General features: G+C 33.4%; 3 protein-coding genes and 1 long non-coding RNA gene across 4 annotated transcripts; 1 reads left to right on the plus strand and 3 right to left on the minus strand.

Annotated features, from left to right (window-relative positions):
- Positions 1-5399: 5399 nt before the first annotated feature.
- Positions 5400-13220, minus strand: LOC143046554 (uncharacterized). The gene is made up of 2 exons (XM_076219713.1): positions 8635-13220; positions 5400-6313 (listed from the first exon to the last, which is right to left on the minus strand). Exons 1-2 carry the CDS (start codon positions 13201-13203, stop codon positions 6191-6193), a joined length of 4692 nt encoding a protein of 1563 aa, XP_076075828.1. The 5' UTR covers positions 13204-13220; the 3' UTR covers positions 5400-6190.
- A 1179-nt stretch (positions 13221-14399) lies between these two features.
- LOC143046555 (E3 ubiquitin-protein ligase rnf213-beta-like) lies at positions 14400-22172 on the minus strand. The gene is made up of 3 exons (XM_076219714.1): positions 21189-22172; positions 14670-16809; positions 14400-14404 (listed from the first exon to the last, which is right to left on the minus strand). Exons 1-3 carry the CDS (start codon positions 22170-22172, stop codon positions 14400-14402), a joined length of 3129 nt encoding a protein of 1042 aa, XP_076075829.1.
- Positions 22173-22536: 364 nt separating this feature from the next.
- On the minus strand, positions 22537-23759 carry LOC143045022 (uncharacterized). The gene is made up of 2 exons (XM_076217303.1): positions 22656-23759; positions 22537-22579 (listed from the first exon to the last, which is right to left on the minus strand). The coding sequence occupies exons 1-2, from the start codon at positions 23736-23738 to the stop codon at positions 22553-22555; spliced, it is 1110 nt and encodes a 369-aa protein (XP_076073418.1). The 5' UTR covers positions 23739-23759; the 3' UTR covers positions 22537-22552.
- Positions 23760-26328: 2569 nt separating this feature from the next.
- On the plus strand, positions 26329-30329 carry LOC143046895 (uncharacterized). The gene is made up of 2 exons (XR_012969296.1): positions 26329-26760; positions 30129-30329. It is a non-coding gene; the product is annotated as an uncharacterized LOC143046895 (long non-coding RNA).
- Positions 30330-72059: the final 41730 nt, after the last annotated feature.

Genomic DNA, 72059 nt, shown 5'->3' on the forward strand with positions numbered 1-72059 from the left:
TGTTGCGTTTGTTTTTGTTTTCTAAACGCTACGAAAGTAGAAACAAATACAACGTTTAATAAGTCTTTCCTGACCCTGTTTGAACGACAAACGACAAACTGTAGACGCATCTTTAGCGATTGCATAGTTTGTCAGAGTTTATGTAAACTTTGCATACGTATGTTAGAAACAAATGATCAAAACATGTGCGCGCTTAGTCGTTTGCATCGTTTGTGTTAGAAAGAAATGCACCCTTATATTCGTGTTAGCGTTTACACTAGGAAATATTTATGAGTTAAGATTAAGATTATGTCGTGAGAATCCTTTAAGACAACACTGGTCATTAATTTAATGTATTTGTCAACCTACAATCTTTATATAGAGTGAATAATGTCAATTAACACTTAATTTAATCTGCTTTTGATATTTTATTGTTTGGAAACTATATGTTTATAAGTAAAATTGAGAATGGAAATGGGGAATGTGTCAAAGAGACAACAACCCGACCAAATAAAAAAACAACAACAGAGGGTCACCAACAGGTCTTCAATGTAGCGAGAAATTCCCGCACCCGGAGGCATCCTTCAGCTGGCCCCTAAACAAATATATACTTGTCCAGTGATAATGAACGCCATACTAATTTCCAAATTGAACACAAGAAACTAAAATTAAAATAATACAAGACTAACAAAGGCCAGAGGCTCCTGACTTGGGACAGGCGCAGAAATGCGGAAAAAAGTACCTTTTTGGTATTTTCATTTGTCAAAACGTTTATATGATCATATAAAAGGTCAATTTTCCAAAGGAAAAAGGGTAGATAACCATGTGACGCACCGGTTCGCCCCGCTCTCGGTCTGAGAGTAGCTGCGGGTTAATGTATGTTGGCATGATTGCTGTTTTTTTTTTTTTTTTATCAACTTGATACTGGTGTACAAGCCTATGGATACTAGATGTTATAACTGTCCAGTCTTCAATGTTTTAGTTATTACTTACTATGAGGATTAGAAACACATGTTAGAAGCCTGTAAGTCAGCTGTTGTCGTTTTTCGCTGTGTAACCTTTTTTGTTATTCGTTCATTACATTAGTTTTCTGGTTTGAGTTAATTTACATTTCTTAATTTGGGGCCTTTTATAGCTGACTATGCGTTATTGGATTTGATCATGGTTGAAGGTCGTACGGTTATCTGTAATTGTTAATATCGATGTCATTTGGTTGCTTGTGGAGAGTTATCTCATTGGCAATCGTACCACATCTTCTTTTTATATGAAAATGTATTGTGAGGATATCATTACAGATAAGTTAACCATTAAATGTGAATTTATAAAAACCCATCTACAAATAAAGCTTCAAAACGTTTGCATGGGTCGATGCCGATGTGGGTGGACTATCAGGTACAGACGGTTTTATGAGCTCTGCAAACCTGATATTTTCCGTTTATAAATTAAGAATGTTATTAAGAAACCGAGGTTTCAACTCTCTCAGACAAAGTTGATCTTATATGGATTTGACTACTTTGTAGATCAGTTTAGCTCATAAAGCTCTTCGACTATCTGTAACTTTCAAATATTCTGTTTCAGCATTCTGACGCAAGCAATTTATAAATTATTGACTTCAGTTTTTTTGCACAAGGTAATCCTGCACCAAAAAGCTGCACAGCTTGCATTCAACCTGAGGAAGAGTTCACAAAAAAAATCAAAATTTCAAAGAGAGGTCACAAGAAAGAAACACATTTCCTAGAGCGTATGAATTTAAAAAAAAACAGTTCATATTTCAAGAGACGTATGATTACCGATGAGACAGCCCGACCCCTTCAAAGATTAAAGGACAAAGGCATATTGATAAATCCCACTTTGTATCATATAGCTGATTTTGATTATGAAATAGATTTAGCCAGTTTTTTTAAGGTTCGTGTAGTTCAATCATTGTGTCTTGTTTTGTGAACGGGTTTTGTCTATGCAATCGCATTTGCATTTGCAGAATCTATATATTTATATATATGTTATTATATGTAAAAATATCTTTCTTAAAAGAATGTATCTTTCTTTTTACTATTGAACTGGTTGTTTTTCTTAGACTTATGATTTGTATTGCCCATTGAATCTGACCATCTGAACTGTGATTGACTGCGAAGTGGATGGAATTATGTGTGTGTAATTTTCATTGTTGATAAAAAAAAATCTAATAATTTAAAGAAATATATTTATTAACATAGACATCAATGTCGAAATGCAAAACCATATTTGCATCATCAAGACATGTCATTAAAATGCAATAAAGAGCATCAGAGTATAAAATGTATAATCACAATTCAAAAATTTTACAAATTGTATGATATGGATACTTATTATAAGTGTTGTGTCTATAAATAAGGGACGATCTTTAATCTTTGATTTTTAAACATTATATTTATATCTTTTTTCGTCTAACATGTATGAAGACGAGAATATTTAAATAGCATAATTTCGAATCATTAGCTACTTCCTTATGACTAGTTTAATTTTTTATTAGTGTTTCAACAAACCCTTTCAATTCAATTCAAGGAGTCATCCCTTAATTATCTAAGTAATCAACGTTACACTAAAGAACACAAATTAAAAACCCCAAAAGGCTTGTCATGACTACATACTTATTCCCCGGTGCTAATAAAAACATCTCTAAGACTACTAAATACAAATTAAGGCGATGCAAAATAGAATTGGAAAACTAAAAATCACATGGAAATTCATTGTCACCCATTCAAATTAGATAACAATAAAAAAATCAAATTAATTTAAATCACAATAGTAAATAAATGAATCGTTTATGTTCAAAAAACAATAAACGAAGAAGACAATACAAAGCAAAGAGGGTTGGGAAAGCATAACCTGCTTACTTTCAGTCAGAAAATGTATTGTTCGCATGTTCTTATATATGCTTTGCATGACCTAGGAAAAAATGACAATCTGTTTCAAATGAACTGTTTTATAGGAATTAAAGTATGGTTATCAACATATAAATCTGTCTGTTAAGAAACATGTATCATTAATTATGATATTTCATTATTTTCAGCCAATGACCAAAAAATTAAGTAAAACTAATTTGTTTACCAATTTATGAAAACAATGGATTGTCAGGCTGTCAAGATTGAATTGAGTGCATGAAACTAGAGTACAGTTAGTTTTGTTTTGCTTTATTTTGTTGTATGGAATGGGGAGGAATAGACAATTGAAATGGCCCTAGTATTCACGACATTTTACTCCTTATAAAAATGGCAATGTATACACATATGGTAAACAGATATACAATTCACAAGTTAAATTCCGATATAAAACATTATTTAAAATTTTAAGTACATCAATTAAAATTGTGGTAAAAAGATAAACAATTCACAAGTCACAAGTCACAAGTCCAATTCCATTTTTAACACTACTTATATACATCATTTGAAATTACGGGGAACAAGTTTCACCTTCTGATATATTAAGCACAATACGTATAAATGAACACTTAGTCTTGACAGTTTTTTTAAAACTGATAAAGACAATAATTTCAATATCAATTATTTGATTAATATATTAAATGAATTTGAACATATAACATTTAGTAAAAAAAACAACGTTACAGGTTGTGCGAGAAGACAATTACGGTACAAGAGTAAAGTAGAAATATATACTCTTTGTCGATCAAGTTCTTCCCAATATAAATTACTAAATATAATTTTTGATTTATTTTATTGATGATTCAAGTATGCAGAGCACATTCTGTGCTGACTAACTATATATACAAGAGCGAAAAAAAAAAATCCTTTAAGTAAATGTAAGCAATAAACAAAAATCAGCTTGAGGTATTGTTCTGATTCTATAGAAATTATAATACTGGAAAGCAATCAAGCAAAAAAATGCTATGGTGAACAATAAGCTGTTCAAGACCAGAACTTCAATATAGTTCTTGAGTTAAGCTCATGCCGGCTGCACTGAAATCGCATACTAGTATTACTTTCTATGACGTAAATAAACATCCTTCTTGTTCAAAGCTACATGTTTTTTTTATGCAGACTAACATTTTGCTTACTTGTATATGACTTATTTATAAATGTTCTTCATCTGAATAAATTATTTTAATGAGCAAAATTTTTTCATCTTAGAAAAATACAAAAAATACAAAAAACAAGACATAATGTTGAATACAAATGCAGAAACAGACTAAATACATGTATAATATATACACAGAACACAGACACATTATCAAAGGATATACGCTATATCTAAGAAATAAGTAAAAATAGAAATATTGGATGAATTAATAGAAACTAAACAGAGATAAGTTATCAAGTATTTTTTTTTATATTGGACATGTCTTTATGAATAAATAGGCACTAGAACACACCCGCGAAATCGCGGGCATTCAGAGCGTAGTTTAAAGTATGTAAAGTGTTGTTGGAAGAATTTTGTAAAATACAGAATGACTGGAGAATTTTAGCAAAAGTATCATAAGTCATAGGTTATTGGGGACAGGAAAATGTTTTTTTTACCCTCCACCTTTATTTCCTAAGTTCCCAATTTTTGGTTTTCTGTCAATTTCAATATGAACATACAGTATGTTATGAACATTTATTTAAGTAAGGAGCCTGTAATTCAGTGGTTGTCGTTTGTTTATGTGTTACTAAGTACATATTTGTTTTTCGTTCATTTTTTGTACATAAATAAGGCCGCTAGTTTTCTCGTTTGCATTGTTTTACATTGTCATTTCGGGCCTTTTGAAGCTGAGTATGCGGTATGAGCTTTGCTCTTTGTTGAAGGCCGTACGGTGACCTATAGTTGTTAATATCTGTGTCATTTTGGTCTCTTGTGGAGAGTTGTCTTAACATGGCAATCATACCACATCTTCTTTTTTTTTTATGTAATCAATGAATTTGTAAAAGATTTAATGACTGGAGAATTTCAGAAAAAGTATCAAAAGTTCACATGAATAATTTTAGCGCTTATCTGTATATTATGAACATTCATTACTATATATAAATAAAGCGTATTTACTTTCAATTCTAAGTTTACTAATCGATCCATGGTGATCATTGATATAGTATACAGACCCTCTCTATTTAATAAACTCTGTGACCGCCGTGGATAGTAAACTTGAAAATGATAGCAGATAAAATTCTGAAAATACACTTTATTCGTAGAATATGTATGTTCAAAGTATACAGAAAAACGCAAACCGGAAGTCTAATCTGACTTAAAAATTCGTACAATGACGGGACAATATCCGGATGCCTTTTTTTCTCGTTTTTCTCCTAAAATAACTCAATCTGAATAATCATATGAATGGATGACAAATGCGACTATGCACTGTACCTATAAGACACAGAGGCGTGTTGATTAATTTATTCTGGAAAGAAGAGAAGCGACACCAAAAATGAGGTCTTCTCGTTTAATAGTATAGATACTTTACTAGAAACATGTCTATGTTATCTATGAGTTAGTAATTTAATGTTTTTTATTGTTATATGTATCTTAAACTCTAAATGACTACATCTTAGATAAAAATAAATCAGATTCAATATTTATATTCTCTTAAACATTATTGTATTTGTTTTATTTTCAGATATTGGTTGAAACTGTACAAGTAACATTTTATAATAAAGACATGAAAATAACGAGTTATATTGTGTACATGTATATACAGAGAAATAAATACATTACGAATACAAAGATGGCTTATTTACAAATATATACAAAAAAGCGAACAAAGAATCTATCAAAATTTCAAAATCATAAGCATTTATAAAACAAATATTCTGCACAAACGAAAAAACCTGGGTCAGGTTACCAATTTTATCCCGAATTATTGCAGACTAACATGAGGCAAATCACCATGCAAATTACCATGGTAACACATCTAAGAGTTCACAAATGTCTAGTTTAGTCAAAGCCGCTTACATATGTATAACTAGTAAAAAAAAATGGTTTAAACAAAATAAAGACGCAATCCAATCCAAAGTACACGAAATTTCATCTCAATCTGATTATTAGTTATTTAACGGCATAAAATGCCTAATGCGAGATTGATTTGAACTTTAATACAAAATCAAAACAACACAACATGACATTAAATGTATAACAAGCTCACTAGAATTCTAAGAAGTTATACGTTTTAATTAAGTGAAAAACAATTCATTTCAACTCTAACTGAAATTGTTTGTGTAAATTAGTAGAAATCTACATATGTTGATTGTTACAATCTTTTATTCTTTTTCTTGATGACCTGCCGTGTTTGTTCCTTTTTATTACTTTCTTGTTGTCTTTCATTTCTAGTTTGTTCCATGTTGGAGAATGACGGCTCCTTTTCTTCTGCCTCCTAGAAATAGATAAACAGAATCTATCATTGTTACACACTCAGTCTGATATTGCTGAAATCATTTTTTAGTTGAAACAATATATCAATATTACTTAATTGTAAAAACAGACATTTTTCTTCTGTTTTGTCTTTTTGAATGATACAAATTCAATAAAAGAATTCTATAAAGTGTAAAATTCAATTATATTCTCAGACATTTAGTTTGAAAGTTTTATAATACCAATGAAACGCGTTTAACATTCTAGTTATTAGACACTAGGATCTCTGTTTATTCATTCGCCCTTTAAATAGACGTGTTAGGAAAGTCGATACTACTGTTGGTGCTCGTGTTGGATGGAAGATAAATACAATAAGATTTGGGGGGTCATCTCCAAAATTATAAATACTCTATTTTTTATTACCTGTATGGCCACTGAAATACGTTATTTATAGTGTGCAATACATGACCGATCGGGCATTGTTAAGAACCAAAATTAATTTTCAAATGTGATAATTAAAATAAATTACGTGGTACATTTGTAAATTAAGGATACACATGAAAAAGAGGGGATGTTTTTGTTTTATTCTCAGAATCAACAAAATTCCTTCAAAAAAAAATTTGATAAGGGTTTTGGCCCGCTTGATCTCTCAATGGAAGCAAACTACTAGTATCGTTTTGCTTCATTCTGGTACGATTTAAAAAAATAATAAAAAAAAAAAAAATATTTTGGAAAACACAAATCCCCTTTTCACAATATGAACGCTCGATGATTTATCTTATAATGCAAATTTGGGATTTTGATGTTCACTTGCCTAATAACTTTTAGCATTGTATGATTGGGTAGCATTTGCATTGTTTAATGTCTCCCGAAAAGTCCACCAAACAATTCAACTGTTTGTTTTAGTTCGTTCCTTTGCTGTTCCCATAAGGTCACAAACGACTCTGACTGTCTCTAGACGTCTTATTGCGTCAAATAATTCCAACTGTGACCTTGACCTTTGTCTTCAAAAATTAATAGGATTCTAGATTTTCATAAGGACTAAAAACGAATCAAGTACGGTCAAATTCCTAGAACGTTGTTAAATATAGAGTGTCAACAAGTGTGTTACGGACGGAAAGGCGGACCGAGGGTAAAGAAACCCTCGAATTTTGTAGGCGAGAGAATAAACTTGAACCCATTGGAATCGGAAATGCAGACAGATGTTATTTTACACGAAGACAATGGGGTTCAAATCGTCAAATGTCAACTAAAGCAAAGTTTGTTTGTATCGTTCTTTAAATGTCGTTTAAACTTTTTGTTTCTAAAATCAGAATTATCAGAAAAGCTTATAACGATCTTTCCAAAGACGTATGCTTATGATATAGAATCAAAAATCGTGGACACCTTTTTATAGTCTTATAACAGATGAGAAGTGTGTGTGTGTGTAGGGGGGGGGGTATTTATTTTTGTGTTTATTTGTTTTGTGTTGTACTTATTTTTATTTGCTGTATACTACTAGTGTGCGCATTCAAAATCTAACTTCAATTACTGAATAAGAGGCTGATGGTGTGTGACCGGTTCATACATAATATTGCGGGGTTAAATATGTTCGTAAGAGCTCTTGACGAAACCCTTTTCTAACATCGGACAGTCGTGTAATTGTAACAGTAATTCATAAGTACATACTATGCAAATCGATTGAAAATGGCATGACTCATTATATCGGCAGGAATCGTTAAAAGAAATAACATAAAGACAATAGACACAAAGTACCAATATCAAAGTACTTGCAGTTACTGAAAGTAAAAGTATTAATAAAATAACAAAGGCTTACAAGATGTTAAAACAAGATAAATTATTCACAAAACTAATATTAATTTGTCTAAAAATGTATTTATTGAATCTTTTCTGGTTCTTAAACAATAATTTGATCTTTTCCAGAGTACTCTAATAAATACAATTGTTACAGATTTGTCTCAGCGGTATCAAACACGCCCAAACAGGTAACAAAAGAGTTCAGTTTTTATACTCATTGAGAAGGTCCCCAATCATATTGTATATTTCTTCAGACCAACACGAGCGCCAGCAGTAGTATCGACTTTCCTAACACGTCTAATAAACGTATTCTTACTGATTAACAATTCAACATTGTAGTAATGATTGAGCAAAAGAAATACTATATTAGATTTTTTATATATCTCGTAGGTAGTGCCCCTTTAAGACGACGTTCAAAATAATTTGTAATCAGTATCATAAAATAGCTAAGGTAAATTAGGACAGCAGCTGTTATCTTAAATTCAAAATAGCAAATAAAATACAAAAAGTTAAAAGATCACTAAAACATGTTAAAAGTATACATACCTTGATTGCGCATGCAAGAAAATTTACAGTGTCGTGAATATTTTCAACTAGGATTAATGGTGATAGTAACTCCTCTAAAAGTTTATTGTTATCTTCTGCTGCAACAGCATCATTTTTTAAAGCATCATCGTATTTAAAATCTCCTTGCCACCATAGATCTTTATTAGAAAGATATTCGTTCAACGGTTGGGCCGATCTGATTTTGTTGTCTTTTACAGAAAGACATCTGTGTACAAAAACTTTCAGTGGATGATCCAACTTTTCTAAGTGTTTCATATTTTGTTTTGCCTCTTGTAGGCATTGTATTGCATTGTCTGATAATTTTACACGGTACTTATCTTCTAAAGTTTCAATAATACTCTCTCCATTTAATTCTTCAAGCCACTGGTACAAGTTAACAGAATGGCAAATTTTTATATCTCCAGGAAATAAGGATTTGATAACAGATGAGCTCATGCCAGTTATATTGGTTAAGCTATTAAGATAACATGCGATCGATATATCTGCTTTTTCATTTCCAAGTCCTTTTTTACGAAGTAACGATAATGTCATTCCTAAATGTATTAAAAGATTACCGATATGTGATCTGTCTTTAGACTTTTTGTATTTAATTGCAGTTTTAATATCATCAGGTAAAACATTCTGATTAACGTTTCTTGAAATTTCCTTCAAAAGTTCAATACAATTTTGAAACAAATCATCGATGAAAATAATTTTCATTAAGGGATTTGGAATTTCAACTAAGACTTTTCCAAATAGCATATCTTCTTCCATGTCTTTTTCTATCATGTCACAGTAATAATTCATTTTTTTACCAAGCCCATAGAGTGTTTCACACTGACAGTAATCTTCCCAATCTTCGTCCCATTTAAAGTTGATAAGATGAACGCTTTTAACATCTTGCAATGAGAGGCTATTGTTGAGTTTACTCTCCTCATTTGCTAATATAGTACCAGAATCTTTCAAAAATTGGTTTTGAATGTTTGCAAGGCCCTTTATTACTTCAACAAAAATTGAATTATCCTCAAATACGGTACACTCTTTCATCGTTACATTTTTGTGCATAAGGTTTAAACTTAATTTGCCACCTACAGTGCTACTGTGCAATATAGCTTTCAAACTTGGAGCATCTAAATGAATTTTGTTCCAGCTTCTAGAAAACTCATTGAAAGCATTTTCTAAAACATTTCTCTGAAAGTCATTATGAAATGCGCATAAAAACGATGAAACAGTCATATCCTTGAAATCAACTTTTCTAAATTTATAGGTTCCAAGTGTAACTACTGACAAATGCCATTTTATAAATGACGATAAATATGTGGGTAACATAAGAGTTTGCATGTTATTTACAACAGTGGTTAGAAATTTGAACCGTTTCTTGCATCCTGCCTCAATTTCAGTAAGAAGTATACGCTTAGATGATGTACCGGAAAGACGCAATACAAGTGCTTCATTTGATAAGGTAACATTGAGGCTGCCAGGTGCAACATTTAATACACACTGTTGAAGCTCATTTCCTGTTTTTCTCACATAATTTTCTTTAACTTCATATATAACTTGTATTCGATTTTCCAAAATATCTTCTAGAATAGTACCGTATTCAGTTATAAATTGCTTGCCAAAGTTGTCCGTGTTGATTTCATTTTTGCCGGTATGAAGTTTTTCCGATTTAAATAATGTAGATACTAACTCATGAAGAAGCAAGCATATATCAAAATAATTAATTTCCAAAACATGGTGCAAGTATTTCCAGCTTTCTTGTAATGTTTCTCGCAGATATTCCTCAAGATTGACTGTGTCATCAGGTGTCACATTGTCAAATGATTTAGTATCTGCCAATGCAAATCCGTATGAAAAAGTGAAACAACTGTAGCAAATTATCTTTATAATATGGCAAATAATCGCTGGTAAACCGTCTGGAAGTACACACTTAATTGATAACGGATTGAACAATGCTCTATACCATACTGTATTTTTATTCTCTTGATAGTTCAAAGTTATTTCTAAAGCCAAATGAATCATCACTGAAACAATTTGGGGAATTGGTGATTCCACTACCTCTGAAATATCGAAAATACTGTGCCTGAAAGCTTTCAGATCTAAAAATAGCTCAGCAATACATTTAATTGATTTTTCAAGAACAGATTTTCTTATTATTTCACCTACTGCTTTAGCTGTCCTTTTTTCTTCATCGTTCAATTGACGAAAACATTTTTTCATATAAAACTCTTTTACCAGTACACATATAAGGAATTCAGGACTGGGGTTATTCTCTAAAATGTCGACCAAAGGCATAGTATCCCTCAACACTTCTAACACATGTGATTTGTATTTTTGTAATAGCATATCATTCTTTTCAGCATACATTATTAATGGATTATATACAGGCATTTCCTCCACAACCTCATTATTCCATTTGATATTTCGTAAACCTGTGATTGTATTATCCAATTTACGGAGATTTTTTTCCATATTTTCTTGGCCAGACACATGCTCAATGATTTGTAAAAATAAATGCATCACCTCAGTTGACAATACTGCATTTATCTGATGAGCAAAAAATAATTGTTCACTACAATCATACTTCCACGATTCCAGAATTGCAACAGCTTTTTTTAGAAAACTTCGGATGAACGCGACTGCAATAAGTGATTCTATCCCATAAATTCCTCTTCCAATCATTTCAAATGCTCTTGTCATACTTGTACAGACTCGAGATGACACTATGATAGGGCTTTTCGTTTCATCAATTGACAAGTTGTCACTAAATGCAACGTGTTCTAATATATCTGTCACTAGAACTAGAAGATATCTATTTTGATCGACATTGTGACTTGATTTAAGTAAGCAGTCATTTAAGCATTTGCAGAAGGGCATTCGTTCATTTAAAGCTTCCTCTTTTGAAAGAATATCCCAAAATAAATTTTGATTATTTTCATCATCTAATGCTAATGCATATTTAAATACTTGTCCAAAATAGCTTAAGGTTTTGTCAAAAACGTCATTTGATGCTACTTTTGAAAGAGCAAATTCAAATGGATACACGTTTTTACTGTTGATTTTAAGGCATCTAACAATATACGAGCAGAACAAATGCTGCATAATTCTTCCATCAATTTTCGATTTATACAGATCTTTTAAAGTTTCAAAAATAACATGGCATACTTCTTTGGAATAAATTGCTCCATTTGACTTTTTCAAACTATCGGCAATCTTGTAAATATAGTCATTAACAGTCAGATTTTGGTCAAATAAGGCTTCAGATATTTCATGACAGAGCTTCAGGCAACGCAGTTCACTAGATTTACTGAAGACTATGTGAGCTAGTGGTAACATTTGCCTTACTTTTGATAACCAGTTTGTTATTTTGCATTGTTTCAAGACTTCCAATGTGGGTAAAAGTGACAAACAAATAACTCTGACGAATGACTCTCTATTTAAATCTGATATTCTTACAGCTCTAGACTTTTGTGCGGTGTTTGGGTTTTCGGGTTCAGCAAACTCGTAATTCCCGTAAGTTTGAAGTTTCTGTTGATTTTTTAAAAGAATGTGGTAAGTGAAGTCTTCCGACACTGATGGATCTAGAGCTATAAGACAAATTGCTTTAAGAACAGGTCCATATATCCAAACCGAAGCATGCAGAGCAGCAACTAATTTTTCAAATTTCTTATTTCTGTATGCTGAAATATCGATAAAGTTTGATAAAGCCCATATAAAAACTTGAATACCATTTGGCGCATTTGTGATACAAATCTGTGATAAAAACAAGTAGCTGAAATCGTGGATGTAGTCATCGTTCTGACCAGGATAACTTTCAATTACTATTGCATCATAGAAAATGATTTCAAAACTATGATTGACTTCATGCTCAAATAAGTCACGTGGTATTTCGTCATCTTCTTCAATATCTTGTTCAATACAATGCAGCCTAACAATGTTAAGGAAACTGTCTTTTCTATTTTCAATTGATTGACAAAACACTTGGCTGAACGGCATTTTCAAGTATAAGAATCTGCTGCTGCAAGAATAGCATTCAGGTCCTGATGGTTCTGCTATATAGTTGATATTCAAATGTTCTGTTGATAATATACAAGTTTTCCAAGATGCTCTTCTCCATTTTGTAAATTCGTCAACAAGAATGACAGGGGTCAACATATTCTGGTCAATCATTAGGAAAATATACTTTGAGAGAGGCGTCTTGATAAAATCTTTAATATTGTTCTCAAGTGCATCGATAAAAGTACTAAACATAATTAAATCACGCGGGTTTTTGGCAACATTTAAACACCATGTACTGGAACTCTCTGACTTTGTTCGTTTTTCGATCCAAGCAACAATCATTTCTTCAAGTGTATCAATTGCATCTTTGCACGACCTTAATGACGCTAATAGAAAGTCTAAGAGAGATCCTGTTAAACTATCTGCTGATATGAATTTGATTCTTGATAGGACCCAGAACAGTGAATCAGAAATATATTTATGAAGTGGCATGCGTTCTCTCACTATTTCTAGTTTATCAACTTTAAGAAAGTGGTTTAATGGAGTTCTTGGCTTTTCTATGCTGTCCATAAATAACAAATTCCAACTGGATAAATAGTTAATTGGCAAATTAATATGGCTATTACGATGTACATGGATAACCATAAACACATATTTTCTGCTCTTCTCAGAGACAAAAGTGACTTTATATTTTCTGATAGCTTTCTCTAAAATGTCTTTTGTCAACAAAATTTTCTGATTCTCTGAAGCTGCAGTACACTGAAGAAGAAATACACTCTTTTCAGAGGAAAAGAAGTTTTCTACTCTTGTTGTAAACTCTTTTTCCGATTTGAAAGTTGCAATTTTCTGTTTCTGAACTTGGTGACCATTAAAATCATCTTCAACAATTGAGTGCAGACTTGAATATGTATATATAACAAAAGACTTTATCAATTTATCAGACGATCCATCATCAATACGTTTTGGTTTCAAGGCAAAGTTCTTAAAAAAATTGCAAATTCCATCATGTATAGGTAATTTCATAAATTCACCAATGATTTCCTTCATAAAGTTCTTTTTTGATAAAGCATATTTACTTTCTTTTGCACGTACAATCACTTCTGGTGGAAAAAGCCATAACAGTCTGGCAAACGCATTGTCTTCGATATGCTCTTCCCCTACTGTTTTGAACAGACGAGCAACTAAAGACACAATGAGATCCAAACTATATGATGGAATTACGTCTTCTGGAATGAAAGAATAATTTGGTATGTTACACAAACTAGTTATTTTGTCTGTAATCCTCGCTACAACTGGCTGCATTTTTTCTGCTTCAAATAAATCTGTTAATTGCAGAAACTGCTTTTCAAATCTATTTAGAAATGGGGGGTCAGAATAATCACGCTTCGATTCTTCTATTAAAACAATGCACTTGAAGTTATCATGAACATGACACATTGGGTTGCTGTAATGTCCAAGTGCTACCCTGCAGTTTTTCTGTTTACTTACAACTGTGTAGTTCTGGTTTAACATATCATACAAGCTACCATATATTGCCTCCAAATCTTTCATTATCAAAACCATTCCTTGTTCCATGCATAGAATAATACGACTTAGAATCCGGTAATTATAATCATCATTCAAATCTTCTTCAAAGTTGCTTCCAAATATTATATCAAAAGGCAGTTTCATCTCATTTAATTCGCGTTCGAGGACACTTATTACCACATTACCCCTGGTAATTAACATAAGATGGCGACTTGTTTTGTCTTTGATGTTTTCACGTATCAGTCTAAGAACAGGAACAGGTGTTGAAGCTATACAAGGTATGTACTTTGAGAAAGTTTCTAATATCTGATTTTGTTCTGTTGGTATTCCACCAAAGTTGCGAAGTATTCCGATAAGTATCACTTCTGTCGTTTTTGTCTGACCTGGGGAAAGAATATTTCCCATTTTGCGACCAATATATTTTGTCAGAGAGTAAAAGTCACGAAGACCATGAAAATTTGTTAACTTCTGTGTTTCTGAATAATAATCATAATAGCCGCATGCAATACCGTTTATTAATTTCTCTGCAATTTCATTTAACGTTTCCGATGAAATTCCGAATCCCCCTTCCTTCTCTGTATTAGTCATTATACTTGTGCAAATAGATTGACCTGTGAGCATGATTTCTTTTGGATTCATATCTGGACGTGACAGGTGAATGGCTCGATTCATCTTGGCTGCATCTAAGGCCCAGTTGGAAATTCCAACAACTGCTATGTTCAAAAATTTTCCACTTCCTGGCTCAAGTAATTCATGAAGAACTTTCAATGGATTAAACCGTGAAACCTCTGCCAATCCTATTTCATCTAATATAACTACGGGTAAAACATCATTTTCATCATTGTGCTGTTGGTATTTTTTAGCCTTTTCAAATACTTTAATGATCCCCTCAGAAGTTGATGATTCTGATCCCTGAAAAGAAACACAAAATAGTTGTGGCATGCCTTTAAAAAACTCGTTTGAAGAATCTTTCCCACGAAGATTGCTACGAAGAAGTTGAATTGATAATGATTTGCTACAACCAGGTTTGCCTACTAAAAAGATAGGAATTTTACTTAGAATGCAAACTAATAGCATGAAGACATTCTCCTGTAATGCTATATTTAAAGCCGTCCCCTCTGGTAAATATTCCATTTTTTGCAAAATATATCTTTGTTCATCCAATATGATGTTTTCTAGATCATCTGCGGACAAAGACATCGTAGCCGAAGATTTTTTTCGATACTCTTCTCGGGTAGCATCATCTCCAAAACGACTGTGATAACAAATGGCTAAACTGAGTACTATGGAATTGGTCTGTCTGGTTTCTATATTCATATTGTCATTTTTCTTTTTCAGAAAACTATGAAAAAACCATACAACAAGTCTTATACATCTATCAACATCACGCAAACTAACACAATAATCATTTCCTTCCTTTTCCCTTACAAATGTTTGAGACAGAACCAGGACATTTGTGAATTTTTCTGACAAGTCCTCGAATTTGACTGTTTCAACCATTTTCGTAATATACGCCACTTCATCTTTTTGACTTAGACTTCCATAATCCCAGACAAAATCCATCATAGTTTCTGGTAGAGGATGCACCCGGTAAACTAATGGTGATAAGTTGTCTGTTTTAATTTTGCTCTGTAGTCCTGTTGTGTAAATAGAATCTTCTCTACGCAGTCTGTATGGATTACATGCTGCTAATAGTGCGAGATTTGGGGCAAGCTGGTAATTGTTGCAAAACCTGTGACATATAGCGCTTGTGATTATTCCTAGGTGATCACAAGTGTTTATTTCATCAAGAAATAACCAGTGCACCTCGTTAACATTTTTCAACGCGTTTTCACTTGCAAGAATTAATCTGGAATAAATTTCAACTTCAGAAGTGCCTGCATGTATGCTAAAATTGTCCATAATGATGCCACACAAGTTTGCCAAATACTGTATCAGTGAGGTCTTTCCACATCCCGTCTCGCCCATAATGATGACCGGTATCCTTGTATTTATTCTCATGGAAATTAATATCATTTTCAATACATTGTCAGGTGTTAATACATATGCCTTACGAAGTTCAGCAGCTAGCTTCATGGATGTCGCTGTATCTGACAACCTCGTTAATTGAATGAGCAAGTTTTCTAGTTCCGTTGTCTTTTTTAAATCGAAGCTGACTAACGGTGTTTGCATCTGACTCTCTACAAGTTGTTTAATGAATTTTGGGACCTCACTGAGATGTCTATATATGGCAGATATGCTTTGCATGTCCTTATTGAAAAGAATCATTAAATGATTGCCTTCATCCCATCGAATCATGCCAGATACTCTTTCTGCTAATATTTTCGCAACATTTAAGTTTTTTTCACCACTACGTGAAAGAAAAGCTGCTTGAAATTTCCTGCACGAGTGAACTGACCTTATTGAAAAGATTCCTGCAAGATCAACTAAAGCTTTAACTATTTCCGATCTTACTGTTGATTTTTTATCTCCACCCGTAATGGCTTCCAATGTAGAAGTTTGAAAGTATACACTTGATGACAGTTTTTTTAATTGATCAGCAAGAACGCGTATGAAAATGTTCACTAATGTATAAGACATATCATCTGATGTATTGAATTTTTGGCATAAGATTTTTTTACATTCCAATTGTGACAAATAGTACTGCAACTGACATCGAAAAAGACGATTAGTTAACGAGTTTAATGGTCCGGAATAACACACGGCTGCAAATTGTTTTAATGGATAGAATAATATCAATATTTTAATTTCCGTCGGGTCGTAAAAAGTTTCTATGGTCACATTTTTGTATTTTATCCCTTTAATGGGGGTACTCCACAATTTACGGTTTTGGGTAGTTACCTTAAAATCCAAAAATATATTTTTTGGTTAAATTTCCCGCTATTTTCGTAAATATTTTCTATCCACATATCATCAAGGATCATCGGAATGATGAAGACATAAATATAATACCATCTCCTAGTAAAACTTTCAAACTTAAAGTTAGCTGTTTTTTAGGTAGAAATTTAACGCGTTTTTCTTTGAAAACGAGAAAACATATGATTCAAAAATAGTATTTGACATTTGAGAGGACAAAACATATTATTGCGATACTGCATGCAAATTTTGTTGGGCAAATTCCAAACAATTTTGTCAAAAACTCAAAAATAAAAACATCATTTGTACCTTTTTTAATTACGGAAATTTCCTATCCGTCAATCAGCTCCATCATTTATTTTTTCCTTCACCATCAATTTGATAGTTTCGATGTGATTATGTAGATTTTGTAGGAGAAGTTAATTTATTTTTGAGTGATTTGAATATATATAGTAGTTCTTTCGTGTATTTTCTGTAAATAAGTTATATGTTTGTTAATAAAATTTTGACTTTATATAAAAGTTAACCAAATCCTTCGGATAAGAGGTTTTTCCGGATAATGACTATAGTTAACATTGTGTGAAAATACATTGTATGTCAATGTTTAACCTCAGAGCAATTAATATGCATGCAAGTGGTCGGGGGAAAAGTACTATTGAAGATTCGCAGAGATTTGGTGTGTGACAAGGTGATGCTAAAACCAACTTCTCTTAATATTCTGCTTTCCGTGGGCGAATCATCAGTGATGTTATGAGACTTGCACCAGAAGGCAAAATTGGTGCGTCTTTAAATTAGATTGATTGATTGATTGTTGGTTGCTTAACGTCCAGTGACAAATATTTCATGCATGTTCAGGACGATAGCAAGTTAACAATAAAAACAATAGGTAGGTTTTGTCATAACAGAGGCCATTCGGGATGATGATCGGGAAAATGTAGACTGCCACTGGAAAATGATGGTATATTGGATTGGGACAGAAATTTTCCATTGCAACAGGCCACCTTCGGACTCCTCAAAGAGTTGATGCAAGGGTTTTAACATGCAAAGAACGTGACACTCCCTTTACACGAGGCATCAGACTTAACGTCCCCATTCTGACCGGACGTGACTGCGAACTTGATACATCCCGCACAGCCAAACGGACGCCCCACTTCGTTTTACAGCCGGTCGGGAGAAGACCAAGTGACCACATTTCGTTTCCCCAGTCACCCTTGGGGAACTTTAAATTAGAAACAACAGAAATCCATACATGTGATCAAACTGATCGACATGTGTCCTCACAACCTGACACTATTATACGATCTCGCGCTCAGTTTCTTCCTTGTAGTTTGGATATGAAAACAAGGTTTTTGTGTAAAAGACAAAACTTTAAAAAAAAACCAAGAAAACTACACAAAACTGAGTCCTCTAAACGTGTTGACAGTCTTTTAAGTTGTGCTTGTTAATGTGAGTAATCATTTATCCATGCATAACCAAGTACTTATTGAAGTCAACACCTGTGCAATTAAGTAAAACAGTTACTGAAAAATTAGAATTTGAACTTGCTGTCAGTTCATTAATAACGATTGTTAGTGATGTGATTTGTTCTTCCATGAAAAAAAAAGCCTTTCTCATGTAGCACATCCTTTATATATACCGATCAATTTTACCCGAGATTGTCTCTGATGCTTACCAAACTGCCAAACTCCAGAACTACATGTAACTAGATATTGTGACACCTTACAATTCAGACACAGTGGGGCCAAGGGATATGAAATAAAGAGTTTAGCTCTGAACTCAATTTAGGGGATGCCATATCTGCTGCAGGAAAATTGAAGTCTATGTTAAGACTTTCAGAATTACACCAAGGTGTGTCTGAAAATATTAAGGATACATTAAAAGAAGAACAATTACTTCACCCTGCCACCAGTGCTCTTATGAGCTATGTCCTCGTTTTGGTATTTCTATGGAAATGCATAGCTTGTTAATAGATATCGGAAGATGTGGTATGAGTGCCAATGATACAACACACCATTCAAGTCACAATTTATAAAAGTAAACCATTATAGGTCACGGTCCGGTCTTCAACACGGAGCCTAGGCTCAAAAGTTCATTTGTTAGTTAATTGATAAAAATAACACAAAGGCGCTTCTGAACCGTATATTGTCCCTAAAGATAACAAAAATTCGTATATGGATGGCTATTACAAAATCAATCGTTTCTGTAGCAACATTCGCCACATTACATTTTGGATTGGCAGTGCAGATACATCATGCATATGCATATGGGAATATGGGTCACTAACATTGATCGAAACTTTGTACTCACATTTCTTTTGTGTTTCCTATGCAAATGTAAGACTATATCTGACGAGGTTGACCGAATCATGACGATATTTACGCTCCAGATAGCATTTTTACTCAAAAACATGTTTGCTTTGAACAAACTCTGTCCTACGCCGAACTTGTTCTTATAAAAAAAAAGGGAAGTGTCTTGTAATGCTAATACGCGTACTGAATCCGCATATGATGACTAAGAGATTGATTCATGTCCCTATTTTATGAATACTTGAGCTATTGTGTGTCACTTTTAAAAGTTATATAAGGACCATGACTGATTTTGAATTACAACATTAGAAAATTGGCATTGCATTGTATAATTTTTCATCCTTTCCTTAAAAAATTAATGAGTTAACTTTTTTACCAGGATTATCCCACTGAAAAAAAGTTCATGCACCAAACTGACTTTGTTTTACACTCATTTTTTATTTAAACCTCGCATTCGCCTCGTGTGACTATAGTATATTTTGTGTTATAGCTGCCCTGTCTAGACTTTGCAAATACACAATATGTGTTTATCTATAACTAGATACTAATTTTCACAAAATACACAACCTTTAAGATGCAAAATTAAAAACACTGTTTCAGCGCTTGAATTTTGTTTTTTTCAAAGATAGAAAAAATATTGAAATAATTTGATAAACTGGTGTTTTATACTTTAGAAAATAATTCTGTAATATACTATAGTGAAATACTATACACAATATGAAAGTTTATGGATGTGAAAAGGTCAAGGCCACTTCTTCTTTTGCTATGTCTTAAATGGAAAAAAATCAGAAGGTTCCAAATCAACGCCATTTTTTAATGGCAGCTTTTCATATAAGTAGTCAAATTTGTCGTTTTAACATCGTTTATACCATATGCTTATGATTGAATCGTTTTTGTAGCATTCTATTGAATAAATATCAGAATATTTCTCCTTTTTGTCCTTGTGGTTGAAATGTTGATATTTTTAGGTCTGACCTTTGACCTCAATTTCACAAAATTGTGACCACTCTGGATTTTTACGACCCAACTTTTCTTATTATACACGTTTTCGTCTTTCCATCGATATATAATTTAGGTGTGTGTTCTTCCGGACCATTAAAGTTTTTAAAAATGAACTCTGGTTGCAGTACTAAAAGGCTTCACTGCATCGGGGCCATTGAAATAAAGATTTTTCTTGTCTATCAAACCTTGATCTAGTTCTTTCAAATAACAACAAACAACCTGCATTGGGCTGTTAATGTCAATGCTTACTTTCAAATCTTCATACTCCTTCCATTTTAAATGTTCTCTTTGAAATGATGTTAGTGTAGAAAGAGAATCACACAGTTCATTTTTAACCGAATTTGCTATTTCTATATATACATATTCACATGAAAGAGCATAAGCCGTAGAACCAGCGGAAACAAACCTCATAATAATTAACTGGAAGAAAAATAGGTCAAGACCAAATGAATCTGAAACTATTCCAATATCAATATGCAAAGCGTGATAACATTTAAGTTCCAATTTCAATAGTCCTTCTATGATTCGCATTCTATTGAATGGTCCACTTATGTGTATGGTGACGCACCGTTTTCTGTTCTTAATTGATTTACTTTGAATAAGTTCAGTCTTGCCTGCACCCGGTATATCAGATGTGACAACCAAAACATGTTTGCAATGTTTTTTAAAGCATTCAACCATCTTAATTTCTGATATTGGAGAAAGTTTTAAAAGGGAATCTTTGAATTTGTCTAAAAAGGGAGAGGTTTCACTTCCACGACAGAATAAGCATAATAAAAAGGTTCCGTTGGCATCTTCCGAAAGATTTCGAATTCTGTTATGCAAATTTATTTGCACTTCTCGTTTCAGGAACTCTATATTAACTATTGAAAATAATTCCTTTGTTTGTGATGTTTCATTTGTTGGTGATGTTTCCTCTGTTTTTGGTGTTTCCTTCGTCTGTGGTGTTTCCTCTATTAGTGAAGTTTCCTCTGTTTGTGATGTTTCACTTGTTTGTGATGTTTCCTTTGTTTGTGATGTTTCCTTTGATAGTGAAGTTTTATTTTTTTGTGATGTTCCCTTCGTTTGTGATGTTTCCTCTGATTTTGGTGTTTCCTTCGTTTGTGATGTCTCCTCTGTTTTTGGTGTTTCCTTTGTTAGTGATATTCCCTCTGTTAGTGATGTTTTCTCTGTTAGTGATGTTTCCTCTGTTAGTGAAGTTTCCTCTGTTAGTGAAGTTTCCTTTGTTCGTGGTGTTTCCTTTGTTAGTGATGTTCCCTCTGTTAGTGATGTTTCCTTTGTTCGTGGTGTTTCCTTTGTTAGTGATGTTCCCTCTGTTAGTGATGTTTCCTTTGTTCGTGGTGTTTCCTTTGTTAGTGGTGTTCCCTCTGTTAGTGATGTTTCCTCTGTTAGTGATGTTTCCTTTGTTCGTGGTGTTCCCTTTGTTAGTGATATTCCCTCTGTTCGTGGTGTTTCCTTTGTTAGTGATGTTCCCTCTGTTAGTGATGTTTCCTTTGATTGTGATGTTTCCTTCGTTTGTGATGTTTCCTCTATTTGTGAAGTTTTCTTTGTTTGTGATATTTCTTTTGCTTGTGATCTTTTTGAAGATTCAATGCACCTCTGTATGAGTAGATCTATCTCCTCATATGTTGTTTCTTCTGAGCAGAATACCACTTGATTTGCTTCTGGAAGAATATTGGTTGTGTTGTGATACAATGCCAATAAAACTTTGATAACTAATTGACTGTTATCATCCAACCACGCAAAATATGGTTGTCCAGGTTGAACTTTCTCCAAAAATGGAGCCCGTTTATCCTCTCCAATGAATTTAAGATTTCTTTTAGTAGTAAGTATTGGTTTGCCCACCATATCTAATGCTTTTGGTTTGCCTACAAGATCTAATGTTGTTGGTTTGCCCACAATATCTAATGTTGTTGGTTTGCCCACAAGATCGAATGTTGTTGGTTTGCCCACAAGATCTAATGTTGTTGGTTTGCCCACAAGATCTAATGTTGTTGGTTTGCCCACAATATCTAATGTTGTTGGTTTGCCCGCAAGATCTAATGTTGTTGGTTTGCCCACAAGATCTAATGTTGTTGGGTTGCCCACAAGATCTAATGTTTTTGGTTTGCCCACAATATCTACTGTTGTTGGTTTGCCCACAAGATCTAATGTTGTTGGTTTGCCCACAATATCTAATGTTGTTGGTTTGCCCACAAGATCTAATGTTGTTGGTTTGCCCACAAGATCTAATGTTGTTGGTTTGCCCACAAGATCTAATGCTGTTGGGTTGCCCACAAGATCTAATGTTTTTGGTTTGCCAGCAATATCTAATGTTGTTGATTTGCCCACAAGATCTAATGTTTTCCCGATATTTTCAAGAGCTGTTCGGTAGTTGTTAGGACCATCGGATAATTTTTCCTGTTCCTGATAGATCATTTGAATCTGTAATAAATGGTCAGTAGGAAGTCCCATATAATTCAGAACTGCAATAACGCATTGTCTATTCTTTGTATCTGCATTTGCATATCCTTTTAAGAACAAATAGAGATCATACAGCTGATCTGAGAATAAATAATTCATATAGAAATACTTTGCACGAATAACCTTAACATCTTTTGTCCAATCATCAAATTCTTTGTTCAATGTATTTTTCAGTGACAACATCTCATCTCTTCCGCATTTTTTCTCATAACACGCAAAATCAAAATGACCGGCTAGTTTCAGGTTAAGACATATGGCTTTTATTTCGAATGCAATATCTATGAGAAAAACAAATTTTTCCAGTTTTTCTTTCGTCTGAACCTTCTGTTCGGATTCGACTTTTTTGTCAGTGTTCTTCATTAGAAGAGCTCTACTCCGTAAGTCATATAAATCAATTGCATCATGTTTGATTTTCTCCTTATCGTATAGTACAAGCACTATACACCTTTTTTTATCTAGTATGAAATGAAAAGTTCCATTGAGCACAATGTTGTTGATCAAATCCATGGTGTGCTCGCCTCTGTTTGCCACATTCAGATAAAGAGCCCTAAGCGAATGCAAATGATTTCGACATACTCCAATTTTCTCAGGAATTTTACGTATCCCTGATTCTAGATACTGGCTCTGTAGCAGTTTAAATAGTTCTTCAATATTTGGTGTAAAATCGGCTTTAAGTATTGGATCAAAAAATCTTTTCACTTCAATCAAATCTGAGACTGTTGATTCTCTAACATATTGTTCAGAATGTTCTTCAACAGCATTAATTAGATTTCTGATATCTTCATTAATCACCTCTCTTAAAAAATCAAGCAATAAGGACGATTCATTGACAGCACTGATAATGTCTGATAAATGTGCCTCCATGTTGACAATTTCCCTTATAGTGTGAATTTGATCTAGAACTGGAGTTATTTCTTTTAATGTCATGTCTGAGAATTTTCCTTCCATCATTTTCTCAAACTTTGCAACAGTTTGGTAATATGTGGAAACGGATGTTTCTTGAAGATGAAAAGACTTTGCTGCTAATTTTATTAAGTGAACCGTCTCCTTATATAGTTTGAATCTCGAAAACCGAACCAAACAATTCCGACTTTCAGGAGGCAACTTAAATTGGCATATTTCTTCGGCGGCTTGCATTTCTGATGTCATGTCTTTCGTGCCATGAAAAGTATCCATAGCGTCAACTATTTTCTGGTTCATGGCATGGGCATAATCATACCAGATACTTTTGAAATGATGCATACACTCCTCTGATATTCTACAGAGAATTTTCTCTGTGATAACTAAATTTGAAAACAATTGATCCTCTAGCAATAGGACTGTACTATCACCAAATCCAAAACCGACAAATTTCATATTTGTAAGATCCACGTATTCTGGGAAGTTTTCCAAATCTTGTCGAACGATATTCCAAAAAACACAAGTAGAAGATGCTTTTTCAATACGTCTGCATGTGTCTGCAACACTGATGATTCTCATTAAATATGGATTAGGATTATATAATTTTTGCAATGTTAGAATATCATCATCAAATGTTTTCCTTTGCCGGGATATACAAAAACTCAGGCATGAACAGATTGGAATCAATTTCTCTACATGATTTGCCGTCAAACAGCCCACGAGGTTTTCAATAACTAAAAGGTTATCCTCAAATTGGGCTACTTTTTTATGACATTTTTCTGTTTCTTTAATTAAATCATTTAATGGTGATGAAATTGCCACAACATCTGTTTTCATTGATTCAAGATACTGTACAAAGTTACAAGATATTGAAAAATTTATCATGCTAGCTAATATTTTTTGTATTGATTCCTGAACTCTTTTGACAAGTCTTTGCTCGATAATCCTGTTTTTCATTTTACCAGTTACGTTTAAAATCTTATTCCAAAATTTGCTATTTTTCAAAACCATCTTAACCATATTTTCTGGCGATGTATTTTCCGGGATTATTATTGTTTCTATAACATCAATTACAACTTCGGCGATCTCACTGAAAAAAAAAGAAACAAGGTTAAGAATTCAATTCTATAATCTAAATCAACAACCAATTTGTTATTCATCAAAAGCACTCATGGTACCAATTTTGATATCATATGGTAAAACCCGGAATACGTTTTTAGTTGTTTCTTGTTACAATAAATAAACCTAACATTTTCGATTTTTCCCAAATATGTTAATTTCTCTGAGTAATACGAAATGATCGTTCAGTTTCATTTTTCCTCAACATTTGAATAGGTCTGCTTTCCTTCTCCCACCCAAAAGCAAACAAAACACACAAAAAGAAACGTCAAAAGACAAAACAAAACAAGAAAATACAAGAAAATAAAAATAATAATAAGTGAAACTCGATCAATCACTACATTATATGTTATCCAGGTCTCAGACAGGGTATGGTATATACTGTGACATTCCCAGCTTACAGTATATAGTTTGCATTAAACTGCCCAACGTCCACATGTATCATACTCGACCAAATGATGTGCACATCGAAATAAGGTTAAGTCAACGAAAAAAAACTTCTGAAGAAAGATTAAAAAATATGAACTTTACATACATTTTTTTCCTATCAAAAATTTTCTGACATAATGAAAATAAAAAAAACGAAGTGACAAATCCTGGTGATTACACTGAAAGGTATATAAACTGATGCACGTAATTTTCCCCCTTTTTCCCTCTGTGAGCCTCTGACATTCTTTAGGGTTCTGTATAGATTTTGACTATGTTACATAGCAATAAGTGTTATGGTGAAGTTTGGTGGTAAACACGTCTGAAATACCCCGGCAGTTTTCTGAATATATACTGATATATATTTGTTCTTATCAAATCACAAACCTCGACACATTTGTAATCCGTGATTATTATAATATTTTAACGGCCGTTTGTTGGCGATGTTTAAATACTCAGACCTTTATTGCGACTACGCTTCTCTGTCAATTTGAAATACTTATAAATTTAGATCGTTTAGTACTGTTTTTTGGTATTTTTATTGACGTAATTGGTCTAGTACCATCATAACTGTCGTTACCGTTTTTAAAAGCTTTAGAATTGTGCTAGTTCATATCGCACATTATTATTTTTATTTAAAGCATATATTTGAACTCTCTGTTGTAATTAGCCATATAACCTATGTCATGTTTTACAAATTTTAAGAATGGTGCAAGCGTCTGAATTGATGTTCGGTTTGACTTTTTCATTGTATAAATTTCAAGATTGTTATAGTTTAATCTACGAATCTTATTGATGAAGGATATCTGTTATCCGAAATATTTATAAATAATTACATTTATAGTTACCTTTTTTGTATTTGGTGTTGTTGTGTACACTTTTTTAGGCGTTTATATATATATATATATATATATATATATATATATATATCAATTATTGGCGTAAAAGTCAGCATTTCGTGCGTAAAAATGACCACCAAAGTAGGCACGGGGTTTAACTATGCATTTCCCTGCATACTTAAACTGTAGCGATATATTTCTCTATGAAAAACTTATTTGTCCATTGAATTACGGTATCATTTTTAAAGGCTTTTACATTATCTTCCACATGCACCAAAAATTAGCTCAATTGCGTTTATTTTCGTGAAATGCCGACACTTCGAAATTTCAAGACGTATATATGATGACCTATGCGCTTGCTTCAAACATATAACTTAAGAGTGCACGGTCTTTAATCATATATTTCTCATTTAAACTGATATATATATTGCTTTTTATTTATGAAATAGATAAAGTGTAAAATACCTTAATTTTTGGTTAAATTATATAAAGCCAACTTTCTTAGTTAAAAAGATATATTTAATAAACCGATATATACGCCTCGTTAAAAGGGTTTTCTTTTCTAGCAATGAATCTCACGTGATTAAATACGTCACATGTTATGTGAAGGACATTTGATATCATGTACAGTCTGTAGAAAATGGAAGTTATATATTTTGAGATTTACACTATATTACGAGTTTATCAAGGTATGAAAATTCCAAATAGGATTTTATTTGTATTATTTGTTTATTGTCAGTATAATAGATATAATAGATAGGTATTAAATGCATTTAGTTGTTATTTTTGGCTAGATGAGCTCTTGACCTACTTAACGTAATAAATAACAATAGCTTATTTACATTTAAATTTATCACAGACCCTGGCGGATCTAGAAATTTTCATAAAGTAGGGGCCCTCTCTAGTCAACTTTCAATGATTCCACAGTGGCGGATTCAAAAGCGGTAAGATTTTGTGTTCCCTATATAATCCCCCCTTTTTTGTCCTGGATTGGGAACCCCTTTTAAAAATGGTTTGATCCGCCTGTGTTCCCTTAATATTTAACCACTTTTCAGAAATAGAACCCTGCGCCCCCTTAAATCTACCTCTAGGCTCTGGGTTATATCTCCAATTGAGGTCATATTAAAGAAATCAGGTGTACAAACACCAAAGTAGGCACGGGGTTTAAGTATGCATTTCCCTCTATACATAAACTGTAACGATATATTTTTATTTATGTATTGCTTTTTATTAATGAAATAGATAAAATGTAAGATACCTTAATTTTTTGTTTAAATTAAGTAAAACCAACTTTCTTAGTTTAAAAAGATATATTTAATAAACCGATATACGCCTCGTTAAAAGTTTTTTTTTTATAGCAATGAATCTCACGTGATTAAATACGTTATTACAATGATTTTTATAGTTGTTAAAATAATGAAACAATAATGACACAAATCATAAACATGAATTTAACTATTTCTTAGATGTTAATCTACAACCAGATCAGAGCCATATACATAAAAAGGCAAAACAATATATTTATTAGCTAGATGAGCTGTTGACCTACTTAACGTAATAAATAACAATAGCTTGTTTAGATTTAAATTTATCACAGACCCTGGCGGATCTAGAAATTTCCATAAAGTAGGGGCCCTCTCTAGTCATTATTCAGTGATTCCACAGTGGCGGATTCAAAAGCGGTAAGATTGTGTGTTCCCTATATAATCCCCCCTTTTTTGTTCTGGGTTAGGAACCCCTTTTTAAAATGGCTTGATCCGCCTGTGTTCCCTTTATATTCAACCAATTTTTCAGAAATAGTTCCCTGCACCCCCTTAAATCTACCTCTGGGCTCTGGGTTATATCTCCAATTGAGGTCATATTAGAGAAATCAGGTGTACAAACACCAAAGTAGGCACGGGGTTTAAGTATGCATTTCCCCTCTATACATAAACTGTAACGATATATAATTATATATATATTGCTTTTTATTTATGAAATAGATAAAGTGTAAGATACCTTAATGTTTTGTTTAAATTAAGTAAAACCAACTTTCTTAGTTTAAAAAGATATAATTAATAAACCGATATACGCCTCGTTAAAAGGTTTTTTTATACGCCCGTCAAAATTTTGACGGGACGTATTATGGTATACAAATGTCTGGTGTCCGTCGGTCTGTTCGTCCGTCTGTCCGTCTGTCCGGCGTAAACATGTCGCACCGTAACTTGAGAACGACTTATCCAAATTTCATGAAACTTAATATAGTTGTTTCTTATGATGGTCAAATGATCTGTATACTTTTTGGTGAAAATAAGATTTAAACTTTTTGAGTTACGGCACTTTGTAACTAAAACAGGGGTGTGCTTTTTTTCACATGTCGCACCGTATCTCAAAAACGTTTCTTGATTATTGCTTAAAACTTTACACACTTCTTAGTTATATTAATCTTAATATCTGTATATTTTTTGGTGATGATTCAAAATTTCCTTTTTGAGTTTTTGAGTATTTTGTTAAAAGGGGGAGGGTTTTTTTACATGTCGCGCCGTATCTCAAAAACGATTTATGATTATTGCTTAAAACTTTACACACTTCTTTGTTATATTAATCTAAAGATCTGTATACTTTTTGGTTTGATTCAAAATTTTATTTTAGTGATATTTGTAAAATAAAACAGGGTGGGAAAGGGGGGGGTTCACATGTCCCACCGTGTCTCAAAAACAATAAATGGTTATTGCTTAAAACTTCCTCAGAAACTATTTATGATTATTGCATAAAACTTCCACACAAGACGTCGGGCGTAAGCTGTTTTTTTTTTATAGCAATGAATCTCACGTGCTTCAATACGTTATTACAATGATTTTTATAATTGTTACAATAATGAAACAATAATGACACAAATCATAAACATGAATTTAACTATTTCTTAGATGTTAATCTACAACGAGCCATATACATAAAAAGGCACAACAATATATTTATTAGCTAGATGAGCTGTTGACCTACTTAATGTAATAAATAACAATAGCTTATTTAGATTTAAATTTATCACAGACCCGGTTGGATCTAGAAATTTTCATAAAGTAGGGGCCCTCTCTAGTCATTCTTCAGTGATTCCACAGTGGCGGATTCAAAAGCGGTAAGATTTTGTGTTCCCTATATAATCCCCCCTTTTTGTCCCGGGTTAGGAATCCCTTTTTAAAATGGGTTTATCCGTCTGTGTTCCCTTTATATTCCACCAATTGTTCAGAAATAACACCCTGCTCCCCCCTTAAATCCACCTCTGGGCTCTGGGTTATATCTCCAATTGAGGTCATATTAATGCAGTTTTCATCACTTATTTTTCAAGATTCATCATAACACAAGTTCTTTATCTAATAATGTATATGGCTGAATCCGCCTCTGTAGAAATTATCTTTCTGAAACACAAAATGCATTTAACTTTTACACATCTAGTGTATGACAGATCTTAAAACTTTTCCAACTGAAGCCAAAAGCCAGAAAACTTTTTATTCTCATAGTGGTGTGAACATGATTGTTGTTCCCATAATACTTGTTCCCCCTGGAACAAGTCTTTGAATGGTAATAAGTTCTTTGGAACAAACATAACATAATTTTATTTCCACCTTCTTAAGATATTTTCCTGGAACTAAAATGTTATATGGTTTCATAATATCTGTTCTTTTAGAGAGAGTGTCATTTGATTTTTTATACTTGATCACACCTTAGTTGATATTCACCTCACATTTCATTTACCTGGACATGAAGTACATACAAAGAACATGAAGAGTGGGCAAGAAAAGGGGAACGTGAACCCTGGAACACATATTTTTTTTTAAAATCTCCGGACTGACTTTAAATTTAGTCCCTGTTTATTTTTTAATAGACTGTGTGAGAAATCAGGTGTACAAACAAGAAACACGAGGCCGGGATAAGGTACCGGTACTTCATGTATCTCTAACAAATGTAAAATTCAAAAAAAATATTATAACACTAAAAAAAATTTATAAAAAGAGATACTGAAATGTTTTATTTAGTGTATAAAGTGTTTTTTCAAAACTAATATATTTTCTCGTTTCAGCTGAAAGTACCTCTCTAATAACTGTTTATGTGCTGCTTAAAAATATATTGCAGCACTTCACAGTTGCTTGAAAGGTTGAAAATGTCATCATGCAGAAATTAGAGCAGATTCCTCAGATTAAAATCATTGAAAATGGATAGATGCACTGGTCCTGGTGGTATACATCGATACAATTAATCTTAATTACATTTGGAATGAAAATTGTCTTCTTTTTTGTTTTTTTGCACGATAAAACCAATATTTAAAGTGAGTCACTCGTTAAAAGTAATGTTTATCCCATTCTTAAACCAATGCATGTATACCATCAACTTAGTCTTCTGTGCATTTCTAATGCAAAATAAGGCAAAATGTTTGGTCCGATTTGATTCTGTTATTACAAACTTTTTAAACAAATTACTTCCCTTTGTTAATCTGAGACTGGTTCCATACCGGACAATTTGGCTTTTGCCAATGCAAAGTATGATGGATTGAAAATGATGTATCGGCGGTTAAACTAATTTTGTATGAAAAATAATTTCTGATGTCGTAAGTATTTATCTAAACAACAAGAGGGACGGAAGATACCAAAGGGACAGTCAAACTCATAAATCTAAAACAAACTGACAACGCCATGGCTAAAAATGAAAAAGACAAACAGAAAAACAATAGTACACATGACACAACATAGAAAACTAAAGAATAAACAACACGAACCCCACCAAAAACTAGGGGTGATCTCAGGTGCTCCGGAAGGGTAAGCAGATCCTGCTCCACATGTGGCACCCGTTGTGTTGCTTATGTGATTACAAATCCGGTAAATAGTCTAATTCGGTAGGTCACATTCATGAAAGGGTTATTCCATAATGGTCAACCAACTCGTGATGGCGTCCGTAAAATTTACGAAGGGATGATTTCAACTTCACCATTTGGAACTCTTGGTTTAATAGCTTCCTTGTGAGCAGTAACCCTCTATCAAGAAAATCATGATAGGAAATGCAAGCACGGGAATATCGTTTCAATTGGGAGATATATACCCCGTATGCAGGTGCTGCTGGAATGTTGCTACTTAGAAATGGAAAGTTCACAATTGGAAAGCTGAAATCATCTCTTTTGTCGTAAAGTTTTGTTTTCAACCGACCCTCATTGTCAATTTCTAGATGTAAGTCAAGATATGAAGCCGACTTAACTGTATCTGTAGTATCCTTTATCTCCAATTTGATGGGATAGATGCGTTCCACATAGTCACCAAATTTTGAATTGTTTAGTGAAAGAACGTCATCTATATAGCGGAAAGTAGAGTTAAAGGATATTGCTAACTTCTTATCTTTCTTCCTAAGAAGTTCCTGCATGAAGTCAGCTTCATAATAATAAAGAAACAAGTCGGCAAGTAGAGGGACACAGTTTGTTCCCATTGGGATGCCGACAGTCTGTTGAAAAACACGTCCTCCAAACGTTACAAATATGTTGTCAATCAAGAAATCAAGCATCTTGATAATATCGGTTTCAGAGAATTTTTTGTCTGAATCAGAGTGATTCTTTACAAAGTATGATTTATCCCTCCCTAAGACAAGATACTTGTATCTACGTTGGCCATTCTTTTTTATGAAGCAAAGTAATACCAACTCTTTCGTCTTTTAGTTTGGAATGTGGAATACTTGTGTAAAGAGTAGAAAAGTCAAATGTTTTAACACTGTTACAAGATGAAAGAGAGTTAGATTGTATGTACTCTAAAAGATCTTTGGAATTTTTAAGTATCCACATCTGATTCACGCCACCTCTAGAATAGGCAGTTTCACAATAACTTTGAAGCCCATTTTTGATTGCTGATAAAGTAGATGTTAATAATTTAGAAAGAGGTTTCGTGGAGCACTTGGAAGTTTTTAACAATAATTTCTGATGTCGTAAGTATGTATCTAAACAACAAATTAATGTAATTAAAAGATTTCAAAATCTAAGATTACGCACAGGTAAATTTGCTGTTCCTGCTAGCTCTCCATTGTAATAAAAAAAAATGAATGTCCCTCATAATGGAGACAACTAAAAAAAAGGTATCTAATTACAGGGTCGGGAATTGGCAAATGGACTATAATAATGCTTTTTTTCTGCTTATCATGTTTGTGGCTTTGATCTTGTTGTACGTGCTTTAACATGATGATGATGGAAGTGTTTAACGACATTGGCTGGATATACATCCCGCGGGCAATTGGTGAGCTTTAGATATTTTCTGCAGTTGGTATCACAAGGATTTGTATAGTAAGACTTACTATACAAATCCTTGGTAATCAGCAACAGGTTGAAGGCCGCTATTTTGGTGCGCGGCCATCTTGGTTATGCTGAGCTATTTTTGGTTTGTTTACTCTTTTGATGTTTTTTTTGTACTTCACAACGGCTACTTTCAGGCCCAGGTTGGTTAGCTTGATAGCCCTATAACAACGATGATGGCGTACTAGTCTACGAGTTTCTGACGTAGTAATAACGATGACAGGTAGCATAATCAGTACCAAAGTCGTGAGACAGTTAAATGAATGTCCATTATTCAACACCTCGGTTACAGCTCTCGAGCGTTTGTCGTCATAACACTCCCCCATCAAAAATGAATTTTGGAGTGTATGCTGACGCGGGTTGGTTTCTATCATCGAAAGAAGTTAGTCGTTAATACATCTAATAATAAAAATTCCTAATTTTGAAGCAAGAATAAAACTAAAATTTTCATCGCACGAAATTGAAATAAAATATAGTGTACGAAAATCTATACAAATAAAATATTAAATAACGATATGTTTTGTTTCTATTAAGTTAATGAAATTAAATAAATAGACAACTTTCGAGTTCGATGCATTTCCGTCAAAAACTCTAGTTTTAGTAAACGTCATTTGTGCGTTTAGGGGCGTCGTCACTTCCATTCCAATATTGAACGAGTGGTTGGAAAACTATACTTCTATATTGTACGAATTATTCGGCAAATTGAATTCTCAAAATTGACAATCAGCACTACTGTCATTCGGAATTGTCATTAAGTACCTATATAACAAGCATTATTTCTAGTTTATCCTGCATAATGACGATCACTAAGACGCTTGATGAACGTTAATAGTGCAGGGATACAGGCGATCCCCTCTATCTGGTAAATGACGTCATAAAGGCGCGTATAATTGACGAGTTTTTTTCCGGTGACGGATGAACTCGAAAGTGGTCTATTGAATTAAAATTTCCAAACTATATATGTAGATTTCTCATATTTCTCGACTGTCTTCAATTATTACAAACTAAAAGAAAAATGTTTATTTAGCGGGTTTTTTCTAAAACAATATATCTTCATTGTTTTTTGATATTTCAAAAGACATCTTTTTTGTTTGTTTGCCAAGCTTACTTGTATGCGGTTAGTACCATCACTAATAACTCCTAACTATTAAAGACCAAATGACCTAATAAACAACAACAAATGGATGTTTTTAACGACCTTGACTGGCTAGGCAAAATAAACCTGATAATTGGTATTCAATATATATAATCCTAGGTCATGCCTGACATATTTCACAAAAACGGCCGATGAAAACTTCGATAACTCCTTAAATGTTAAAATGTTAAAATGATTTTATCAAAACAAAAATTATTAGATGAAGAGTTATATTATCTATCGAATGCATACCTTCACAACACACTAAAACATATATTTCATGTCCTGAGTGCAGTTTGTATGTCCTGCGTGCACTCAGGACGTCCTGAGCGGTGTTTAGACGTACCGGTGTCTTTTGTTTAAGTGTTTTATTTTTTTACATTGTCATTTTGGTGCCTTTCTTAGCTGACTATGCGTTATGGGCTTTGCTAATTGTTGAAGGCCGTACGGTGACCTAAAGTTGTTAATTTCAGTGTCATTTTGGTTTCTTGTGGAGAGTTGTCTCATTGCATGGCAATCATACCACATTTTCTTTTTTATGTTTGTAAAAGTTAACGCACCACAAATGATGAGAATTATTCACCTAGCCCTGGTGTCAGGTGAGCTAAAACATTTGCATTCAAGTATGACTACATATTTTGGAATCAAAACCAGGACACTATTGACTATTGGGCGCGGTTTTTATATAATTATCCTTAAAAGTGTTTTGTGTATGTTCAGTGGAAAATATTACAGAGTAATGAAATGGAGTTTTGAAAACGATCTGTAAAATGTCGAAACATATACAAGAAAAACATACAATCTTCACGCTATACAATAATTTCTACGGAATTGGCTTGTACAATTTCTTTCGACAGGCTTGTAAAATTCTTCTTTACCAGTCAACAGAATTCTAATATACAGTGTTAATTTCCATTGTTTAACGCAAGCGTACATTGTAGATAAATAAATTAAATTGTAGTGACCTGGGGTCGTGTCATCGAAGGTGTCTTAGGACTAAGACATGTCCCAAGACCATCGTAGGAGATTTTTTTGCTCTTAGCCATGTTATTGAAACGATCTTATTTTAAGAGATGTCCTAATGGTGGTCCCAACTTTAGGAGTACTACTAAGGTCTTAAGGACATTTTCACTTTAAGGATAACTTTATGAAGTCTTAGCATATAAAATTAAAGAACCTTAGTGAGCACGCTCACATACCCCACGTCCCCACATTGTCACTGGAGAAATTGAATAAGTGTAAGAAAAAAAAATTGTATAAGAAAAAATAATGACTAATAATTTCCTGTCAATATGCACATCTACATACAGTGAAACCTGGGTAAACCGAACCCTGATAAAACCGAATTTCAGTTTAAACCGAACAATTTTCAAAGTCCCACACAATTTCCCTATTAATTAACGTTAATCTAACCTGAAAAAAACCGAACCCTGTCAACACCGAATTCCGAAAGCTTTTTGAAGGCTCGTTAGTAAATTTGTATCTAAAAATTACCTGTCAAAATCGATCAATACCAATCAAAACAATAAAATATAATTAATTATTTGCATGATTTAATTAAACAAACACAGTGTGGCAGAGTATCCCCGAAGGTATTTGAGGTTTAATGAACTTGTAAGTTGTTATTACAAACTAATTAGCATGTCTGTGATTTTTTCGTAAAGAAACGTTAAACTGGTCAGTTACCCCCATCGCCGATAATGACAAGAAAGGAACTTTCCCTCAGATCAATTAAATGAACCTTACTCAAATAATTTCGGCCACAAAATCGAAACTGCCATTCTGTAGCTAAACTGTTTAATTAAATAATAGTTTGAAAGCCTTTCACCGGATTAAGAAGTCGTGCAACACAACAAGGTCAATGGATTTCGATTGCTGGATTCCCATTAGAGGCCCTATATATTTGATTCGAATGCTCCCGAAGACTTCCGTTAGTTATTTAGCAACGATAAAGTCCGAGAATAAACTGGACCCCTACTGTTGTTTCACTGTTATCGTGTGCCGAAGTATCAATCAGCGGGTGACCAGTTTAGTCCGATAACTCGTGTGTACAATGACATTCCCGATTCAACTACGGAATCGTCATATGACAGTGACTGTGAATCTGAATTGGTCAGTGAATTAACGGATGAGAAAATAATTATAAAAAGCAAAATCGCTCCACGTCGGACATCTCCCAACGACGAGCGTGATTGACGGAGTGGCGTTTGTTTATCAACAAAAATGTAGCAATAGTTATGAAAGGTACCAGGATTATAATTTTGTACGCCAGACGCGCGTTTCGTCTACATAAGACTCATCAGTGACGCTCATATCAAAATATTATATTGCAAAACGTCTATCTTTTATCTTCTTTTATTTTCACATTTACATCTAAATCAACACAAAAATAAACTGTCGGCTGTTGTGTCACAATGTAGTATGTCCTTATTATCTACAAAATTTCATGAAATACTGTTGTGTGGTTTCAGAGGAGTTGAGATGACAAACTGTTGCAGAAGTACATTGAAACAAATAAGTTCAAAGGGGCCTAACTCCTAGAAAAAAATGAATCGTAATTTCCTGTCAATATGCACATCTACGTAGTATGTCCTTATTATCTACAAAGTTTCATGAAATTTTGTTGTGTGGTTTCAGAGGAATTGCGATGACAAACTGTTGCAGTAGTACATTTAAGTAAATAAGTTCAAAGGGGCGTAACTCCTAGAAAAAAAATTGAATCGTAATTTCCTGACGATATGCACATCTAATAGTATGTCCTTATTATCTAAAAAGGTTTCATGAAATTCTGTAGTGTAGTTTTAGAGGAGTTGCGATGACAAACTGTTGCAGTAGTACATTGAAGCAAATAAGTTCAAAGGGGCGTAACTCCTAGAAAAAAGTTGAATCGTAATTTCCTGACGATATGCACAACTACATAATATGCCCTTTTCATCTAAAAAGGTTTCATGACATTCTGTTGTTTGGTTTGAGAGGAGTTGCGATGACAAGAAACAGGACTGACGGACGGACGGACGGGTCAAAAACATTATACCATCCGCAACTTCGTTGCGTGGGGTATAAAAATGAATCCTGCAATTAGCCAACTATTGTATAAATAACAGGTACATACAAATAAATGTTTGCTTTTTTGTAATTGTCCTGTTACCCCAATTCCACGTTGAGCAAGCAGTAATATGAACATTTCTGTTTCCAAACCAGTTCATTTTGGGGTCCTCTCCGCGGTCCGTGTTTCAACGATGTCGATTTTGTGAAATTAGAGACAATGATTTTGATTTTATAACTAAAGTTTCAAGTGTTGGGAGTAATTTCAGGATTCCTCTTATATGCGTTGCGGACTATATCGACTGTATACCTTTTGTTCCTCTGTTAAAAAGCTTTCGAATGAGATATAGGGTATATCTATAATTAGAGCTAAAAGGTCGCAGCAGTTCATTCCATTTTTCAAATTATTCATTTCATTATTCAAAATTTCTTATTTTTCTTAATTTTCACGCGTATTTTGGCATTTAGGTCTTCCGTAACCCCTCTAATAGTCAATGCTGCACATATCGTTTATACTCAGTTTATTCCATTACCAATAAGCTCTCATTTGGTGTATTAATTTTGTCTTGATTAGGGGCAAACGGCTTGCAACAATCCATTCCGTTATTCAAAATAAGCTATTTCTTAATGTTCAAACGTATTTCGATGTTTTGTTCCTTCTGTACTCCTCTAATATGCGTTGCAGAACATATCGTTTATCCTCAGTTTATTCCTCTATCAATAAGCTTTAATTTGTATACAGTTTGCCTTGATTAAAGGCCTAGGCCTTGGATCAGTCCATTTCATTATTTAAAATAAGCTATTTCTTAATGTTCGAGCGTATTTCGATGTTTAGATCCTTCATTACTCCTCTAATATGTGTTGCTGAACATATCGACTATTTATCTTGTTTTCCTCTCTTAATAAGCTTTCAAATGAGGTATAAGGTATATCAATAATTAGGGGCTAAATGGTGGCAGCAGTCCATTCCATAAATCAAGTGTATTTCGATGTTTAGGTCCTTCGTTACTCTTCTAAAATGCGTTGCGGAACTTATCAACTATATATATTTTGTTTCTCTCTTAATAAGCTTTCGAATGAGGTTGAAGGTATATCTATAATTAGGGGCTAAAGTCTCGCAACAGTCCATTCCATTATTCAAAATATTCATTTTATTATTCAAAATTGGCTATTTCTAAATTTTCACGCGTATTTTGGCATTTAGGTACTCCGTAACCCCTTATGGTCAATACGGCACATATCGTTTCAACTAAAATTATTCATCTATCAATAAGCTTTAATTTAGTGTATTAGTTTTGCCTACATTAGGGACTAACGGCTTGCAGCAGTTCATTCCGTTATTCAAAATAAGCTATTTCTTAATGTTCAAGCGTATTTCGATGTTTAATTCCTTCGTTACTCCTCTAATATGCGTTACTGAACATATCTACAATATATTTTTTTTTCATCTCTTCATAAGCTTTTGATTGAAGTATAATGTATATCTATAATAAGGGACTAAAGGGTTGCACCAGTCCATTCCATTATTCAAAATATCCATTTCGTTAATCAAGATTGGCTATTTCTTAATTTTCACGCGTATTTTTGAAATTAGGTCCTCCGTAACCTCTCTAATGGTCATTACAGCACATATTGTTTAAACTAAATTTATTCCTCTATCAATAAGCTTTAATTTGGTGTATTAACTTTGCATTGATAAGGGGCTAACGGCTTGCAGCAGTCCATTCCATTATTCAAAATAAGCTATTTCTTAATGTTCAAACGTATTTTGCCGTTTTAAGGTTCTTCGTTATTCCTCTTATATACGTTGCAGAACATATCCACTATATTTTTTTTTCTCTCTTAATAAGCTTTCGAATGAGTAATAAGGTATATCTATCATAAGGTACTAAATGGTCGCAGCAGTGTATTTCATTATTTAAAATATCCATTCATTATACAAAATTCGCTAATTCTTAGTTTTCAAGCATATTTTGGCATTTAGGTCCTCCATAACCCCTGTAATGGTCATTGCTGCACATATCGTTTATCCTCAGTTTATTCAATTATGAATTATCTTTAATTTGGGGTATTTTTTTTTTGCCTTGAATAGGCTCTGACTGCTTATAGCAATCTATTCCGTTATTCTAAATAAGCTATTTCTCAATGTTCAAGCGTATTTCGAGGTAAAGTTCCTTCTTTATTCCTCGAATATGCGATACGGAATATATCGACTGTATACCTTTTGTTCCTCTGCTAAAAAGCTTTCGAATGAGATATAATGTATATCTATAATTAGAGCTAAAAGATCGCACCAGTCCGTTCCATTATTGCAATCATTCATTTTGTTATTTAAAATTTCTTATTTGTCTTAATTTTCAGGCGTATTTTAGCATTTAGGTCCCCCACAACCCCTTTAATAGTCAATGCTGCACATATAGTTTATACTCAGTTTATTCCATTACCAATAAGTTCTAATTTGGTGTATTTATTTTGCCTTGATTATAGGCTAACGGCTTGCAACAGTCCATTCCGTTATTCAAAAAAAGCTATTTTTTTTTATGTTCAAGCGTATTTCGATGTTTAGGTCCTTCGTTACTCTTCTAATATACGTTGCGGAACTCATCAACTGTATATATTTTGTTTCTCTCTTAATAAGCTTTCGAATGTGGTTGAAGGTATTTCTATAATTAGGGACTAAAGTCTTGCAACAGTCCATTCCATAATTCAAGATATCCATTTCATTATTCAAATTGGCGATTTCTACATTTTCACGCGTATTTTGTCATTTAGGTACTCCGTAACCACTCTAATTGTCAGTACGGCACATACAGTTTAAACTAAATTAATTCCTCTATCAATAAGCTTTAATTCCGTGTATCAATTTTGCCGAAATTAGGGGCAAACGGCTTTCATCAGTCCATTACGTTATTCAAAATAAGCTATTTTTTAATGTTCAAGTGTATTTCGCTGTTTAATTCCTTCGTTACTCCTCTAATATGCGTTGCTGAAAATATCGACTATATACCTTTTGTTCATCTCTTAATAGGTTTTCGAATGGAAAATAATGTATATCTAGGATTAGGGACCAAAGTCTCGCAACAGTCCATTCCATTATTCAAAATATCGATTTCATAATTCAAGATTGGCTATTTCTTAATTTTCACGCGTATTTTGGACATTAGGTCCTCCGTCCTCTAATGGTCATTACGGCACATATCATTGATACTCATGTTATTCCTCTATCAAAAAGCTTTAATTTGTTGCATTAATTTCTCCTTGATAAGGGGCTAACGGCTTGCAGCAGTCCATTCCGTTATTCAAAATAAGCTATTTCTTCATGTTCAAGCGTATTCCGATGTTTAGTTCCTTCGTTACTCCTCTAATATGTTTTCAGAACATATCGTTTATAATCAGTTAATTGTTTTATCAATAAGCTTTAATTTGGTGTATACTTGCTGCATTGATTACAGTCTTAGGGCTTGCAGCAATCCATTTCATTATTCAAAATAATCGATTTCTTAATGTTCAAGCGTATTTCGATGTTGAGATCCTTCGTTACACCTCTAATATTTGTTGCAGAACATATCGACTATATATTTTTCTTTCCTCTCTTAATAAGCTTTCGAATGAGGTATAAGGTATATCTATACTTCAGGCTAATTGGTGGCAGCAGTCCATCCCATAAATCAATATCCATTTCATATTCAAGATTGGCTATTTCTTGATTTTTTTATGGCCATTGTCGCACATATCGTTTATACTCAGCTTATTTCTCTACCAATAAGCTTTAATTTGGTGTATAAATTTTGCCTTGATTAAGGGCTAATGACTTGCAGCAGTCCTTTCCATTATATCAAAATAAACTATTTTTTATGTTCAAGCGTATTTCGATGTTTAGGTCCTTCGTTACTCTTCTAATATGCGTTGCGGAACTTATCAACTATATATATATTTTGTTTCTCTCTTAATAAGCTTTCGATTGTGGTTGAAGGTATTTCTATAATTAGGGGCTAAAGTCTCGCAACAGTCCATTCCATTATTCAAAATATCCATTTCATTATTCAAAATTGGCGATTTCTACATTTTCACGACTATTTTGGCATTTAGGTACTCCGTAACCACTCTAATGGTCAGAACGGCACATATTATTTAAACTAAATTTATTCCTCTATCAATAGGCTTCAATTCCGTGTATTAATTTTGCCAAAATAAGGGGCTAACGGATTACAGCAGTCCATTCCGTTATTCAAAATAAGCTATTTCTTAATGTTCAAACGTATTTTGATGTTTAATTCCTTCGTTACTCCTCTAATATGCGTTGCTGAACATATCGACTATATACCTTTTGTTCATCTCTAAATAAGCTTTCGAATATATTATAATGTATATTTATGATTAGGGACTAAAGTCTCGCAAAGTCCATTCCATTATTCAAAATATCCATTTCATAATTCAAGATTGGCAATTTCCTAATTTGCACGCGTATTTTTGACATTAGGTCCTCCGTAACTCCTCTAATGGTCATTACGGCACATATCATTAATACTAATTTTATTCCTCTATCAATAAGCTTTAATTTGTTGTATTAATTATTCCTTGATAAGGGGTTAACGGCTTGCAACATTCCATTCCGTTATTCAAAATAAGCTATTTCTTAATGTTCAAGCGTATTCCGATGTTTAGTTCCTTCGTTACTCCTCTAATATGCGTTGCTGAAAATATCGACTATATACCTTTTGTTCATCTCTTAATAAGCTTTCGAATGAATTATAATGTATATCTATAAGTAGGGACTAAATGGTCGCACCAGTCCATTCCATTATTCAAAATATCCATTTCCTGATTCAAGATTAGCTATTTCTTAATTTTCAAGCGTATTTTGGACATTAGGTCCTCCGTAACCCCTCTAATGGTCATTACGACACATATCATTAATGCCTGATATTCATATGATGAAAACATAATCTTTTTATCAGTTTAATTGAGATCCGGAGCTGGCATGTCAGTTAACTGCTAGTAGTCTGCTGTTATTTATGTATTATTGTCATTTTATTTATTTTCTTTTGTTTCATCTTCTGACATCGGACTCGGACTTCTCTTGAACTGAATTTTAATGTGCGCATTTTTATGCGTTTACTTTTCTACATTGGCTAGAGGTATAGGGGGATGGTTGAGATCTCATAAACATGTTTAACCCCGCCGCAATTTTGCGCCTGTCTCAAGTCAGGAGCCTCTTGCCTTTGTTAGTCTTGTATGATTTTTTATTTTAGTTTCTTGTGTATAATTCGGAGTTTAGTATGACGCCCATTATCACTGTACCAGTATACATATGTTTTAAGGGGCCAGCTGAAGGACGCCTACGGGTACGGGAGTTTCTCGCTCCAATGAAGACCCATTGGTGGATTTCGGCTGTTGTCTGCTCTATGGTCGGGTTGTTGTCGCTTTGACACATTCCCCATTTCCTTTCTTAATTTTATCAATTGATTCCTCTATCAATAAGCTTTAATTTCGTGTATTAATTTTGCCTTGATAAGGGGCTAAAGGCTTGCAGCAGTCAATTCCTTTATCTAAAATAAGCTATTTCTTAATGTTCAAACGTATTTCGATGTTTAGTTCCTTCGTTACTCCTCTAATATGCGTTGCAGAACATATCGTTTATACTCAGTTAATTATTCTATCAATAAGCTTTAATTTGGTGTACACTTGTTGCATTGATTACAGACTGAGGGCTTGCAGCAATCCATTTCATTATTCAAAATAAGCTATTTCTTAATGTTCAAGCGTATTTCGATGTTGAGATCCTTCGTTACTCCTCTAATATGTGTTGCAAAACATATCGACTATATATTTTTCTTTCCTCTCTTAATAAGCTTTCGAATGAGGTATAAGGTATATCTATAATTAAGGGCTAAAGGGTGGCAGCAGTCCATTGCATAAATCAATATCCATTTCGTATTCAAGATTGGCTATTTCTTGATTTTTTTTATGGCCATTGTCGCACATATCGTTTATACTCCGCTTATTCCTCTACCAATAAGCTTTAATTTGGTGTATAAATTTTGACTTGATTAAGGGCTAATGGCTTGCACCAGTCCTTTCCATTTTTCAAAATAAACTATTTTTTTCATGTTCAAGCGTATTTCGATGTTTAGGTCCTTCGTTACTCTTCTAATATGCGTTGCGGAACTTATCAACTATATATATTTTGTTTCTCTCTTAATACGCTTTCGATTGTGGTTGAAGGTATTTCTATAATTAGGGGCTAAAGTCTCGCAACAGTCCATTTCATTATTCAAAAAATCCATTTCATTTTTCAAAATTGGCGATTTCTACATTTTCACGCGTATTTTGGCATTTAGGTACTCCGAAACCACTCTAATTGTCAGTACGGAACATATATTTTAAACTAAATTAATTCCTCTATCAATAAGTTTTAATTCCGTGTATTAATTTTGCCAAGATTAGGGGCTAACGGTTTTCAGCAGTCCATACCGTTATTCAAAATAAGCTATTTCTTCATGTTCAAGCGTATTCCGATGTTTAGTTCCTTCGTTACTCCTCTAATATGCGTTGCTGAAAATATCGACTATATACCTTTTGTTCATCTCTTAATAAGCTTTCGAATGAAGTATAATGTATATCTATAAGTAGGGACTAAATGGTCGCACCAGTCCATTCCATTATTCAAAATATCCATTTCATTATTCAAGATTGGCTATTTCTTAATTTTCAAGCGTATTTTGGACATTAGGTCCTCCGTAACCCCTCTAATGGTCATTACGACACATATCATTAATGCCTGATATTTATATGATGAAAACATAATCTTTTTATCAGTTTAATTGAGGTGCGGAGCTGGCATGTCAGTTAACTGCTAGTAGTCTGCTGTTATTTATGTATTATTGTCATTTTATTTATTTTCTTTTGTTTCATCTTCTGACATCGGACTCGGACTTCTCTTGAACTGAATTTTAATGCGCGCATTTTTATGCGTTTACTTTTCTACATTGGCTAGAGGTATAGGGGGATGGTTGAGATCTCATAAACATGTTTAACCCCGCCGCAATTTTGCGCCTGTCTCAAGTCAGGAGCCTCTTGCCTTTGTTAGTCTTGTATGATTTTTTATTTTAGTTTCTTGTGTATAATTCGGAGTTTAGTATGACGCCCATTATCACTGTACCAGTATACATATGTTTTAAGGGGCCAGCTGAAGGACGCCTACGGGTACGGGAGTTTCTCGCTCCAATGAAGACCCATTGGTGGATTTCGGCTGTTGTCTGCTCTATGGTCGGGTTGTTGTCGCTTTGACACATTCCCCATTTCCTTTCTTAATTTTATCAATTGATTCCTCTATCAATAAGCTTTAATTTCGTGTATTAATTTTGCCTTGATAAGGGGCTAAAGGCTTGCAGCAGTCAATTCCTTTATCTAAAATAAGCTATTTCTTAATGTTCAAACGTATTTCGATGTTTAGTTCCTTCGTTACTCCTCTAATATCCGTTGCAGAACATATCGTTTATACTCAGTTAATTATTCTATCAATAAGCTTTAATTTGGTGTACACTTGTTGCATTGATTACAGACTGAGGGCTTGCAGCAATCCATTTCATTATTCAAAATAAGCTATTTCTTAATGTTCAAGCGTATTTCGATGTTGAGATCCTTCGTTACTCCTCTAATATGTGTTGCAAAACATATCGACTATATATTTTTCTTTCCTCTCTTAATAAGCTTTCGAATGAGGTATAAGGTATATCTATAATTAAGGGCTAAAGGGTGGCAGCAGTCCATTGCATAAATCAATATCCATTTCGTATTCAAGATTGGCTATTTCTTGATTTTTTTTATGGCCATTGTCGCACATATCGTTTATACTCCGCTTATTCCTCTACCAATAAGCTTTAATTTGGTGTATAAATTTTGACTTGATTAAGGGCTAATGGCTTGCACCAGTCCTTTCCATTTTTCAAAATAAACTATTTTTTTCATGTTCAAGCGTATTTCGATGTTTAGGTCCTTCGTTACTCTTCTAATATGCGTTGCGGAACTTATCAACTATATATATTTTGTTTCTCTCTTAATACGCTTTCGATTGTGGTTGAAGGTATTTCTATAATTAGGGGCTAAAGTCTCGCAACAGTCCATTTCATTATTCAAAAAATCCATTTCATTTTTCAAAATTGGCGATTTCTACATTTTCACGCGTATTTTGGCATTTAGGTACTCCGAAACCACTCTAATTGTCAGTACGGAACATATATTTTAAACTAAATTAATTCCTCTATCAATAAGTTTTAATTCCGTGTATTAATTTTGCCAAGATTAGGGGCTAACGGTTTTCAGCAGTCCATACCGTTATTCAAAATAAGCTATTTCTTCATGTTCAAGCGTATTCCGATGTTTAGTTCCTTCGTTACTCCTCTAATATGCGTTGCTGAAAATATCGACTATATACCTTTTGTTCATCTCTTAATAAGCTTTCGAATGAAGTATAATGTATATCTATAAGTAGGGACTAAATGGTCGCACCAGTCCATTCCATTATTCAAAATATCCATTTCATTATTCAAGATTGGCTATTTCTTAATTTTCACGCGTATTTTGGACATTAGGTCCTCCGTAACCCCTCTAATGGTCATTACGACACATATCATTAATGCCTGATATTTATATGATGAAAACATAATCTTTTTATCAGTTTAATTGAGGTGCGGAGCTGGCATGTCAGTTAACTGCTAGTAGTCTGCTGTTATTTATGTATTATTGTCATTTTATTTATTTTCTTTTGTTTCATCTTCTGACATCGGACTCGGACTTCTCTTGAACTGAATTTTAATGTGCGTATTTTTATGAGTTAACTTTTCTACATTGGCTAGAGGTATAGGGGGAGGGTTGAGATCTCATAAACATGTTTAACCCCGCCGCAATTTTGCGCCTGTCTCAAGTCAGGAGCCTCTGGCCTTTGTTAGTCTTGTATGATTTTTATTTTAGTTTCTTGTGTATAATTCGGAGTTTTGTATGACGTCCATTATCACTGTACTAGTATACATATGTTTAAAAGGGCCAGCTGGAGGACGCCTACGGGTACTGGAGTTTCTCGCTCCAATGAAGACCCATTGGTGGATTTCGGCTGTTGTCTGCTCTATGGTCGGGTTGTTGTCGCTTTGACACATTTCCCATTTCCCTTCTAAATTTTATCAATTGATTCCTCTATCAATAAGCTTTAATTTCGTGTATTAATTTTGCCTTGATTAAGGGCTAATGACTTGCAGCAGTCCTTTCCATTATTCAAAATAAACTATTTTTTATGTTCAAGCGTATTTCGATGTTTAGGTCCTTCGTTACTCTTCTAATATGCGTTGCGGAACTTATCAACTATATATATTTTGTTTCTCTCTTAATAAGCTTTCGATTGTGGTTGAAGGTATTTTTATAATTAGGGGCTAAAGTCTTGCAACAGTCCATTCATTCCATTATTCAAAATATCCATTTCATTATTCAAAATTGGCGATTTCTACATTTTCACGCGTATTTTGGCATTTAGGTACTCCGTAACCACTCTAATGGTCAGAACGGACATATCGTTTAAACTAAATTAATTCCTCTATCAATAAGTTTTAATTCCGTGTATTAATTTTGCCAAGATTAGGGGCTAACGGTTTTCAGCAGTCCATACCGTTATTCAAAATAAGCTATTTCTTCATGTTCAAGCGTATTTCGATGTTTAGTTCCTTCGTTACTCCTCTAATATGCGTTGCTGAAAATATCGACTATATACCTTTTGTTCATCTCTTAATAAGCTTTCGAATGAAGTATAATGTATATCTATAAGAAGGGACTAAATGGTCGCACCAGTCCATTCCATTATTCAAAATATCCATTTCATTATTCAAGATTGGCTATTTCTTAATTTTCACGCGTATTTTGGACATTAGGTCCTCCGTAAGCCCTCTAATGGTCATTACGACACATATCATTAATGCCTGATATTTATATGATGAAAACATAATCTTTTTATCAGTTTAATTGAGGTGCGGAGCTGGCATGTCAGTTAACTGCTAGTAGTCTGCTGTTATTTATGTATTATTGTCATTTTATTTATTTTCTTTTGTTTCATCTTCTGACATCGGACTCGGACTTCTCTTGAACTGAATTTTAATGTGCGTATTTTTATGAGTTAACTTTTCTACATTGGCTAGAGGTATAGGGGGAGGGTTGAGATCTCATAAACATGTTTAACCCCGCCGCAATTTTGCGCCTGTCTCAAGTCAGGAGCATCTGGCCTTTGTTAGTCTTGTATGATTTTTTATTTTAGTTTCTTGTGTATAATTCGGAGTTTTGTATGACGTCCATTATCACTGTACTAGTATACATATGTTTAAAAGGGCCAGCTGGAGGACGCCTACGGGTACTGGAGTTTCTCGCTCCAATGAAGACCCATTGGTGGATTTCGGCTGTTGTCTGCTCTATGGTCGGGTTGTTGTCGCTTTGACACATTTCCCATTTCCCTTCTAAATTTTATCAATTGATTCCTCTATCAATAAGCTTTAATTTCGTGTATTAATTTTGCCTTGATTAAGGGCTAATGACTTGCAGCAGTCCTTTCCATTATTCAAAATAAACTATTTTTTTATGTTCAAGCGTATTTCGATGTTTAAGTCCTTCGTTACTCTTCTAATATGCGTTGCGGAACTTATCAACTATATATATTTTGTTTCTCTCTTAATAAGCTTTCGATTGTGGTTGAAGGTATTTCTATAATTAGGGGCTAAAGTCTTGCAACAGTCCATTCATTCCATTATTCAAAATATCCATTTCATTATTCAAAATTGGCGATTTCTACATTTTCACGCGTATTTTGGCATTTAGGAACTCCGTAACCACTCTAATGGTCAGTACGGCACATATCGTTTAAACTAAATTTATTCCTCTATCTATAGGCTTCAATTCCGTGTATTAATTTTGCCAAAATAAGGTGCTAACGGCTTACAGCAGTCCATTCCGTTATTCAAAATAAGCTATTTCTTAATGTTCAAGCGTATTTTGATGTTTAATTCCTTCGTTACTCCTCTTATATGCGTTACTGAACATATCGACTAGATACCTTTTGTTCATCTCTAAATAAGCTTTCGAATGTAGTATAATGTATATTTATGATTAGGAACTAAAGTCTCGTAAAGTCCATTCCATTATTCAAAATATCCATTTCATAATTCAAGATTGGCTATTTCCTAATTTGCACGCGTATTTTGGACATTAGGTCCTCCGTAACTCCTCTAATGGTCATTACGGCATATATCATTAATACTCATTTTATTCCTCTATCAATAAGCTTTAATTTGTTGTATTAATTTTTCCTTGATAAGGGGCTAACGGCTTGCAACATTCCATTCCGTTATTCAAAATAAGCTATTTCTTAATGTTCAAGCGTATTCCGATGTTTAGTCCCTTCTTTACTCCTCTAATATGCGTTGCTGAAAACATCGACTATATACCTTTTGTTCATCTCTTAATAAGCTTTCGAATGAAGTATAATGTATATCTATAAGAAGGGACTAAATGGTCGCACCAGTCCATTCCATTATTCAAAATATCCATTTCCTTATTCAAGATTAGCTATTTCTTAATTTTCACGCGTATTATGGACATTAGGTCCTCCGTAACCCCTCTAATGGTCATTACGACACATATCATTAATGCCTGATATTCATATGATGAAAACATAATCTTTTTATCAGTTTAATTGAGATCCGGAGCTGGCATGTCAGTTAACTGCTAGTAGTCTGCTGTTATTTATGTATTATTGTCATTTTATTTATTTTCTTTTGTTTCATCTTCTGACATCGGACTCGGACTTCTCTTGAACTGAATTTTAATGTGCGCATTTTTATGCGTTTACTTTTCTACATTGGCTAAAGGTATAGGGGGAGGGTTGAGATCTCATAAACATGTTTAACCCCGCCGCAATTTTGCGCCTGTCTCAAGTCAGGAGCCTCTGGCCTTTGTTAGTCTTGTATGATTTTTTATTTTAGTTTCTTTTGTATAATTCGGAGTTTAGTATGACGCCCATTATCACTGTACCAGTATACATATGTTTTAAGGGGCCAGCTGAAGGACGCCTACGGGTACGGGAGTTTCTCGCTCCAATGAAGACCCATTGGTGGATTTCGGCTGTTGTCTGCTCTATGGTCGGGTTGTTGTCGCTTTGACACATTTCCCATTTCCCTTCTAAATTTTATCAATTGATTCCTCTATCAATAAGCTTTAATTTCGTGTATTAATTTTGTCTTGATTAAGGGCTAATGACTTGCAGCAGTCCTTTCCATTATTCAAAATAAACTATTTTTTTATGTTCAAGCGTATTTCGATGTTTAGGTCCTTCGTTACTCTGCTAATATGCGTTGCGGAACTTATCAACTATATATATTTTGTTTTTCTCTTAATAAGCTTTTAATTGTGGTTGAAGGTATTTCTATAATTAGGGGCTAAAGTCTCGCAAAAGTCCATTCCATTATTCAAAATATCCATTTCATTATTCAAAATTGGCGATTTCTACATTTTCACGCGTATTTTGGCATTTAGGTACTCCGTACCACTCTAATGGTCAGTACGGCACATATCGTTTAAACTAAAAATAAGGTGCTAACGGCTTACAGCAGTCCATTCCGTTATTCAAAATAAGCTATTTCTTAATGTTCAAGCGTATTTTGATGTTTAATTCCTTCGTTACTCCTCTAATATGCGTTGCTGAATATATCGACTAGATACCTTTTGTTCATCTCTAAATAAGCTTTCGAATGTAGTATAACGTATATTTATGATTAGGGACTAAAGTCTCGTAAAGTCCATTCCATTATTCAAAATATCCATTTCATAATTCAAGATTGGCTATTTCCTAATTTGCACGCGTATTTTGGACATTAGGTCCTCCGTAACTCCTCTAATGGTCATTACGGCATATATCATTAATACTCATTTTATTCCTCTATCAATAAGCTTTAATTTGTTGTATTAATTTTTCCTTGAAAAGGGGCTAACGGCTTGCAGCAGTCCATTCCGTTATTCAAAATAAGCTATTTCTTAATGTTCAAGCGTATTCCGATGTTTAGTCCCTTCTTTACTCCTCTAATATGCGTTGCTGAAAATATCGACTATAGACTTTTTGTTCATCTCTTCATAAGCTTTTGAATGAAGTATAATGTATATCTATAATTAGGGATTAAAGGGTCGCACCAGTCCATTCCATTTTTCAAAATATCCATTTCATTATTCAAGATTGGCTATTTCTTAATTTTCACGCGTATTTTGGACATTAGGTCCTCCGTAACCCCTCTAATGGTCATTACGGCACATATCATTAATGCCTGTTATTCATATGATGAAAACATAATCTTTTAATCAGTTTGATTGAGGTCCGGAGCTGTCATGTCAGTTAACTGCTAGTAGTCTGCTGTTATTTATGTATCATAATTGTCATTTTATCTATTTTCTTTTGTTTCATGTTCTGACATTGGACTCGGACTTCTCTTGAACTGAATTTTAATGTGCGTATTGTTATGCGTTAACTTTTTTACATTGGCTAGAGGTATAGGGGGAGGGTTGAGATCTCACAAACATGTTTAATCCCGCATCAATTCTCAAGTCAGGAGTATCTGGCCTTTATTAGTCTTGTATATGCTTTTTAATTTTAGTTTCTTGTGTATAATTCGGAGTTTAGTTTGACGTCCATTATCACTGTACTAGTATACATATTTTTAAGGGGCCAGCTGAAGGACGCCTACGGGTACGGGAGTTTCTCGCTACATTGAAGATTCATTGGTGGACTTCCGCTGTTGTCTGCTCTATGGTCGGGTGGTTGTCGCTTTGACACATTCCCCATTTCCTTTCTAAATTTTATGAATTTATTCCTCTATCAATAAGCTTTAACGTCGTGTATTAATTTTGCCTTGATTAGGGACTAAAGGCTTGCAGCAGTCCATTCCTTTATTCAAAATAACTATTTCTTAATGTTCAAGCGTATTTCGATGTTTAGTTCCTATGTCATCCCTTAAAAGAGGGACGAAAGATACCAAAGGGACAGTCAAACTCATAAATCTAAAACAAACTGACAACGCCATGGCTAAAAATGAAAAAGACAAACAGAAAAACAATAGTACACATGACACAACATAGAAAACTAAAGAATAAACAACACGAACCCCATCAAAAACTAGGCGTTGCGGATCAAATTGACTTGATAACTTTAGTTCCTCTCTTAATAAGGTTTCGAATGAGGTATAAGGTATATTAATAATTAGAGACTAAAGGGTCACAGCAGTCCATTTTATTATTCAAAATATCCATTTCATTATTCAAATTGGCTATTTCTTAATTTTCACGGATTTGAAGGGTTTTTCAGGCCCGGGCCCCCACTCTTATCGAGATATATATATATATATAGTGAAGCGCCGTAAACACACACAGAGTTGAGTTTTTCAAATGCAAATAATGAAGTTTAAAGATCTTATATATGTGGTATTTTACTTTATTTCTTTAAAGACTGCCAGGTATATTACTGTAAATTCTTAAATTATTGCGAGGTTTTTAATTATTGCGAAAATTGCGACAGAGTTGTAAACGCAATAATAAGATTCGTAAAAGTTAAAAATCGCATTTAAGTCTAAAATGACAAAATCGCAATAATAAATGCACGCAATGATTTCTGAATCTACAGTAAGTAGTTATATAAAATCCATAGTCCAAGTTTAAACCATTTTCACTCATCACACCATTTGTTGATAAACAAATAGTTAAAACCCAAAAGTTTTGTGTTGTTAGATTGCTGTCTCGTCGATGTATACTCACACCACCTATTATTCAGATCTCTAAGAGATATAAATATGCTAAAAGGTCATGTGTGTTAGAAGTCACCCTAAAACAAATGTCTAAATATTAAAAGAAATAAGAAATGCATGCATCTATTTGTTTTAATTATATTATAATTGTGCAGATCAGAAGATCTTTCTATATAATGATATTTCCCAGTTCAAAGTCTTTTATTAAAACCATATATTTAACACCAAAACGAAATTGTTCTCCAAATTAATACTCAGATACATGTACAAACACTTTGGTTTGTTTTGAGACTAAGAAGGAGCGGGAAATGTAACTGTAAGCTATACATTATAAATCAGCATGTGTTAACCCAACTAACATGTTTATTTAGATAGTGTCCAAAATTGTTAAATGATGATAGGGCGAATGAAGCGGGAAATATAACTGTAAGCTATTATACATAACATGCTGATTACGCATTTCTCACGGATATTTGATACAGGGAAGGTCGTTGTTTTATCATCTCTACCACAAGTACACATTCCATCCTCTAGTTTCCGCTGCAATTTATAATTAATCTGACAGTGCTCGACATCATTCTAAAGTATTTTGCTTCACTGATAAAGGATTAGATATAAAAAAGAATCAAACAATTATTAATATGATACTTTAAATTGCAACAGTCTTTTTTTTAACTATTTTTAAACATCGACCATCTTTTCATTTATAAAAGGAACCATGTATATTGAAAAAAGGGAATATGTTAGTTTGTTCCAGGGCGTTTTATCCTTCGATTTGGAAAACAAATGTTTGTTCCGAGCAAATATAACTATACCCCCTTGAAAAAATGAATGTTGGGGCTAAACAAATATTTGGTTTTCATTTAGAAAAAAAAAATAATTATGAAGTTCATTTCATGATTCAAAATAAGCTATTTTATAATTTTTACCCGTATTTCGATTTTTAGGTACGTCATTACTCCTCTAATATGCGTTGCGGAACATATTTATTGATCATCTTTTAATAGGCTTTCGAATGAGGTAAAAGGTATATTTGTATTTGGGGGCTGAAGTGTTGCAGCAATCTAATCCATTATTCAAAATATCCATTCCATTGTTCAAAATTGGCTATTTCTTAATTTTTACGCGTATTTCGGTATTTTGGTCCTATGTAACCGTCTTGAACGTAATTGTGGGTTTTCTATCAATAGCTTTCACATGGTGTATTTAAAGTTTTTCTTATTTAGGGACTGAGTTACTGCCTCTAAAAAAAGTTTTATTACTGACGAGTCACAGCAATTCATTCTTTTCTTCAAAAGAACTTTGTCTTAATTTTTATATAAAAAAGAAGATATGGTATGATTTCTAATGAGACAACGGTCCATAAGAGTTTTAAATGACACATAATATGCATTATGTATTTTTCGACATGTTAGATCCTCCGTTTCTCCTCTAATATGCGTTGCGGAACATACTAACTACATATATTTTGTTCTTCTATTGATAGGCTTTCGAATGAGGTATCATGTAAATATGTAAGTATGGGTTGAAGGGTCGCAGCAATCCCTTGCATCATTCAAAATTGGCTATTTCTTAATCTTCACGGTTATTTTGGCATTTATGTCCTCCGTAATCTCGAGCTCTCTAATGGTCATTGCGGCACATATTATTTATAACCTAAACCATTTTGTTTCTCGATCAATGAACTTTCAAATGGTTATAACGTTTTCCTTAATTAGGGGCCGACAGTCTCAGCAGTCCATTTCATTATTTAAAAAAAGCTACATTTGTACTTCTTAATGTTCACATGTATTTCGATTTTTAGGTACTTCGTTACTCATCCGCGTTGCGGAACATATTAGCAATATACATATTATATACCTTTTGTTCCTCTATGATTAAGCTTTCGAATGAGCTTGAAGTTATTTCTGTAATTATAGGGCTGAAGGGTCACAGTAGTTCATGTCATTATTTCAAAATATTCATTCAATTATTCAAAATTGGCAATTTCTTTCTTTTCACGCATTTAAGTCCTCCTTTACCTCTTTTATGGTCATTGAGGGACGTATTATTGATAAATTTTGTTTCTCTATCAATGAGCTTTCACGTGGTGTATAAAGTTGTCCTTCATAAGGGGCTGACAGGTCGCATCAGTCCATTCCATTATTCAAAGTAAGCTTTTCCATAATGTCCACCCCATTTCGATTTTTAAGTCCTTCGTTACTCCTCAGATTTGCATTGCAGAACATATTGACTATATATCTTTTGTTCCTCTATTAATAGGCTTTCGAATGAGATATAAGGTTCATATGTAATTAGGGGCTGAAGGTTCACAGCAGGCCATTGCATTATTCAAAATATCCATTCCAATTTTCAAAATTGTCTATTTCTTAATTTTCACGCGTATTTTGGTATTTAGGTCCTCCGTAACCCTTCTAATTGTCATTGGGGCACATATTATCAATAAAAATTTGTTCCTCTATTCATAACCTTGCAAATGGTGTATAAAGTTTTCCCTAATTATAGGGCTTATGGGTTGCAGAAGTTCATTTCATGATTCAAAATAAGCTATTTTATAATGTTCACCCGTATTTCGATTTTTTGGTACTTCATTTCTCCTCCAATATGCGTTGTGGAACATATTAACTATATACCTTTTGTTCCTCTTTTGATAGGCTTTCGAATGAGGTAATTTGTTTATTTGTAATTAGGATCTGAATTATCGAAGCAATCAATTCCATTATCTAAAATTGGCTATTTTTATTTTATTTTCACGCGTATTTTGGCATTTTGGTCCCCTGTAACCCTATTAAACGTCATTGTGGTTTCTCTATCAATAAGCTTTCACTTTGTCTATAAAGTTTTCGCTAATTAGGGCCTGAGTTACTGCCTCTAAATAACGATATTGTTACTGACGAGTCGCAGCAGTCCATTATATTATTAAAAAAGCTATATTTCATAATGTTTATGCATATTTTGACATTAAGATCCTTCGTTACTCCTATAATATGCGTTGCGGAACATATTAACTACATACATTTTGTTCTGCTATTAATAGGCTTTCTAATGAGGTATTATGTATATCTGTAATTAGGGGTTGAAGGGTCACAGCAATCCATTCCATCATTCAAAATTGGCTATTTTTAAATCTTCACTGTTATCTTGGCATTTATGTCCTCAACCTCTTTAATGGTCGTTGCTGCACATATTATTTATAATCTAAACCATTTTTGTTTCTCTATCAATGAACTTTCAAATGGTTACAACGTTTTCCTTAATTATGGTCTGATGGGGCGCATTCATCCATTTCATTATTTAAAATAAGCTACAATTGTATTTCTTAATGCTCACATGTATTTCGATTTTTTGTCTTTCGTTACTCCCCGCATTACATTTTAGCTATATACTTTTAGTTCCTCTATAAATAAGCTTTCGAATGAGGTTAAAGGTATTTCTGAAATTAGGGGATGAAGGGTCACAACAGATCATGTCATTATTCAAAATATCCATGCTATCATTCAAAATTCTTTCTTTTCACGCGTATTTTTGTCATTTAGATCCTCCGTAATCCTTCTAATGGTCATTGCGACAGCAATGAACTCTCAAATGGTACATAAAGTTTTCCTGAATTAAGGGATGAAATGTCGCAGCAGTTCATTTCATCATTTAAAATAAGCTATTTCTTAATGTTCACGCGTATTTCGATATGTAGGTATTGTTACTCCTCTAATATGCGTTGTGGAACACATTAACTATGTACCTTTTGTTCCTCAATAAATAAACTTTCGAATAAGGTATAAAGTATATCTGTAATTAGTGACTGAAGGGTCGTTGTAGTCCATTCCATTACTTAAAATATCCATTTCATTACTTGAAATATCCATTCCATTACTTAAAATATCCATTCCAATATAATCAAAATTGGACATTTCTTCCTTGTCTTGCGTGTTTTTGGTATTTAGGTCCTCCGTAACCAATGTAGTAATCATTGTGGCTCAATCGACATGTTTTATAATCAGGGGATAAATAACAGCAAATACATAAATAAAAATAACCTTAATCATATGGGCACAGGACGTTTGCGCTTTTTCACCTGTAAAACGATACGACATTTGCGCTTCAAATACTATGGACATTTGCGCTTTAAATTTTGATTCACCAGTATTAAATTGACCGGACATTTGCGCTTTTGCACCTATTGTCGTCTATATATTTGGCATTAGTACGACAAATGGTCCAGAATAATTCCCTGTACATTATAATGAACAGTTCTACTCGACTCATCCTGATATTTTTATCTTTTTAAAGAGCATCATTGAACAACAGTATGTGAATCACATTAGATTCGTTATATTGATGAACAGGCACCCCTGTCAAGAATTGGGAAAGAGAATATTGAATATATATTTGAAATGTGTGCGAAATGCCAGTCTGGACAGATAAACAGAGCTAAATTTGTCCAATCCTTGGTCTTCATATATCAAGCGAAAACTGACCTGTGATGACTGTACGTGTTTTTAGGTCTTTAGAATGTTTACCTTTAGCTCAGTGTATATAGACTTTTAAACACATATCAATGTGCTATGAAATGAATGTGCTATGAAATGTGCTATTAAATGATTTTTTTAAACCTTTAACCATAAAGAAAAAATATTATTCTGCCAGTATTAAAGAGGAAGATATGATAGTCATAAAAATCAAATATTGCAAAAGGGCAAATGTCCTATGTTAACAGCGCAAATGTCCTTTTTTAAAAAGCGCAAATGTCCTATGATTTGAAGCGCAAGTGTCCAAAAAAAATAAGCGCAAATGTCCTATGAAAAAGCGCAAACGTCCCGCGCCGAATCATATATATGTCTTGGTTTTCAGGTTGTCCATACATTGAACCTTCACTTTTTATCTTGAAAACAGAAATACAAACTATATATCATTATTCAATATACATCACTTAACATTGAATTTTGACTACTGAAAAATTAATAATGGACATACATATCAGTGCAATGCTTTCTGTTCTTAAATTGTCTGATCTAGCCAAGAAATCCTTGCTAAAAATTCTGTGGACCTCATACGGCACCTATTAGTAGTTAAAGATTTGTTTTTACTAAACAAATTAATTTAATGTATGACCTGCATGTACGTATCGCTTAGAAAACGGCCATATACCATACGGCGCGGGACGTTTGAGCTTTTTCATAGGACATTTGCGCTTTTAATTTTGGACACTTGCGCTTCAAATCATAGGACATTTGCGCTTTTTAAAAATGTACATTTGTGCTTTTTACATAGGACATTTGCGCTTTTGCAATATTTGTTTTTATGACTTCCTTCCTCTTTTATACTGGCTTGGGACCGACAAGTCATATTTTTTTAAATGTTTAAAAGTTTATATACAGCTAAAAGTTAACATTTTAAAACACATAAAACACGAACAGTCATCACAGTTCATGTTTCGCTTAATATCTGAAGCCTAAAGAGTCAAAATAAGTAGCTCTTGTTATCTATTCTGACTGGTATTTTGTCCACATTTCAAATACAAAAATCAAGTTTTTCTTTCTCAGTTCTTGACTGGAATGCCTGATCATCAATATAATGAATCTAAATGTAATTCACTGAGTGTTGTTCAATGATACTCTTCAACAAGATAAACATAGCAGGATGAGTCAAGTAAATCGTGATTCAATTGTCACATAATTTTTGCAGATAGTCTGCAAATTTGGAACATCCAAGTTCACTTATACAAAGGTAAAAAGCGCAAATGTCCAATCAATTTAATACAGGTGAATCAAAACATAAAGCGCAAATGTCCATAGTATTTGAAGCGCAAATGTCCTATCGTTTTACAGGTAAAAAAGCGCAAACGTCCCGTGCCCATACCATAAGGTCAATATTAATCATCGATGTAATTTGCTCTATTGGATGTTTGAAATTTCAACGGAGGCAATTTCTTGGCATGACAAGCCAGCCTCTTAGCGATAAAAGAATATTTTTGAAAGAACTTAGCATTTTGCTACCTTTTTATTCTTCAGTTCGTTTTTAAATCCTCTTTGTTTCTCCAATTTGAAAAATTCAAATAAAACGAAAACTGAATTTTCTTTCATTAGTGAATTCGAAAAATACTGCTTCATTACTTATTTCAGAGTTTGAACACTTGGTGCTTAGTTTCACTTCATTCGTAGTTGACAAGGATGGACAGATTCCATGTCGAAGGTCAGTGTCTCTCTCCAGGCTTCCCAGTTTTTCTCTACATGCCATGAAATAGCGAATAATGATAAAAGTGGCGTTAAAGACCAACAATGAACACACCAATCATTATATATCCTTCACGTTTCACAAACAGATCATAGTTTTGTTAAACATAAATATTATTATTTGAAATTGAATTTGACAATAGAAATTTCCCCGAATCGTTTAATAGTGAATCCGGATTACACTGTAATATGTGCCGCTGGATATGAAAAAGCTCAAACTCTAATAATTTTGAACAACTAGTGGAATAGATAATTTTAAAGCAAAACTATCTTAATATTGTGTCAGCTACCTTAAGGGAAAACAATAAGTAATGAGAAGATATATAACATTTCCAAGGATAAGGTTACATTCCTTACTTAAAGTCGACACCTAATAATGTAGAATATCTATTTCCAATAGAAAAGAGTAATTCTGAGAATAAAGAGAGCAGTCGCTATTCAAAAGGAGCATGTTTGGAGGGTTGAGATCTCTAAAAACATGTTTAACCCCGCCGCAATTTGCCCCTGTCCCAAGTCAGGGACCTCTGGCCTCTGTTAGTCTTTTATGATTTTTAGTATTAGTTTCTTGTGTATAATTCGGATTTTAGTATGACGTCCATTATCACTGAATTAGTATACATCTTGTTAAGGGACCGGCTAAATGACACCTCCGTGTGTGGAAGTTTCTCGCTACATTGAAGACCCATTGGTGGCCTTCGACTGTTGTCCGCTCTATGGTCGGATTGTTGTCGCTTTGACACATTCTCCATTTCCATTCTCAATTTTATGTCTTTGACAAGCAATGCTTTAAACCACTGACAGTCTCTTTAACGATCCCATGCACAAAAATGACAAAACTAAATAACAAAGTATATTGTCCCAGCTAGCCTGAATAGTGTAGGTTTCAGCTCGAGAGTTCCCACTAAAGGCATTTCGTTTTTTTTTAGATAAAAAGATTTGAGATACCCAGTCTACAAAATTAAACAAAAGTTCAAAATCTGACTCTCGTCTGTACTAATTGTTTCATTGGCAATTTTACTACATTTTCTCATTATTATGTTGCTTCATAAATGTCTTTAAAGATGAAACTTCTGTTGGTGGTTACGGTTCGGAGATGGGCTGTTCTGTCCTTGTCAGATTTCTCATACATGTTTTTCTATATTAATACTCTAGTTAGAAGAAAATAGCTTGCAGTTATCCGCTATCTCAAGAAGTTTAGACATTTGCTTTAAATAACATGCGATGAAATAAACACTTGAAATGAGTGAAATTCTAAAGATGTCGTAGACATATTGATTTATTAATTGATTAGGATAAGATATCTTGGTTTTCAGTTGATTGCATCCGTTTCGTTCTCTCACAAGTACAAATGAAGATCTCGATCATTGATTATACTGTTCTGTTAATTTCTGTGTCATTTTGTCTCTTGTGGAGAGTTGTCTCATCGGTAATCGTACCACATCTTCGTTTTACAAGTACAGAAAATTTCGGAAAGCTCATTTTTAATTATTTTATTTTTTTTAATCGAATATTCCAATCGTTACACCATTTTCCAAGGTCATGAATGCTTGGCGCCTTTAACATGATTTAACCCTGTCACATTATGTATATATATATAAATATATATGCCTGTTCCTACTTAGGAGCCTGTAAACCAGAGGTTGTCATTTGTTGCTGTATATCATATTTGTTTTCCGTTCATTGTTTTAGTACATATTTCATTTTTTTCATTTGTCATTTTGAAGCCTTTTGTGGTTGACTATACGGTATGGGTTTTACTCATTCTTGAAGCCCGTGCGCACGTGGCGACCTAATGTATATCTGTAAATTTCTGTGTCATTTGGTCTCTTGTAGAGAGTTGTCTCATTGGCAATCATACCATGTATTCATTTTTATATTGATACCAGTTTATAGGTATTCAATTGCACCAGAAAAAACTTAATATGGGGAACCTTTAACCTATTTTCAATACAATTCAGAAAGGGAGCTTCCCGTTTTGATAAGATCTGTATTAGATATTTTTTTAATTATTTGTTATCGACTTTGAACTAACTGTTAGTAACTGCGAGTAACGTTATGTGTCTGTTGTTGTTGTGGGGTTGAATAAATCCCTGGCACGTCCAGGATGTGTTCTGTTAGTTGTTTTGTGCTTTCGATCAATCTGATGAGTTAAGCCCTTTTCAATGATTTTTTTTATAGTTTGTTCTTATGTTCTATGTACTAGTTCACCATGCACTGTCCCAGGTTATCAGGGAGTTCTTGAGGCCGCAAACTAGTTTAAATCCGCGTCATTCTAAATGTGCATGTAGCAAGTTAGTAGCCTGTATAAATCTGTATGCTTGCATTTATTGCTATATATCATAATATTTTTCCGCTGTTGTTGTACATAAGTCAGGCCGTTAGTTGTTTTATATTTGTCATTTGAGGCCTTTCATAGCTTGCTATATGTGGTTTGGGTTTTGCTCATTTTTGAAGACCGTACGTTAACTAATAGTTGTATAATTCTTGTGCATTTGTTCTCTGACCATGTGGAGATTTGTCTCATTGGCAATCATACCAAATCTTCCTATATTTATATATATAAATATACTAGTTAAGCATTTTTTGTAAGGGAAACCCCGAAAGATTACACGATTAAATAACTGGTGAAAAACTTCATTGATTGTAGAGTAAAATTATCTCAGTGAATTGAGATATGTCGATGTTAATCCAATTGCTTACCATATATCATTAATATAAGGGACCTATAATCATGATAATCATAAATTAAATCGTGCCAGTACCATAGAAGAAAAGTTCCAGTCGGTGAACAGTCCATTATGCGGACTGTGGCGACTGGGCAGGCGCGGATCCAGAGGGGGGTTCCGGGGGTTGGAACCCCCCTTTTTTTGGACGATCAATGCATTTGAATGGGGACATGTAATTGGAACCCCCCCTTTTGTCCTGGGTTAGGACCCCCCCTTTTGTCCTGGGTTAGGAACCCCCCCTTTTTAAAATGGTTGGATCCGCCCCTGCTGGGCCATGTACTATGCGGCAAAGAAATGAGATGTTCTAATATTATTACACCTGCATACCAAATATTAAGACTGAGCAGCTTCATATGGGTCCATCTTTGATTGACAGACATTCCATCACAAACTTCAACATAGAAAGTATATATAATATATAAGCAAAAGTTTCAAAGTCGACCATGCATTCATATAATATTCATAATATAGCTCATGCCAGTGGAGTGCATGCATATAGTGTTTATGCCTGTTTTATTTTGCTTTTATTTTTTGTGTGACTATATGATTTGTGCAATCTTATTATTAACTTGTGCTATGTTTTAAGTGTACTATATGCTTTTAACTTATATATGTCATTTATGGTATCTTACTATGCATTATATGTTTAAAATTGTGTTGTTTTTCATGACTTTTGTATGTGTGTATTGTATTGTGTATGTGTGTATTGTATTTTGTTATTAAGTCTAGAGCTTGTGTTATGTAGTTTATTGAATATCGACTCTAAATAAAACTTTGAATCTTGAATCTTGAATCACGGATATGAGTTTTGCTAATGCTAATACAACTGAGTGTTTTTGTTAATTAGTATCGTCCTGAATATCATGAAATATTGTACATTGGACGTGAAGCAAACAACTTATATCCATACATTGTTTTTGATGTTTGGTCTATTATATCATAACGCAGGAAAACGAAACCATCCAAATTCATGTTTTCGGTATAAATCTTAACGTCATTCTTGTGTTGGTTACAGTTTGACATTATTACATTGAAAAAAACAAAACAACAAAAATTAATTAAGTTAATTAATTAATTAAGTCTCATTATAGGTTATTAGAAAAAAAATGAGTATGCAGGGGCGGATGCAGGAATTTTCGAAAGGGGGGGTGCTAACCCAGGGCAAAGGGGGGTGCAAAGGGGTGCAAAACATATGTCCCGATACAAATGCATTGATCGGCAAAAATAAAGGGGGGTGCGCACCCCCGGAAACCCCACCCCCCCTGGATCCGCCACTGAGTATGGTTAGATTATTAAATGCATGTAAACCTAATATTATATGTAAAACTGAAGTTTCTTTTCAATTTCCTTCATTCTTTTTAATGCATTAAATGTATGTGTATAGATAATCTGTCAAAGTTGTCCCATTTCTAGAACATGTACTATATTTTTCTATCTTTGAGTGGTTATTAGAAAATCCCAAAACCTTAGAACTTGTTGTTTTAGCATGTTATTATCTGCATGCCATAACAGATTAATAGCTTTATTTTGCCTTTTTATAACTGAGAAAAAAATCTCCACGGCTTAGATCATGCAGGACTGTATCCTACTGATGTAAAGTTTAAAAAAAATACAAATCATAATACTAAATTACATCTTTTCGCGCCTTTTGATAAAACTGTTGCATATAAATGTTTCACTCAATTGATGTATTTATTTTGGCGTTGCTAATGATATAAGTGCGAGAACTATTAGACGGTGCATCATTGAACTGAATTGACCTGCGTAGGCGTAGGTGCAATAAAGTTGTCATTTCACTTATCAAGCTTTTAACCACATAACGGTAACCAACTCATCATGCATGCTGATTTTGAGCACGCGTCTAAACGTTTCAGTCCCTTTAACAAATACCGCTGTTATGAAAGACCTTTAATAGATACTTTCAGCTTCCTTTTTTTAATCATTAATTAAAATATTAATTCTTCCGACTTGGGTATCTTGTAATTTAAAAAGATGCCTTTGGTCTTTGTTTTAGATTGCATTTCTGTAATAAATAGGATTTTACCGAAAAGCACTAAACTTAAATATTTTGATATACGTAATTCCAGAAACATCTCTTATTATCATATATATGGGATGTGATATGACTGTTGTTTCTCTACTATCTGATACTATCTAATATTTGAGACCATTCAGGTAAATGGTATTTTTTTCAATCAGATTATTAATCGGTTTTGTCTAAAACTACTACATATAAATTCAACATATAAAAATACAAATCATAATACTAAATTGCATCTTTTCGCACCGTTTGATAAAACTGTTGCATATAAATGTTTCACTCAATTGATGTATTTACTTTGGCGTTGCTAATGATATAAGTGCGAGAACTATTAGACGGTGCATCATTGAACTGAATTGACCTGCGTAGGCGTAGGTGCAATAAAGTTGTCATTTCACTTATCAAGCTTTTAACCACATAACGGTAACCAACTCATCATGCATGCTGATTTTGAGCACGCGTCTAATCGTTTCAGTCCCTTTAACAAATACCGCTGTTATGAAAGACCTTAAATAGATACTTTCAGCTTCCTTTTTTTAATCATTAATTAAAATATTAATTCTTCCGACTTGGGTATCTTGTTATTTAAAAAGATGCCTTTGGTTTTTGTTTTAGATTGCATTTCTGTAATAATTAAATAGGATTTTACCGAAAAGCACTAAACTTAAATATTTTGATATACGTAATTCCAGAAACATCTCTTATTATCATATATATGGGATGTGATATGACTGTTGTTTCTCTACTATCTGATACTATCTAATATTTGAGACCATTCAGGTAAATGATATCAATTTACACTAGTACAAAAACTGTCTTTAATAATAATAATAAAAAAAAAAAAAAAAAACAACCTCTATATCTAAATAATCGAGGTCCCGAATTTAAAGAAATTTAATTCCCGACATCCCGAAATTAAAAAAAATAAATCTTGGATCCCGAAAGGGTCAATCCCGAAATCAGGCCCGAACTTAAAAACACCCGATCCCGACGTCCCGAAAAAGTCCTGCCCCTCCCTCTGCCATGTAGTTATCAAAATTTTCGTGTTTATGCTGCATACATCAGATTTTTTTTTCTTTCTCTATACTCAATCAAACAACTCAGACTAAATGATCTTATTAAACATATTGCGGATAGCCATTTAATAAAAAAAAGTATAGAAACTAACTAACTAATTTTATTCAGTATAAAACCCAGCACAAAAGGATCATCGCTGAAAAACATGAGCACATATCATACAAAAAATTATCAGTTTCCCTTTATGAGGGGGGATAGGAGGGGTCTTGATCCCGAAATCCCGGACTTGAAAAAAATCCCGAGGTCCCGAATTTAAATTAAGCAAATCCCGACATCCCGAAATCCGAAAAAAAGGATTCCCGGATCCCGAAAGGGTCAATCCCGAAATCCAGAGTTTAAAAACACCCGATCCCGGAGTCCCGATAAAGGTCCTATTCCCCCTCCTTTATGATCCTGTATGTATCCATACCAAAATTGTAAAAAAACAAAACACAGTTCTTTGATTTGCAAAGAACGACAATAAATTCTAGGTTATCATTATTTGAACTGAAGAAGGTTATAAAAAAAAAAACAAAAAAAAAAAAAACACTGTAAGTCAGAAAAATAGTCGTGAAACATTTTCTGATTAGCTGAAGGGTGGTTTGCATTCGACAATCCTCGGTAGAATCCGATACTCTAGCTCCTTCCTAGATGAGGGTACGGAATCGGCCGAGTTGAGACGAAGACAAGTTTTTAAGTTTTAGATCTAAGTAAATAAAAACATGACAATTGGCTTTACATATACAGTGCGTGCCTAGATCGTAAACGTCACACAAAGTGCTAATATATAGATACGATGAAATCTTAAAAACCTTTTTATTAGATGTTATGATGTAAAACGACAAATTCTATGCGTGGATTAAGTATGTAGACACTATGAACGTTTTATTCGATTTTAGTTAATGAAAACAGAGTCTCTGATGAAAAGAAGACAAAGTGTTTTAGCTTTTAGATCCTTAGTCTATATTGTGAAAAGCGAACTATTTTTAGATTTAAATGCTGCAAGCTTGTTATTCTTTTTACCCGTGTGAATGTGAGTGAAGTAATTTATTTTACAACATTTATCTTTTACTATTTTACTACGTAAACATATATAACCCATAGGCGGATCCAGGGGGGCCTGGGGGCCCGCCCGCCTTTTGTGTGGGAAAAATTGGTTGCTTATATAAGGAATCACTGACGCATGACTGGAGCCCCCCTTAGGTCAGTCAACGGGCCCCCTTATGAAAAGTTCTGGATCCGCCACTGTAATCCCCCCTGTATATATGTCCGGTAACTAGCCTAACAATTTTTAACGCAACTAAGAATGCATACTACAAGCTATGTGACCTACCGAATTAGACTATTTACTGGATTTGTTATCTCATACGCAACACGACGGGTGCCAAATGTGGAGCAGGATCTGCTTACCCTTCCGGAGCACCTGAGATCACCCCTAGTTTTTGGTGGGGTTCGTGTTGTTTTTTCTTTAGTTTTCTATGTTGTGTCATGTATACTTTTGTTTGTCTGTTAGTATTTTTCATTTTTAGCCATGGCGTTGTCAGTTTGTTTTAGATTTATGAGTTAGACTGTCCCTTTGGTATCTTTCGTCCCTCTTCTATACGTCCTCAATCCTCAATCTTATGGCCTGTTGGCACGAATTGTCCCAATGTGCAGTTTTCCTCTCTGGTGCGTTTTCCTCGACGTATTTTCTCAAGTTCTCTGTGCTTTAAATTTGGTATGCGCTGGTTAAGATTGGGATTGAGGAACAGCAGTATTAAATCTGCCCGTTCTGTGCAACATGAAGTGATCCTGTATATATTAGTGGAGGATATCATTATTCAATATATAGTGTACATATTATATTCCTACATTCATGGTGGTGGGTTTTGTTCTACACGCCGTAACGGTGTGGTTGTCCTACAAAGGATGTGAAAATTTGGAAGAAGAAGAAGAAGTTTACCTTATTATCTCCCTTTAGAACTATTTATAGATGGCGCTGTATACAACATGGATGCTGTCTGTAACATTATCAATTTATGTTTTATGTTTACATCTTCATGGCACACATTTAGTAGAGTTATTTGATTGCCAGGGGGATGTTACATCACATTTCAAAAGGTTAGGACTGAAATGTGGACAGAGACGAGATTTTACAGCCGAAATTCTGTCGGAAGGCAATTTATAATGGGTACAACTTCAAGTCAAATCGGCACCTTGTTAAATCGGAACTATAGTCGCCGTCACATAAAATTGGCACAATGTTTTTTGTCTAAGTTTTCTTAAATATCGACCGCGTTTACTAAAGATCATGTTTTTCAAATAGCGGAATACAAATCCTGTCCAAATATTCACTACTGTCCTACCTTTTATTGTGTTTGCACTGTATAATCCTGACCTTCACATAATCCAAGATTATTTTGTATGGTGGAATCCGACATTGTTATTACAGGAAGTGTTGCCGTGGAGTTCCACGTGCTCTCCATTTTCTTGTGTCTCTCTGAGCTTTTCGTCATCTTTACGTAAAAAGCGCGGGAAATTGTATCATCAATGACAATGATATTACCAGAGAGTAACGAATGTTATGGCATAAGGGATCCTCATAGAAACCAAGATGGCGGTTTTACAATGTAAATAATCTTGAAAAATGTGAAGGTCAGGATTATACAGTGCAAACACAATAAAAGGTAGGACAGTAGTGGATATTTGGAAAGGATTTTAATTCCGCTAAAAGAAAAACATCATCTTGAGTAAACGCGGCTGAAATTAAAAATTTTTTTGACAAAAAACATGGTGCTAATTTTACGTGACGGCGACTATAGTCAAATCAGCACCTATTTAAAGTCAATTCGGCATCCTATAATATTTGATAAAATAAATATAAATAATTCTAAAAATGTATAAATTCATGATCTATTATGGGGGTTGGATTTCTTCTCTTCTTTTGTTACAGAAAACCATCAACGTACTGATGTTTACTTTCCGGCGCATGCCTGGTAAATGTTTTTTAACCCTCTTGCTGCCGAGTTTTTTTCTTGCTATGTCGCGCCAAAAGCATCTTGACGTTTCTTATCTGTGACGTTGCAAAACTTGTGCCTCTCTGTAGAACTGCGATTTCCCGCCGTCCATAGTTTTTCCCGCGTCAATGTAGCCGTAATTATGAAAAGCGATGTATAAGTAATTTTACGGAAGTTATTGCTCTAAGATTGTCATAAACGATGTTTTTTAATACAACATTAATTAAAAATACAACTTTTAATAAAATTTTTTTTATCTTTCTTGTCTTAAAGTAAAGTGAAAATGATATCCCAATTGCTATACTAGCTTTGAAGGCGACCTTGTTTTATCTTTGTCAAGTGAAATGTATAAATGATTCTTAACCACATATTTTTATTCTCGTTTTTTATTAGGTTAGTAAACCTTGTTATAATTGGTAAATACCGTAAAAAAATCTCTCAAATCAATATATAAACGGCAAAACATCGGCACCCAATGAAAATAAAAATAAAAACAAAGCGTGTACATTTTGTACAAATAAAAATAAATAAACTCTCCGAGTAGCTGTTCTGTGATTCTATGAACTACTTCTGCATGGTTGTAATGTGGCAGATAACAATTTTAATTTCAGACCTTGTTTCGGTATGCGAGAAAACATTTTTTATAAAAATTATTATCCATATTCCATTTGCTTATTTTTTAATCATCTTTATTATTATTTTGTTGACCACTTATTGCTCAAAATTTTAGAGAATAAAAAAAAAACATAGTAAAAACAAGGGAAGAAACTCTCTTAAATGAATTGCTATTGTCTACAAGTAAACCTGAATCAATAATAATTCATTTTCATTTACTATGATAAAGTACAAACTGTATACACGGAATATCTTTAAAATTTGTTAATTGATAAATTGTTCTCTTCTCAACGTTCAGTGGCAAATATTTCAGTCATGCAATATAAATTAAGGACGTCTGAAATTTAATATACAATAAATCTATTGCTCAGTGGGTACTACAAAGTAAAAGATCTATGATGAATGCCAGAAAAAAGGGTTCCCACTGGGAAAGGATATCGATTATATATATGATAGGAGAAATCATTGTGTCTACTACTAATTTAACATCCCCTTTTCGAATGAAAATAAATATTTTTAGGTCAGTGCTTCCATGCTGAAACGGGTTTAAAATGTATTGAAATGTCGTATTGCAATACAAGTACATCGGTTAACATGTGTGTACTTTTACAAACAAAAAACTAACTGAGATTTCAATCGCGACATTAGAGCCCTAAATAAATTACCCAGTTCTCTTAAATAAAGCGTGTATTGTGACTGAATATAAATATTTCGCGTAAACAAGTACACCAGTTACCTTTTTTATGATTATTTATTAGGAATACGATTATTATATGAGATAATCTGATTGATAGATGTTCGAAAAAAAACGTAAAACAAATTTCTTGAAAGAATGCAACATTTTACATGAAAATGACGAACTAGATAATTAGTAAATACGTTAAATAAGTTGGTATTATAGTACTAACAAGCTTATGATCCTGTATAATTTCTTGACATCCGTTTTAAGTATACTTTTAATGCATTTTATTCAGTTTGCTTCATTCCCGCCAAAATCGTCCTTTTCGCACCGTCTTTTGACGTTGTCAGTGCCCCTGAGTATTGTGACGTCACCATGGACCTTTGACGTTCTACACAATCAACAAGATTTGTGTGTAGAAGCCATAAATGTCCCTTTGGCAGCAAGAGGGTTAATAAATTTATGTTGATAATTTTTGTCAAAATATAAATTAACAAAATATTTCTTATTCAAAGTTGTTTTTGGTCATATATTTTCATATTTTCAATTTTTACAAATTTTCTTTGTTTTTAATTTATACAATTTTTTTATTTAGTTTTTAAATATAACATTTTTATACGACTGCAAAATTTGAAAAAATTTTCGTCGTATATTGCTATCACGTTGGCGTCGTCGTCGTCGTCGTCCGAATACTTTTAGTTTTCACACTCTAACTTTAGTAAAAGTGAATAGAAATCTATGAAATTTTAACACAAGGTTTATGACCACAAAAGGAAGGTTGGGATTGATTTTGGGAGTTTTAGTCCAACATTTTAGGAATTAGGGGCCAAAAAGGGCCCAAATAAGCATTTTCTTGGTTTTCGCACTATAACTTTAGTTTAAGTAAATAGAAATCTATGAAATTTTGACATAAGGTTTATGACCACAAAAGAAAGGTTGGGATTGATTTTGGGAGTTTTGGTTCCAACAGTTTAGGAATTAGGGGCCAAAAAAGGGCCCAAATAAGCATTATTCTTGGTTTTCGCACAATAACTTTAGTTTAGGTAAATAGAAATCAATGAAATTTAAACACAATGTTTATGACCACAAAAGGAAGGTTGGTATTGATTTTGGGAGTTTAGGTCCCAACAGTTTAGGAATTAGGGGCCAAAAAGGGACCCAAATAAGCATTTTTTTTGGTTTTCGCACCATACAGTACGGGTAGGGACTTATTTTTATGGATGCCTTAGTCCGTCTAGTCGGATATGAATAATCCGACATTTTTATGGTAGGTAGTATGTTCATTAAACAACAGATCCAGGTGTGAATGGTCCTTTCATCTTAATCCGTGTTGCTAGAATTACGGTTGATTTCAGAATAAGATTACCTGTAATTTTAACCTCTCAGTCACTTTATTGATTATATTAGTTCTACATCGTATTTGACATAAAATATTTTTACAGGTGAAGTACTGGAGAAAACTTTGTTTAATAAAAATAGCCTATTTTTGTTAATTATGGTTTTGATATTTTTCAACTGTTAATATTTATTTTCTTTGTTCCTAAAAATTATTTTTATTTTATGTTCCTTTTCGGTTTTTTTTTTTTTGTATCTTTTTTTTATTTGTTTGCATAAATTTTTTAAACATATATATTTTTACATGTATTCTATTTCATTTTCCACGTAAATCCATTGATTAGTAGAATGCTGTCTCAAGTGCTGCTGCATACGTTTTAGTTTGACGCGGTCACATGCAAAATATTTCTATAATTTGTATTTAATATTCAGTCTGTTGTGTCAGTTCCGAGATAAAAATAATTACAGTGAGCAACACATGTATATTATTAGTAGCTTGATGATTCTTTGTAGTTTTTACTTTTTACTGTAAACAAATATTGTCCGAAAGTTGGTGATGTATGACTAAAATAGAACGCAAATAATAACACTAGAAGAAAATATTGGTTCTTCCCGGGCATAAGTTTATTTTAAGATTTCCGTGTTTGTTCATTATGCTAAATTAATATAATTGATCTGCATTTGGGGGTAGGGGGTAAAATGGGTCCGGATCTCGAAATCCCGGGCTTAAAAACACGAAGTCCCAAGGTCCCGAATTTAAATAAATTTAAAACTTGTATGTTATATTTTTTATAGCAATCTAAAAGAAAAAATTGCCGTGAAAAGACAATTCCATGATACACATATCAGTGATCAACAGCGTGTGCACGTGGTTGAACTTTAACTTGACTCCACTAGCAATAATATTGAATGCTAATAAAAGATATTAAGATCGATTTTGTCCACTGCACGAGATTTTTATATGGCGGGAAATGTAAACAGTAAACACAGGTGACCTTACTGACCGACCGTGGGAAAATTCATTCATGATTAAATTTGATGTGGAATGATTGACAGTATTGTGTTTTAGTTTTGAGGCTCTTGATCGATTTACCAGAATAGAAATTTAATCGATTTACATACATGTATGTACTTGGGAATAATGTTAAAGTGTAATGGCAACTTTAACTTGGCTGTATCCTTACTAATGGAAAAAGCTAGGAAAGCATGTTTTAAGATTAAGAAAACAATTGGATTGGATAATCCTTGTAAACTTTTAGAAAAATTATTTGATTCATTAGTAAGCCCCATATTGCTGTATTGTAGTGAGATTTGGGGTGTTTTTGATAATTCGGGAGACAATTCCATTTTGGAAAAATTCCATATGAAATTCATAAAAGAAATTCTAGGTGTTCATTGTAAAGCAATTAATGCTGCTTGTAGAGCTGAACTTTGCAGGCTACCGTTATGCTCAAAAATATCATTTTCTTGTATTAAGTTTTATGATCATATTTTAAGGTCTGAAAACACACTTATATCCGAAGTTTTTCTGGCAACTGAAAAAAATAACCCCTGGACAAAGAAACTTTATTCTATTTTTAACAATGTCAATCTAGGATTTTCAAACCTAGCTGGGGGAAATTTTTCTATTAAACAATATCTACCAAGTATTAAACAACGAGTGATTGATCAGTGCACACAGGATCAATCATCAAAAATTCATGATTCATCAAAACTAAAATTTTATCAACAATTTCATAATTCAAAGCAGCGTAGTTCTTATGTTGATGTTCTAAGTAAAAGATTAGAAAGGTCATCTCTGTGTAAAATTAGATTGAGTGCACACAATCTTGCTATTGAAAAGGGGCGATATTTAGGTTTAGCCACTGACGAACGAGTTTGTAATGTATGTAATTACACCTTATGTAAGAATCCGGGGTTTTGATTGGTTAATAGCCAGTGTATTTTTCACCAATTTACTGTTATCAAATGAATATCGTTCATTTTTAACGCCGCCGGGGTATTTGCCAAAAGGATATGCCTTTTTTACCCTCTCTGCCGTGGTATTTGCCAAAAAATACTCTATCCGACTGAACGCTTGTAACGTCACGATCATCAATGCATTTTAGTACATTAACATTCGGTGTAATTAAACAGATACATCATGTTATTGAGGGGTATTTGCGAAAAATACCAGTCTTGAGAATGAATTTCCCTCGCCTTGCGGCTCGTGAAATTTAACATTCTCTCGACTGGTATTTTTCGCAAATACCCCTCCTTAACATGATATATCTGTTCATAAATCAGGTGAGGTAGAAGATGAAAATCACTTTTTACTGAAATGTGAAATTTTTTCAAACTATAGATTTAACTTTAAAAATAAGATATTAAATATACTTCCTACATGTTGTAGTGAAAAACAGCTAAATATTAATAGATGTATTAATAGTAATTCTTTAAAAGTCCTGAAAGTGACTAGTTCTTATATATATAAATGTCTGATGTATAGAAACGAGATTTTAGCTTCTTAATTATAACATATTTAAATACTAGTAACTGTATGCTGTATTCATTGTTGTAATGCACTGTAATATGGGCCTTTGCCAATTATTGTAATTGTGTTTGTGCCAATAAAATATTTGTATTTGTATTTGTATAATCAAAACACGATTTAGTCTTCTTTAACTATTTTTTGTTTTATTTTTATCAGTCATTTCCCGGATTCCCATTTAAATAATCTATTTGGAGACCTCCTTTAAACTTCGGAAATAATACAACATTGATTTAAAAAATCATACTGACTGCGCGAGCTTTAGAATGACTAGAAGTACGACGAAAAAGTAAAGACAGCTGATCATGACTAGTACGACTAGCCTTCAACCCCATTGGGGTATAAATGTGCATTTAGTCAATAAACTATATAAGGTTAAACTTTGATTTTCATGTATCGATTTGATACAATTTGTAAAATATATTTATAACACCGGCGATTTTCATAAAATATTTCACACATGAAAATAGAAAGGCATATTTATAT

The sequence above is a fragment of the Mytilus galloprovincialis genome, chromosome 9, assembly GCF_965363235.1.
Source record: "Mytilus galloprovincialis chromosome 9, xbMytGall1.hap1.1, whole genome shotgun sequence".
Taxonomy (NCBI): domain Eukaryota; kingdom Metazoa; phylum Mollusca; class Bivalvia; order Mytilida; family Mytilidae; genus Mytilus; species Mytilus galloprovincialis.

Excerpts from the sequence above, each read along its gene's own strand:
- LOC143046554 (XM_076219713.1), bottom strand. The coding sequence starts at position 13,203 with ATGGACAGCATAGAAAAGCCAAGAACTCCATTAAACCACTTTCTTAAA. Across the intron at positions 6,314-8,634 it reads TTCTTGCATGCGCAATCAAG|GAGGCAGAAGAAAAGGAGCC; the intron begins GTATGTATACTT and ends ATCTATTTCTAG.
- LOC143046555 (XM_076219714.1), bottom strand. The coding sequence starts at position 22,172 with ATGGTGGGCAAACCAATACTTACTACTAAAAGAAATCTTAAATTCATT. Across the intron at positions 16,810-21,188 it reads CAAAGGAATTATTTTCAATA|TTGCAGTACTATTTGTCACA; the intron begins GTTAATATAGAG and ends TTTCGATGTCAG.
- LOC143045022 (XM_076217303.1), bottom strand. The coding sequence starts at position 23,738 with ATGATGGAAGGAAAATTCTCAGACATGACATTAAAAGAAATAACTCCA. Across the intron at positions 22,580-22,655 it reads TCGGGAAAACATTAGATCTT|ATCTTGTGGGCAAACCAACA; the intron begins GTGGGCAAATCA and ends CAACAGCATTAG.